Source organism: Erpetoichthys calabaricus, chromosome 7 (genome assembly GCF_900747795.2).
Source record: "Erpetoichthys calabaricus chromosome 7, fErpCal1.3, whole genome shotgun sequence".
Taxonomy (NCBI): domain Eukaryota; kingdom Metazoa; phylum Chordata; class Cladistia; order Polypteriformes; family Polypteridae; genus Erpetoichthys; species Erpetoichthys calabaricus.
In genome coordinates this window covers 115813233-115885321 of record NC_041400.2, presented here as the reverse complement: position 1 = coordinate 115885321, position 72089 = coordinate 115813233, and the positions used below count along the sequence as shown (strand labels likewise).

At 39.6% G+C, this 72089-nt stretch overlaps 1 protein-coding gene across 1 annotated transcript; it reads right to left on the bottom strand.

Moving 5' to 3' along the window:
- Positions 1–26308: 26308 nt before the first annotated feature.
- On the bottom strand, positions 26309–56232 carry fem1c (fem-1 homolog c). The gene is made up of 2 exons (XM_028805272.2): positions 54995–56232; positions 26309–29225 (listed from the first exon to the last, which is right to left on the bottom strand). Exons 1-2 carry the CDS (start codon positions 55536–55538, stop codon positions 27916–27918), a joined length of 1854 nt encoding a protein of 617 aa, XP_028661105.1. The 5' UTR covers positions 55539–56232; the 3' UTR covers positions 26309–27915.
- Between the last annotated feature and the right edge of the window lie 15857 nt (positions 56233–72089).

Below are 72089 nucleotides of genomic sequence, written 5' to 3'. Positions count from 1 at the left end.
ATGTTTATATGAAGACCTTAACAGGATTGTTCTTGATCATGAAACTGGAGGAATGCCCTGTGAACATTTTATAAGTCTTCCTATATAAGGTCATTTAAAATTAATCTTTCCAGTTTTCCCCTGTCTTCTGTAGTTTTGTCCCTTCTATGACAGTACGCATTAATCTTCTTATTCTGGTATTAGTCTTCAGTTCATGAGCTTACAAAAAGTATATTAATATTGACTATTAAGAGGAAATGCAACCATCTTTAGAGAATGCTATACTGGAAAATAATTACTTGTCGACATGATTACACTTTATCTTGAGTGATGTAATACACATAATCATCATACTGTATATTCCTGTCCAGGAAAATAGAAAACAAACTTCCAAGTAAGTTTGATTAGACGTATTTAATTGGAACACAGAAGAAATCACTGATGTCTCCAAAAGTATTTACGATTTCCAAAAATGTTATATACTGTATATTGTCAATGCATGTGCAATTTGGGATCATCTTCCAGGCTCCACTGAGGTAAGTGATACAACTCTGGGGTGAGAAGGGGAGTTGTAGCTAACAGTATTTTCTCTTTCACCCACAGTCCTAAGAAGGTACCCAGCCCTGACCGTGACACCCAGAGAAGGCCCCGTCCCTTGCAGTAAGAATGCTATAAAAGGGGACAGCCCCAAAAAGTGGAGTCTCCTTCAAAACCTGAAGTAGGTAACAAACAAGCTCCCGTGCAAAATTCAGAACACAATGATCAAAGCAGAGAACTCTAATGAGCTGATTTAGTGGTCAACATCTTTTTTGTTGAGCCATTGTGAACAATTTTGCTTTTCATTTCAAAATCATTAAAACAAGGAATGGAGTGGGTAGCCCAACAATTCTTGCTACTTCACTCTGGTTCCACATATACTATATATGGCATATATACAGTATGTAACTGGAAATTGTGTGACAACTCCAGGACTTTCTTTTTGCTTATTTCAATTGGTAAAGAGCTGAAATACCAAGAATATTATCAAACATATTTTATGTTCTTTTGCTTTTATTGTGGAGTTTTGTTTGCTCTTTAGAAGCTAGTTTATTTCATGCAAGTACTCATATCAGGTGTACTCACTTATGAGAGACTGTAAAAGAAGAAATTAAAAGTGATCAGGAGAATCATAGTCAGAGAACATGAAAAAGTGGGAGAAAACACAAATGAGTGTCAAAAACAAAATGAGAACTAGAAACTGAAGTAAAAAAAAAACAACACCAGAGATTCAATAACCAAGAAGAGTGAAAAATAATGTTTTTTTAGCGCAGAAAAACAAAGTTTTTTTGCATAACCTGAAACTGCAGAGGAAGATCTTTAACCCATTATTCTGATCACATCAACAACAAGAATGCCGTGGAGCATTTTAGGATCCATTGCTGGGGAGATGGCAAATACAAAAGGATCTAAAATAGTGGCGCTCATAGGGAAAACAAAATGGCAATGCAGTAAACAAAATATAAACTTTCTAAATATGCCAGATACACCATTTGTGACCAAATATTCAGAATCCTTGAGTGTTAAAACCCCCGATTCCATATTTGGATAATATGGAAAAACACCAGAAAGGTTTAAATAATCTTCTTCCCAACACAATAGCAGACCAGTGACATCACTCAACCACTCTTTTCTAACAATTTACATGAAAAATGGCTGCATTTTTTAAGTTAAGATTTTTTTCAAATCTCCTGCATGAAAGAGTACTTATTTGTTGTGAAAAGACAGAAAAAGACTATTCTTTTTAATTTAAATAGTATTCTCCAAAAGGATGGCTGAAGAGCAAAATATTTTTTTTAAATGTTTTTGTTTCATACTAAAGCATGGGTGTCCAACTCACCAACTCAAATCCTGGAGGACCCCAGTAGCTGCAGATTTTCTTTCCTGCCTCTTCCTTAATCAGAAACCAATTTCTTCGGTTAATTATCTAATTTTTCCATCATTTTAATTACCTTGTTTTTAAGACTCAGTCGTTTGAATTGCTCGAATTTCCATTAAATGGCTGCCAAACAATATTGCTGTATAAAGTGAGCCAAAATGAATGAATGAACAAAAAATAAGATGTGAAATGCACCAACAGATGACCAGCTAGGTCGGGGTTTCAAACTCCAACCAATTTCTCTCAAACTTGTTTCTTAATTAGAAGTTGATTCTTGATATTTAATTCTATGGGTGTCATTTTCCACACCAGGCATTATGCTTCTCTTAAGAATATTATCAAAATGTTTAGTGAACCCAAGCAGATTTAAATTAAAAATTACACGCTGCCGTGGCTGTCCGTTTGCCTGTCCAGGTTTTTAAATCACCTGTAGCTCGCAAACCGTTTGACCGATTGACCTGGAGTTTGTATATACTACGTGATGTCTATAATCTGCTTTCGGCACGATGATTGACCTCCAAGGTTATTCCTCTTTTTATTTTTATTTTATTTTATTGTAGAATCAACTCTTGGCAGCGGCCAGCATGGTGGCCGTGTGGCACATGCACATGGGCGCTGTTCTCATCCGTTCCACCTTCGCCATCACTCCCTCTACCTCTTCATATCTTAAATCATTCTTGAGGCATTGTGAAGACTTAAGTGCCAGCTTAAGTAAAAAATTAAAGAAAACGTACTACGTAATTGCAACACAAACACTGACTTAATCAGTTTTAATGCAAAAACATGCTGACGAAAGAAGAGAAGAAGCGGGCCACTAGGGTGGAGAAAAGAAGAGCTGCTCAGGAAGCAGCAAGCGCACCAGACAATGAGCAAATGAATGCTAAATTTACAGAGAAAGAGTAGGAAAACTATGAATGTTCAAGTCAAGTGTATTCACTGCACGTTATCATGCAGTGTGTCATTACTGGTTTATGATAATCGAAGATAAAGACATTTGATAGGATGCGGTATGAAAGCTCTTGCAGGTTCTAAAAAGAGGTCTTTGTTTCTAATTTTATTTTTTTCAAGTGAGTATAAAGTCCTTTCAGTGTTTTTAAACTGCTAGCCATTATCTTTACAGCAACTCTCTGGCACAACAGTGCCTCCAAAAAATATGTATTTATTTTTTGCTAGATGGGCTTTTAAAGCCCACGGCTCATGAATTCATTTGTGCACACCGCATAATGCTTTCGGCACATAAGCTTAAAGTCACAAACCACAACAAAAAGTACAGTAAGTGGCATGAAGCTGGATAGATTGCAGTGCCTTGTAGAAGTAGCTCTATATAATGGTGTAAGAAAAAGGGGGACCCATTGCTTTCATTGTCACAGCTTTACATGTTCTAGACCATCAGAACTAAGACTTAAAATATTTGTAAAACACCATTATGATTAAACAGATTTTCAAGACAAGTTAGGAATTTCGCGGCATTTAAAATATCTGAAAGAAATGTTCAAACTTAGCAGGGTAACCTCCAGGCATCTCATCAGTATGAACTGAAAAATTCTATCTGCAGTACAAAAATACACACACATACTTGTCAAGGCCAGTGTAAAAAAAACACGATCCAACTGAAAATGACCTCATTTTATTCATTATTAACTGTTACTGAAAAATGTGTTCAAATTAGAGGTGCGTGACAGACTGAAGTGAAACTGAAAATGCACTTCACTGGAAACTTGTATTCAAACTGAAAATTCACCATGGGACACTCAAAAGACTGACCTGAAGGATGTACAGCAGGCATTAGTGCAAAATCTAAAAATAACATCATTTTAAAAGTATTGAAAAGATCATCAAAATTGGCAAATAAACACAAACATTGCAAACTATAGGAGTGTTTGTCTTTGCAAAAAAAAAAAAATCTCAAAACAAAGTGTATCTGGCTTCCAATAAAATACATGCCCATTGACATAAGACGAAAGATGTTTATTTCCTGTCTAACTGCATTTTCATGTGTTAATTCTACGTGTCTGCCTGCCATTTAGTATTTATCTCCAGCCGAAAACAAAATTTCCTAGATGTTTTTTGAGGCATCAGAGGATGCTCACTTTTCCAATTCTGATGTCAATAGTGACCTAAAGATACATTGAAGCCAAAAATAAAACTTAAAGTGCCGTAGCACATGGAGTGTGCAAGCCCTCATCAGGCAGGAATCAAGTAACATCTAAGAGCAGTTGCTAGTAGACATAAGACATAAATCGTTTGCAACTAGTGCAGAATGCAGCTGCTAGAATCCTAACCAGGAAAAGAAAATCCGAGCACATCTCTCCAGTTTTGATGTCACTACACTGGTTACCTGTGTCATTCAGGATTGACTTTAAAATTTTGCTTATGGTTTATAAAGCCTTAAATAATCTCGCCCCATCTTATATATCGGAATGTCTGACGTCTTATATTCCAAATCGTAACCTCAGATCCTCAACTGAGTGTCTCCTTAGAATTCCAAGAGCAAAACTTAAAAGAAGTGGTGAGGCGGCCTTCTGCTGTTATGCACCTAAAATCTGGAATAGCCTGCCAATAGGAATTCACCAGGCTGATATGGTGGAGCACTTTAAAAAACTGCTAAAAACATTACTTGAACATGGCCTTCTCATAACTTCACTGTAATTTAATCCTGATACTCTGTATATCCAATTCATTATAATAACTATTCATTCAAAATCTGTACTAACCCCTACTCTCTCTTCTGTTTCCTTTTCTGGTGTCCTTTTAGTGGTGGTTTGCGCCACCACCATCTACTCAAAGCACCATGATGTTCCAACAATGATGGATGGATTAAAAGCCAGAAGTCTGTATGACCATCAGCATCAAGTGACTCCATGAGAACCCTAACTACAAAGAGGACTATTTCATTTATGTTAGGTAGAATGCCCAGAGGGGACTGGGTGGTCTCGTGGCCTGGAACCCCTGCAGATTTTATCTTTTTCTCCAGCTTTCTGGAGTTTTTTTTTTTTTTTTTTTCTGTCCCCCCTGGCCATCAGACCTTACTCCTTTTCTATGTTAACTAATGTTGTCTTATTTTAATTTCTTATTTTGTCTTTTATTTTTCTTTTCTTCATTATGTAAAGCACTTTGAGCTACTTTTTGTATGAAAATGTGCTAAATAAATAAATGTTGTTGTTGTTGTTGTAGTAAGAATGACAGGGGAAGCAAGCGGCTTTTTTGAGTTGTGAGGTTTCCTTTGGAGAAAATACACAAATGAACATGATGATGCATTTTGGAGTATTTTATTGTGTGCTGGGAATTACGTACTTTTGAAATATTTTGCCGCTTTCTAATTTCTTTTTCCAAATAATGGCATTCATTTCGGTACTTTCTTGACCCAATGAAGATACGTATGATACTAATTATTTCGCTATGTGTATTCTTTCTGATTTCGTAACTTATTTGTGCAATTTTTGCCACCGTATTTGTTTACTATTGAGTGGCGCCACATTGTCTCCCATTGTTAGGACTGCATTCACCTTATTAGGGGGTGTGACATTGGAGGTTTTGACACCTTGCATATGACGTGACAGGATAAAACTTTTGATAATTTCCCTATTTGAGTTCTGTTTTTGCTTACTTGATTTTCTCTTGATTTCAACATTTTGCTTTTGATCCCTTTGACTCTGATTCTAGTCTCCTGTTTAGTTTTGGTTGCTGTACTAATTGATCTTCAGGTATTCAACCCTTTTAAGTCCTTTTGCTACATCTTTTTACACCGATTTGAGAGGTGTGCTGGTGATTATCTCCATTTGGTGCTGTGGAAAAAAAGCACAGGTAAACGCGGAAGTGTGAAAGAGTCTCTTGCGAGCAATATTCACGTTTTCTACCTCTAACCTTTAAAAACTCCGAGTTTAGTGAGTTTCGTATTTTGCTCGGGCTAGTACTACCATTTAAGCAAACTTGGGCGGCAACATTTGGTGGAGGTGGCTAATATTTTGGCTAGCAACCAGCATGTTTTACTTTATGATAACAATGTATAATTATTGTTACTGTGGTACCCAGAAGACTGAAGTCCTTAGCAAGTAACTGCAGTGTTAATGCATGGGGAAGCCACCTAGTTGTCAGTGAACTCCCTAGAAGCATCCTGTCTATTTTGTGGTTCAGGTTGTTTAAACAGGAGCACCAAGAGGGTTGAGGGGGTCTGGTGTTTCCAGTGACAAGATGTGATGGCAAGAAGCCCTGATGATTCACGTGTGGGAAAAGGGATCACAAGGAGGTGCCCACAAGTCAGCAAGAGAACGAAGAAGAACAGCTGGCAATCATCCCACATGGGCATGCAGTGGGGACAATGCAAGGTCAGAATCAATTTGTCTCCGTGTTTAGCATCATATTTGTTGTTTTTTTGGTGTTACCCATGGCCACTAACAGTGGTAATGTTCGCACACTATATTAGTATTAATATGAATAATCTATCTATCTATCTACACACAAATCTGTCCATCCATTTTTAGCCCATTGCAAGGTGAACACACATACACACACTCTTAGTAGGGCCAATTTAGCATTGCCTTCCACTAAGCCTGCATGTCTTTGGAATATGGAAATAAACAGGAGCACCCATGTGCACACTGTCATCAACTGTAGGAACACACTGGCCACAAAAAAATGTTAGGCCACCAACTAGGGTGCCCCTTTAAAACTTTGCAAAGTCCAAACAGCATAAACAGACACTTGACGGCATGTAGAATAATAACACAATGAAAAAATAATAAATGAAAGTAATCAGCCAGATTCAAGGCTCTGCAGAGTGGTCAGTAGTCAGGTGGGAGCTCCGTTCTGTAGTTTACTCTCTCCAGAATGAGATGACCTCTGCAGGGAGTGCCTCAGCTTTATAGTGGAGGGAGAGGAAGGGGTGGAAGCAGTTGCTCGAAGTGGGTGGTTTCAGGAATGTGGGACAATGATACCATCAGTGATGGCGCCCCTTCATGTCCCGGAGTGGTAGTGCTTATCTCCAATGAGCTCAGAATGTGAAATTCGGACGCATATACGTGACAATAGTGAGAGAACTTGCAATCTCCATGCGGGGAGCACCTTTTCACTTGAATTTGTTAATCAAAATGCAACACATCAATACTCTCCACCTCTTTGATAACGGAGTATAAAATCCTTTCCTCAAAATTTTCCTCAGAATTTCTGTTCTCCTTACCTGGCATACAGTAACTATCATGGGAAACTGTACTTTTAAAAAAAAAGGAAATGTCCTGCTGTAGGCACTAATATTATGAGTCTGTGTGTATTGTGTGTGTGTGTGCTTATGATTCATATAATTCTCAGCCATCTTATCAGTGGAGAGTGAGTTAGCTGAAAAATCGAATTTGAAAGAATTTGTTTCCATGTTCACAAAGATGAAGTCAATATAATGTTGTGGGTTTCAGGGATTTGTATTTTTATAATTATTACTTACTTTTTAAAAGTTATATTCTCTTTGTAAAGCAAATCTACCATCAAGCAATTAACCCATTTTTTAGAATGTTACAAAATGTGTTATATTTACTGTATATATTACTGTTGTTGGCACATTTTGTGAATAAAATGTACATTTCAAATTTTCATTGATTTACCTAATATGTGTAAAAATTGCTAGTTTTCTTTGGTGTCATTTACCAAGAATTGTGAAATTCATCAAAACAAACACATACCTCTAGTCCACATAAACTGTATATGTGAATGTGAATATAACAGTTCATAATCCATGTAGACTACCTGATTATGTAGGGAATGTTAATACTAAATCAATACGTAAAACAGTAATAATCCCACATTTATGAAACTCTCATGTCTTAGATTTAGTCATATGGCAGGGAGTGGGGTGATCGGCAGAGGAGCTTTGCCTAGGGCACCAGCAATGCATTTCACAACTGCCAAAGCACCCTGGAATGCATTTTATTGTCAGCTTCGTGAAACTGCATGCAAATCAAAACTTGCCTGTGCTGCTCCTCACTAGCAGTCACTTAAAAGAATGAAAGAAATTTTAGACTTGCAAAGTATCTGGAAGACTGACTAGACTCACTTCTTGGCAGGTAGCAGCCTTTCTCTTTTTCCCAATTCTAACATCTGTTCAGTTTGACAGGGGTAACAATAGATGGGGGGACACGACCTGGCTTGACTTGTATCAGTCCACCATTCAGGCCTACTTCTTTTGCATTGTGAAGATTTTTTTCTATCATCTTCTAATCATTAACGGTATGCCTTGACTTCAAGTTTGGCACTCTGTTGACTCACTTCTTCATAATATATATTTTGGTCCTATTCCATTAAACTGCAATCACACACTCATCATTTATAGAATAGCTGGAGGAAATTGCTCCTTAAAATATCCAATTAATTTAGACATTGATGAAGGCAACATTCCTGTCTAGTTCTTCAGTCCAGGATTTACATGATCCTAGTAGTTATGTGCATATCTGTTTTTTGCGACATTGCAATATTTATAGGAGATAATATAAAATTACTGCTAAAACATATCAACCAGCCCTGTGCTTTTTCGCTAGCCAATGCGTAGTCATTGAAACAGTAGCAGGGAAAAACACTGATGAAAAAGAATTAATCATATTTCTATGAAAAATAATTTTATCTTACTGATAGCTGTCCTTGCTCCTTTGATGTATGCCAACTCAATGGACCCCTTCTAGACTTTATTCAGTATGCACAAAAAAACCTTTACTATTTATTAACTATTGAGGCTTCCTTTTGTCTACCACTCAGAGTTAGCAGTTTCATTTGCACAAAGTCATCGTACAAGTGTTCTGACTGTTAGGGCGTCTACTTTTCATAGGAGGCTCACTCCATTTCAGCCTTGCTACAACAGAGATAATTGATAACTATTTCTGCTGCTGCTTTCAGCCCAGAACTTGTCCACATTGACTTGTGCCCAGTGTGCAGTGGTGCCTTCTTGCCAGACTAACCTAAATTCAGTATTTTGAGATATCAACAATTTAAAGGTTCAGGTTGGCAGGAATACACATGAATTTCCACGTTCACATATCTAACCCTCTTTGCCCAGAATTCACGGTAGCCCTGGAAAAAAATCATTAAATGTAGCATAGACTCTCCAACTGGCGGTTCCATGGTGGATCGTGCAACACATTTTACGATATCAGCTCCTCTTGCAGTCAGGACAACCTCTCATTTTTTTTTACCCCCGAGAAACTTTATTCTGCAATTATAACTGATTTAACTCTTTGACAATAGTTTAACTACATCATTCCAACTACAAAGTTGGATCCCAGCTATTTTAAAACAGACTTTTTGTTAATGTACCTCTATCCATTTTAGGACCTGCTTGATCCAATTTGGATTCACAGGAAATATGCAAAAATGGTCCAATTAGTGCTCTAGTTCTTGGCTCAACACCAAACTTTTACTTTTGTAACAATATTCCTATCGGTCAGCATATGCATATATTACGTAAATGATTGGCATCAAACACACATGTGCAATCTGCAAACAAAAGCTACATAACCTTCTGCTTATGACCAGTAGCACAAAAATAGACACTTTTCATAAGACATACACACTTAGACTGTGTATATGAAATACTAAAATGGATATTTTATCACATAGATTAAGGTGATTACTTAGACTGTGTATATGAAATACTAAAATGGATATTTTATCACGTAGATTAAGGTGATTGCATGCCATGAACCAACTGGCTACAGTGCCACCCTGTCGCAGGCTAACACTGCAGTTTAAGCTTGTTAAGGGCAAGACAGGAGCATGTCATTTTAGAGGCAAAGCAACATGAACACTTTTGGTATCAAACTATTAGGAATGTCTGCCTCTTTCAGTTCTCCAGCATCACTTTCTTCAGACCCATCAAGCATTTCTACGCAATACACTGTAAAGATTCTAGGAGTCGCTGTCACTCCTCTACCCCAACAGACAGATGCTCGAGACAGAGGGTAAAAGCACCAAGAAGGTATTTATTCTTCTTCTAAACTTCTTCTTCTAGTGCCCTAAGCACCACAGCCACCACTAATACAAAAAAAATAAAATAACAATAATCACAATTCTCTTTCACTGTCTCCATTTTCTCCTCCACACCTCCCAGCAAGCTTTGTCCACCTCCACACGACTCTGGCTTCCCTGCTGGGTTCCCAACAGTTCTTTAAATAGTCTATGATCCGGAAGTGCTTCTGTCCTTCTGATCACATGACTCATCTGCACTTCCGGGTCAGAAGGAAAACTCAGGTTTCTTCTTCAGCAACGAAGTACTTCGGCTATGTAGAAAATAGAGGTCCTTGTATGTTTCTGCAGCGTTCCCTCGTGGCATCCACAGCGCCCAGTAGGGTGGCAATTCCAAACTCCAAAATCCATAATGCCCTGCGGGAGACCGGGGCACCATTATACTATAGGGATGCTGCCATCTATCTATCTTGGGGGAAGCAAGGTTTCAAAGTAGTTTCTTTCCCCCCTCCTTCCCCACTTTTGGTGTTTTCTGGCCAGTTTGAACTGTTGGCCATCCCTCACAACACATAAAAGAAATAAACACAAGGCTCCAAACAGTAGCAGACACATTCAGCAAAGTGTCTATCAATGAATCCTCAAGTAGAACCATCCAGGTTAAAGGTACTTAATTGATGCTTATTGGCAGCAGCAGAATTGTAACCCTGAAACAGCAAGCACTAACACCGTGTGGGGCTCCTAGTTATTTTTTTTTTTTTTCTGAAAGTCTCCTTTTTTCTAGAAACTTCTCAAGGCTTGTCACTAAATGCACTTTCCTTCTGAGCTGTCTGCTGACACCGACAACTTTCTTGCAAACCGTGCAATGGGCACTGTGTGATTTATAACATGCTTTGAAAATACAGGTTGACATTCAGAAATAATCCGGTTCCTTCAAATTTCCGGCATGGATTTCGGAACGCATTTTTAAATTTACCACGTTGGTGCGCCACTGTTTTCTGGAGGCGCCATTTATGTTTTGATTGCACTGTATTCGATAATCAGTTGTTGGGTCATGCTTGCACTTGCTAACAGGCATTCCTGCTCATTTTATCATTTATTTGCTGCTGTTATGGATTATGGATTCAGCAAAGAAAAGAGGTGGCGTAAAACGTAAACATTGTGTGTTGTCGATCGCAGAGAAAGTTGAAATGCTAAAAAAAACTTGATAGCGGCATGTCTGTGCAACCATTTGCTTTTCAGTTAGTGTTTAATTTTCTTTCTTTAAAAGGACTGTACAGTTAGTCATTTTCTATTAAATATATACAGCATATATAACCATCCAAAATCCGGCATTTTCGAAAAAATTTGAATGTCAACATGTATATTTTCTGAGACCCTCCTACACTTCAAATGGTTAATTAAAGGGTCCCAGACCCCCTCCCTCCTGTATTTCCCACATTAGTCATAGTTTTTATAACTGAAGTATGTGAAGTGTATAAAGGTGTAGTCATCATAAACAACACTTGCTTAGCAAACAAAAGCAGAATTACTAAAAACCTAAAAATATAATTTAATAGCTCAGCAGTTGGCATTTAAAAAAGAAAAACAAAAATACGCAAAGATATCTTTGCCTGCTCAGGTTCTGGTACTAAAGATGGCTTTTTTATTATTCCTTGCAATGTGGGAGGTGTAAAAAAAACTGCACAAAATAAATGCCTTCAAAAGAAATAAAGGTAACTTTTTCAAAACTAAAAAGTGCAGCTTATGAAGTAAATGGAATCTTAATAAACCTTTGTTATTTTCAGACTTTGTTTATTTCTTGTGTAACATGGTGGAACAGTGGTTAGCTGCTGAAACCTCACAGTCCAAATGCCCCCAGTTATAACCTATGTGGTGTTAACTGCAACACTGGCAAAAGGTGCATGCGGTACTCCTACATGTCACCTGGCACCATATCACTGTAACATTCCTATAATTATGTACTGTCACTTTAAACTCTGCACTTTACTATGGATACTGTGCATTGTTTGAGTTTTATAGCCCTGCGTCTTTTGTTTTGCTATTGTTGCACTGGTTTTGTTAAGGTTATGTTGAATGTTAAATGTATGCTGTTTTGCATATGCACTGAGGACTGTAAGGAAGGAAATTTTGTTCAACCTTCTACTGTGTATATGGAGGAATAACAATAAAAGTTGAGCTGAGTTTATTTATTGTACCTTTCTCTGTTGTAAGAGGTGGGTCTACAGCTGTTAGAATAATATAATTTATTGATAAACACAAGGATTATAGAAAAGTGATAAATGCATATATATATATATATATATATATATATATATATATATATATATTGTGACAAATGTAGAGGGCATAGCAGCCACTCAACCCGACACAGACAGACGCAGGAGGCACACTGATAAAACTCAAATGCCATCCCCATTTCCCACAGGTACAACACACTCCCATTAAGCACAACAGCTAAATACAATTCTTTTCCTCTCTTCTATTCTTCTCTTTTGTCTCCTCTACTCCTCCTGGAAAGCCTGACTCTGGCTCTCCAAGTGGTGTCTGCTAACTCCTTTTATATGAGTCACCTGGAAGTGCTCCAGGTGCTCATTGCCCCATTTCTGACTACACTTCCTGGTATAGCGGAAGAACCGTCCACACAGGCTCTGGAGTAGCTGCGGTGCCCCCTGGCAGCACCCCCAGATCCCAACAGGGCTGTAGATAACTCCGTCTCCCATGAAGCCCTGTGGGAGGCACCACTGCAACCCATAGGGGCTGCCATTAAGTGTCCCGAGGGAGGTACTGTTCTGCCCATGCTTGCTCCCCTGGGGCCTCATGTATAACGCCGTGCGTAGAACTCACACTATAACATGGCGTAAGCACAAAAGCGGGATTGTGCGTACGCACAGAAAAATCCAGATGCAGGAATTTGTGCGCACGCATACTTTCACGTTCTTCTACTACATAAATCCCGATTTGCGTGAAAAGTAACGCACGTGCACGCGCCTTCTGTCCCGCCCCAACTCCTCCCAGAATTACACCTCTTTGAATATGCAAATCAATATAAATAGCCTTCTGTGAAATGACAATGGGAAAAGCACGGGAGAAAATATAAGAATTTCAGCGAATACCAAGTGGAGGCAAAGGAAAAACGTACTATTTGTTGGTTTAAACAGTGGTATAATCAACAAAAGGAAGCTGATCGAGTGACAGAGTGTCGGAGAAACTCGAAGGCTCAACTTCACAAAGTCGCACAGTGCCCGAAATAAAAAAGAAATCACATATCAAAGTCGCCGTGAAAAAGCGAGTCGTAGCCCACCGTCTGAGTGTCATATGAAAGCTTATTAGGGTACAGACAAAAAAAAGGCACACAGTGGGGAAAAAAGCACGAAATGTCAACTTTAATCTCGAAATTTCCACTTTAATCACGTAGTTTATTTTGCCATTAAAGTAGAACATCATAAACTTCATCTTAAAATCGTTTAATTTACTAGTTTCTCAAATCCCATTGTAACTAAAGTGGCATGTTAAATGCTTTGTTCTGTATTTGATCTTCTATGTGCTCTATGTGTATGAATCACTACCTGCTTTTTAAACGGGCTTTCTCTTTCTCCGACAGGACACATAATCCATTACATTCTTGATATTACAGCTCTCTGAATAATTAAAATACTGAGATGTATACGTGATATCTTTTTCATGATGATAGGAATGAAAGCATGTTATTAAACATGGGAACACGGTGGCGCAGTGCTTGCTCATGTCTCACGCAAGAGGCTTGCTGCGCCATACGCAACCTTCAATGAAATAATTTATCACAGCAGTACTGTCTCTTTCAAACGTACTAACCTCCAATTCCTGTCCTTACTTTTCTTTCTCCAAAAACTCAATCGCCACACAATAAGCTATGTAATAGACGTGAAGCCATCTGTAAGCTTAGAACTTCGATTCTTCAAAACTTTTAAGGAACATTGAAATATCTTAGTAGTACGTGTTTAATTATTATATCCGTCTATCTTTCCAGTGTCGCGTCAGCACCAGCAAGAATACAGCGCAAGGCAGGAACAATTACTGAACTAGCTAGCGCTTCGGCACCGTGTCCTCACATGTTTAATTATTAACAATACAGATTATTTAAATGAAGTTAAAGTTTTATCTGTATAATATAATCAACATGTTTTGCTGCATTTCATCTTAGAAATGAATACCGTCATCACATGTAAATACGCGCTTTATAAAGTGGCGCAGGTTGTGCAATATTATAACTGTAGAGCAAGTTTACAGTGGGGTAATTGTACTTATAAGTCCAAACATTTCTACAAGGAGCACTTGATGGACTGATTTAGTGCGTTTAGAGTTCTTGGGATGAAACTGTTTCTAAACCGCGAAGTCCGTACAGGGACTAAAGCATTTGCTGTGGCTCAGGCAGCATCTGCTTCATGCTGTGTACCGATAATTCTCTTTCCAATCAGCTGCTGCTGTGATTTCCCACTCAGATACAGTGATATAAATACTCCGAGTGGTGCAGTGAGAGTAATGTGGAAAAAGATGATCTGCTGTGGCAACCCTTAACGGGATCAGCTGAAAGAAGATGCAGTGAGAGTTACAACGCTAAAGCAGTTATGGTATTTGGAATACTATGGCTATTCCCTGGACCATTATATTGCTACAGGTTAATTACAATCAGATGCATTACACTAATAAACAATATGCAGTTAATTTCAGTGTATTTATAAAGCCGCGCCAGGAATGTGGATTTAAGAAAGAAAGGGTGATCACACAGGAACAGTAGCACTGCTTTGACACTGGGTGCTGCCAGTCTGCAAAACCCGGCGGATAAATTGCGTACGCCAAGGAATGAGTTACCGTGGAAATGTGCGTGGCTTTACACCAAGTTTAGGTTTTATACATCGCGATTTGAGCGTGGAAAGGTTCGTACGCAACATTTCTGTGCGTACGCACCGTTTATACATGAGGCCCCTGGTCCTCTCAGCAAAGAGGTTTCCTGGCTGGGCAAAGACCATGGCCATCTGTGACTATATTTTATATATAAACTAAGGGGCTCCACCCGCCTGGTCAAAGGGTGTTGGGGCACCCCTCTGTTAGAGAAAGCGATTGGATTTAAAAAGATGGTATTTAGAAGAGTATAAGGGGCGCAGGTTGAAGACGGTTTACCCACTAGAGGAAGATATACCACCAAACCTTGGCTAGACAATATTTATAAATATTTATAAAAATAAAAAGTCTTAATTTTCACAAATAACCCTGTCACACAGTGAAAGTAGAGCACAAACGACATAAAGAATTCACCTGAAATACAAAGCAATCCAAGCAAATAAGTGCCCAGAGTGAAAGGTCAAAAAAATCCAGTACATCGCAAACTATGAGGGACCCTCTGGATTTACAGGGTGGAGGGCAGTTCCTGGTGGTGAGTGGCAGATGGCCCCACCTCTTGGGGGACCACCCAAAAAACACACAGGACATACTGTATATACTCGCAGTTAAGTTCTCACACGGATAAGTCAGGACATGATTTTATATATAATTTCTGGTATTTTATAATGTCTGCGGTGGGTTGGCACCCTGCCCAGGATTGTTTCCTGCCTTGTGCCCTGTGTTGGCTGGGATTGGCTCCAGCAGACCCCCGTGACCCTGTGTTCGGATTCAGCGGGTTGGAAAATGGATGGATGGATTTTATAATGTCGGTCGATAATTTCTGGTATTTTATAATGTCGGTCATATAAGTCAAATGCGGAAAATTCATGCTATTGGTCCAAGAGATTATGATATGCTCATGCCCACCTAAGAGAGTCACCACAGAGCACACTACCTTTTGTTTCTATGTGGGTGCGGCAATGCACTGTATCAGTTCGTGCTCCTAACCTCCCTCTCTCTCTCTCTATTGAGCCTACCTGACCACACAGTAATACCTGAACTATTCCAAAGCAACACTTACACTGATTTGTGTTTTTGTATCTCACACCCTTTATCGTAAGAGCATCCATCTACGATGAAGTGTTTGATCAGAATATGAAGCTGGTTTTAAATTAAACATCGTTGAAGTAGCGAAAGAAATTGGTAACTGCGCTGCTGCAACAAAATTCGATGTGTGTGAAAAACTGAACCAAGATTGGAGGAGGCAAGAAGATGTAAAACAAAAAATTTAAGTATCACATTTTTGAATGGGTTTATAAGTTGGGGTCCGATTTTATGATCGATTTTTTGGGTTTCAAGACCCACCTTATACATGTGTATATATCGTAACCCAGGCAGCTTACATATATGAGGAGTGTTCAATAATATATCTACCCGAGTATGAAAGAAAGTAGCAGGCATGTTGAAACAATTCTGGTCATGGTGTAACATGTCTCACGGTTACACATGCACAGTTGTGGCTCAGTGAGAGTCTAACATTCCCAGAGACATGAGTCCTCATGTGAATCAAGTAAGAAAATGCCAGATTTGGAGCAACGTTCAGTGGTAAAATTTCTCTACAAAAGAATGGTTAAAGCCAAAGGAGATCCATGAATGCATGACCTGCAGTTTATGGTGAGCCTGTCCCATCATCCTACAAATTAAAATTTTGGAGCAAGCAGTTTAAGTGGGGTAGAACATCCATTGTAGATGACCCTCACACTGAATGGCCTGTGGAAGCAACTTCCACAGAAATGTGCAAGAACGCTGAGGATTTAATTTTGTCAAACAGACAAATTAAGGTTTCCTGAATATCTTAAATATCGGCATCTTGGCAAGTACAGTTTGGAAAATAATTCATGAAATGCTGGGTATGTCAAAGGTCAATGCAAGATGGGTTCCAAAAATGCTGATGCAGAAGGCCAACGAGTCTCCAGTGCTGTCAGTCTATGAAGACCAAAGTGAATTTTTTTTCATCGTTTGGTAACTGGAGATGAGACTTGGGTCTATCACAGAGGTCCTAAGTCCAAAATGGAGTTAATACATGCATCCATCCATTATCCATCCATCCATCCATTATCCAACCCGCTGAATCCGAACACAGGGTCACGGGGGTCTGCTGGAGCCAATCCCAGCCAACACAGGGCACAAGGCAGGAACCAATCCCGGGCAGGGTGCCAACCCACCGCAGGGAGTTAATACAGTGGAAGCACAATTCATTCCCCACTACCAAAAAAGTTCAAGACAGAAAAGTCTGCAGGCAAAGTCATGACAACTGTCTTCTGGGATATTGAAGGACTTTTGCTTCTGGAGTTCATGCCACACAAGACAACCATAACCAGGGAGAGTTACACAGAGATTCTTACAAGTGTCAAGTCAACTGTCATTCCCAGAGTCCATAACACGTCGTGTCACTTTTATGACATTGAAGGCGAGTTTGTTAATTCTGCATCCCATTATGAGATCTGAAGCATGCAATCTCATCATTGTTGTTGCTCAGCACAGTCACTGCGTAACGTTAGTCCAGAAGCAGTGATAATTTTGATGCTTACTTCATATATAGATATTGGTGAAGAGCAGATACAGTTTGACGTCAAAGAATGAATGGGGAGGAGCTCTGCCATTTAAAATCTGATTGGATAGACGTTTTGTTACCAATCCTCACAACCTGTGACCAACTATTATAAGAGTATATACCCAGGAGGAGCTGGAGAGGCTTTCAATTTAAAATGAGTCTATAAACTTCAGCTGGGTATGGGTCACCTCAATATCAGTACTGACCACATTCATACGCCAGGCTGCATCAACAAAATGAAAAGAGATCATCTCAGCTGATGCATGAATGATCACAAATATGCTAACATATAGAAGGCTAGAGAGGCTCTGACTGTGAAGTGAAGAGTGTGTCCTACAGTCCATTCAACGCAGGTGCTCATAATCTGTAAGGCTTCAAAAGACAGTGAGAGAATTCAGAGTCAGCAGGCCTGTCAGCAGACCACAAGTATTCTTGTAGGATTCAGCTCGGAATACATGGGGTCCTAGGACACTATGGGCTAGCTCATGAAATGATAAACAAATCTCCAATGATTACATCAAATGCTTGGGTTGAAACAGAAGCAACTCCATATCAGAAACTTTTGGCTGTATCCTACTTTGAGCGGCCTAAAAAGAAAAGGAATATAGGGTTGGGGTGGCCAACTTTCATAACCGCTCACCCCAAAGAGCAGTGGAAAGAGTAGAATAACACAGTAGTACTGCGTAGGGAATACAAACAATAACTATACATCATTGAGTATTACCTTTCTGACAGACCAAGCCACATCAACTTATGTGAACTTCTTTCCAGACAATCCTCAATTTTGGCAACAACTTCTGGGGTACAGACTTAAGGTTTTTTTGGTTTCACTGCAATAAACACAGTGTGCTACAGCATGATAGGGGACCGAGGCATAGAGTGTTTTTAGATAACAATATTGCAGCTCTGGCGCCATGGGGTGCTTAATGGAGAGACTGGGGCTAATCACACTTGCACGTGAGTGCCCAATTGGTTCTAATCTTCCTCTGCAGGTTCCAATTAGAATAATGTACCAACAGGGGTATGCAGAAGCTTGGGTAGGAAGGGAAAATGTATGAAAATAATAAATAAAAAGCAAAGGTCAAGCAACTGGAATGTGAACCAATGGGGTGGTGAGAAGGCAGGTGGGCAGTTCAGTGGCAGTGGAGCGAGATGAATGGTGTCGCAGGGGTGGCTCATTCCCCATTGAATGCCATGGAGGAGAGAGGAGTGATTGAGGAGGCACCAAGGATTGCTGCAGATGCCAAGCAGGGCATATGGAAGATGGAGGTCCAGCTTCAAGTGACACTGAATGAAATTTAGAAATGTTGGATTTTAGAAATGTTATTCTGGAACAGACATATAAGTTAACTATGTGAAGCAGCTTTCCAACACCATCCAATCTTCATGCCACCTTCCAGGAGGCTCTACATGATCTCATCCGGCTCACGTACTGCCTGTCTACTTAATTCATGGTGCTGGTTCGGCCTCACTCCACTTATTTCGGGTCAGAGGTAACACCATCTTTGCTCAGTTTCCCCAACTCTATGATCAGATCCAAGCCAGAGTTCTTCTAGAGGTTCACTGGCAGCCACCCACCCATTTTTTTTTTTTTTTAAATACTCTACACCACATTGTGTCCTACAGTACTTCTGCATGTAAATAAGGTGAGTGTAGATGACGAGGAGGAGGAGGTTGGGAGCATGCGTTGCACCCACCACATGATGAACCACCTGGAATGGGACCAAACTGGCAGATGAGATTAATACAAAAAATGTGAATTTCACTTGCAGCAAAACAAAATTTGTTTCACGAAAAAAATCAAGTTCAACCTCACACAGCTCGTTTAGCTCATCACTAGCCGCTATTGACATTTGTAAGGCCCTAATGTCCACTACGTGACTGCCAGTGGATGACGGTCACTCATGTACACCATTTTATTTTTTTTTTCTCCCTTACTTTTCTGTGGTAAAATCCATTTAGTCACTGCATCCGTTTAACACAGTTTTAAGGGGGCTGAAGGTGCTGGTCCATTTTAATACCCATTCACACTCCGTCATACCAGGCAAAGGGAAACACACACATTTGGGATTTTGTTGAATGTAAATGGAGAGATAGGGAGAATGTATGAATTCCAAAGAGCACCCATGCCCGTGTTCAGTGCTGAAGCACCACCACCACCACCACCACTGTGACATGTAAATGTTGTAAAAAGTCCACTTTTGTGATTCCTGTCCTAACCAAATACGGTACTTAAAAGCCATTTACTCATAGTTTACTCTGACAGGGTGCAAAGTAAACAGCTGTCAAGTCCCACTCGAACATCTCAACTGGTAACCATAAAAAACAAACCGAAACCAAATCATCAAAACAAGCACCCACCCACGAGGGTGTAGTGTCAATCCATGCTGCATATTTTAAATCTGATTTAACAAAACAGCAAGAATAATCTTAAAACTTCAGCAAGAGTTAGGACTACTGTATTTTGAGCATTCTGCGATGAACTTTTAACAGGACACTTGTGTTGTTTGTGATTAACTTGCTCAGAAGCCGACTAGGAATTGTAAAAATACAAAAACTTAAGTGATGTGGAGTTTTAAGAAAAATTAAAATCTGTCCATTTAAATCAAGCCTTTTTTCTTTGCTGCCACTCATTTTGTAAATTTTGCCATTTTTCTTCATAGACAAAATTATATATACACAAAATAAAGTTGACAATATGCTTTAACTCATGTCCCAATACGAGTGCATTAGGAGCCAAGACCCTTATATTTTTACTTTCTCGTATAGGGAAAGTATTGGAATTGTCCAAAAATTCGATTGAGATTTTCATGAATTGACAGTTTAAGACCAAAAATACTTTGAGTTACTGTATGGGTGTGTATGTAAATATGGTAACTTTTTAAATTTTACATACAAGTATGAGGTACAAAATGTAGATTTCTATCAACTTCTGAGTTATTTCCGCTATCCGGAAGTTAGTACGTTTTTATTCATGCAGCTGCAGAGTCCGATTTATTCATCTTTACTTTTATAATAATTGTTTATTAATTTGATTTGATGTTGATGGTTCTTTAATGTACAGTACATAACAAAAATATCAATTCTTAAATATCAAATATACATCCTCATATCCAAGTATATGAGAGGCTAGGGGAGATTTTTAATTTATGAAAATGTCTGACGAAAGAGCCCCCAGGCAACGAAGAACCAAGCACTTGTGACATAAGAGACTCATCAGTATGCACAGCTTGACAGAGAATGGAGAATAATGGTTCAACCCAAGTTCAAGGTGGAATTAGGACAAAATGGGTCAAGGAAAAAGAGTTAGAAAAACCACTACTTGCTTGCTGCTATAAATAATGGGAGCATAAGGTTGTGGGGAAATCACATCACAGATCTATGGCTTAGTTCAGCTGAATGGGTGCTAGAAGTTTGTATTAATGATGTAGTGTCCCCTGACAGAAGAAATGGTAATTAATAAATCTACATGATTGTCTGAATAGTTACCAAGCCTTGTCTGAATAGTTACCAAGCCGGTGCATCCCTTCTTATCAGAAGCAGTATAATCAAGATAAGGTTCCATTAAGATAGCCTTGGAAGGTACACGATGGAGAATTCAGCTTTGTCCAATCAAATTTCCATTCATTTGCACATTTGAGTATGTGGAGGCGCTGCTGTGGAGTATGGCAGGGGCAGAGAGCCCCACTGGTGTCATCAGGAAATGCTCCAGTTGCAGTGCTTACAGCCATTTCCAGCCTGAAGAGCAAGTGAAAATCTTCCTTCAGCTAACAATGTAGGGGGGCTGCTTCTGATGGCCTTCATAACCCAGATACTACAGATTCACAGCTGCAAAATGCAAGAACTGGGATGGATTGTGGTGAGATTCTATGATGGAGAATAAACTCTTTTACTAACTAAACTGCATCCACTCCCAACAGATCACACAGCAGTTTCAGACAAGAACACTCATATCAATTTCAACACCTTGCTCACATCCCTGAGTTTGAATATTTCAGACTGTTCTGTAGACAAACATGGTCACACTTGCTAATTCAGGTTTGGAGGAAGCAACACCTGCCCTAGAAGCGCTGGGTGAAGGTCAGAGAATAGCCCTCGGCAAGGTCACTAGTTCATCACGTAACCCACTCAAAATTGGGGCAATTTGGAATTGTCAATTATGACGACTTGTGCGTTCTTGGGGAGTGGGGAGCACTGCACTCCAAGGAAAACCAACAAAGGCACAGGGAGAATGAGAAAACTCCACAAGGACAACAACAGTAGTTTGAATATAAAGCAGTATCTACACAAATCACTAATAATAATAATAATAATTATAATTCATTACATTTATATAGCGCTTTTCTCAGTACTCAAAGCACTATCCACACAGGGAGGAACCTGGAAGCGAACCCACAATCTTCCACAGTCTCTTTACTGCAAAGCAGAAGCACTACCACTGCGCACTATGCTACAAACTAACTCTTCACCCACATCTCGCTCTCGCAATAGTGGATTCCATTTAGAGGGGAATAAAACTCCCTGTGGAGATCCATAGTAGCCAAAAGATGACCAAAAAAACCCCAAATAACTTGAAAATACAGTAGAAAAGTGGAGTCCAGAAACAAACACCACTCAAGTTTATTTTGAGCACTGTTTATGCGTAAATGTATGTACATGAACATTGTACTGAATTAACTCTTTTAGGGCGGATGTCGACTTTTGTCGACAGGAGGGGTTGAAGGCGGATGTCGACAAAAGTCGACATCCAGGGATAGAGGGCGACAATCAGCTGTTAATGGCGACAAATCTCACTGTCACGTCACAGGCATTCCCTCTGTGCTTGGAGGAATGCTAAACTCGTTGACTCGGCAAATAAACATTGCGTGTGCGTGAGTTGCGAAATGTAAACAGGCAAGATGGCACCGACATGTGAAAAGGCAGCAAAGCAAGTGCAGAAAAGAAAACACTCGCATTATGCGCATTATCGCGGAGTCGGACTCTTGATTTTTCAGAATCGGACTTTATTGGCAGTGATCAGGAGATCGAGCAAGAGAGTTAGAAGCAGGCATCAGCTGATCAGACACCAGCCGATGCCGCGGCAGCGGATCTGCTGCCAGTTGCGTGCCTTCGCGCAGCCGATGCATCTACGGCAAGGTTCGCATGGGATAAATACACAGACATTGATCCGTTGAGAGCTGATCTGGCTACCGGAGTTTACAAGACGGCATGGCATGCTGTTGGACACGACAGATCACCAGCTGCTGTACTTCAGGCTGCTCTCTCCTGATGCTGCTTTTCAGCTACTGTCAGACGAGACAAACAGGTAGGCAGAGATTTTTTTTGAATCGCGGGCTGCGTTTGCATCGCATTCTCGTTTTTCAAAGTGGAAACCCACAACGAAAGACGAGATGAAGCGCGCTGTGGCATTACAAATAGAGATGAGACAGAATTGGTGATATAACTTCAGGGAGCATTGGTCCAAACGTGTTTTGTCCCCTGGTGGCTTAGGTACGTGCTGCTGCAAAGTTTTATTCACTTCTGTAATAAACAGAAGCAAATCCCATGGGGTGAGCCAGGCTATAATGCCATACATAAGGTTCATAAAGTTTCAGAAGATGAAAAGAGGTGACAATACGGTTTTCATGCTGGCAGAAAACTTGGTGGCAGTGGCATGGCATGATGGCAAATGGGTGACTTGTCTCTCTACAGTACACACTAACAATATATGTTAGAAAGTGCAGCAACAGACAATTGAAAAATAGGCACCAAAGCAACACGTATTGTAAGGAGTGCAATGTGGCAATGACTGAAATTGGCTGCTTTGAGCGAGATCAGACTTTGCTGTGTAAAATGTATGTGATATGTATGTGAAATCATAGAGTATGCAGGCTCATACAACATGCAAGACAGTAACATTTGTCAAAAGTAAATATTTTTTGTTGATTTGATATGTTAAACAATTGCTTTGTGTTCTTTTTTAAAAAATGTTAGTTTTTGGAAAAATATTCGGCCCTGGGAGAAAAGAAACAAAAAAACAATTAGCCCTAAAAGAGTTAAGCAAGTGTTTGTAGCACACATTACCCCAAAATAAGGTGTGTATTATTGTTTTGAGATATTACTAGAGAATAAAGTGAAATTAAAATCCTTTATACACATTAGGAGTAATTCCAGCAAAATGAAACTGATGCTGTCAAAACAATCTTCTATTTCTTATACCATAATAGGTATTTGTAATTAATACCTTTTAAAATTCAACAGCACTGATTGACAAGTTTTTAAAAATGCTATATATTTCTAAACAATCGTTTACTCCTGTATCAGAAAAATGCACTAAACTCTCAGTATAGGATGTGCTAGGAAACTGGAGTGGTAACCAAACCAGAGTTTCTCATTACTACAGTATGCACAGACCCACCAAGCCAGGGGTTGAGCTCCAACCTCCTCCTCCTCCTCATGAAGGCCTATGGTCACAACTGACATGCAGTCAGGTAAAGATGGACTAATAAAACACTCTTCAAGCAGCTGTCCAGCAGGTCCAAGGGAAACTGGTTTTAAATTCTGGCTCATATTGTACATCATCTATGCAGGCTTTTGTTTGGGGTAATCTGTTTTTTCTCAGATATCCCTGAAATGCAGGCAAACTAGTCTAGTATGAATAAATGTACAACTGTGCATGCACACGACAGACTGGCAACCAACAAAGGGTTGGTCCCTGCCTCATCTCTAGTGATGCCAGGATACGTACCTACAGGCACACTGCAATGCTAAAGAAGCAGACTGAAAATTAAAATTTAGAGTCAACTAAGGTAACCATCTGCTTATAAATGCATTTATATGCCAATTAAAATACAAGGAAATAAAACTAAATGTCAAAGTAGATACAATGAAAGACAAATTAGAATGAGTGACATTTTAGACCAGTGGCCAACTGAATAGCAAACACACTTAAAAAAGGCATCTGATAATCTTTACAGGCAGTTAGAGTAAATGTGTGTATAGCACTAGTAACATTTGAATACTATACTCACTGGCCACTATTGGGTACACCTGTTCAACTGCTTGTTAAGGCAAATTGAGAATCAGAATGCAGAAGGGGGGGGGGGGGGGGGGGTGAGTTAAATGACTTTGGACATGGCATGGTTGTTGGTGCCAGAGGGTCTTGCCCGAGTATTTCAGAAGTTGATCTGCTGTGGGGTTTACAAATAATGGTCAAAAAAAGGAAAAGATCCAGTAAGCTGTAGCTCTCTGGGCGTAAATGCCTTGTTGATGCCAGAGAAGAATGGCCAGACTAGTTAGAGTTAATAGAAAGCCAACAGCAATTCAAACCACCACTCATTATGTAGAACAGCATCTCTGAATGCACAACACATCAAACCTTGAGTAAGAGAGCTACAGCAGCAAGAGACCACGCTGGGTGCCACTATTGTCATCTACGAACAGGCAACGGAGGCTACAATTCTCACAGGATCACCAAAATTGGACAACAGGAGATTGGAAAAACATTGCCTGGTCTGATAAGTCTTTATTTCTGCAGGAACATTCAGATGAGAGGGTCAGAATTTGGCGTAAACATGAAAACATGGATCCATCCTGCCTTTTATCAACAGTTCTGGCTGGTGGTGGTGGTGTAATGGTGTGGAGGATATTTTCTTGCCACACTTTGGTAGGCTGTGGCATTTAAACGACTCTCAATTGGTACTTAGGGGCCCAGAGCATTGTTCTTGACCTTGTCTATCCCTTTATGACCGCAGTGCGCCCATCTTCTGATGGCTACTTCCAGCAGGATAATGAACCATGTCACAAAGCCCCAATCATCTGAAGCTGGTTTATGAACAGGGCAATGAGTTCACTGTACTCGAATGGAGTGCACAGTCACCAGCTCTCAATCCAAAAGAGCACCTTTGGAATGTGGTGAAAGGAGATTCTCATCAAGGCAGTTTGCTGTCAGGCATATAATTTCCTGACTTCAGAGGAGTTGCAACACTAGCACTTGATAACCATATTGGCTACAGCTACAAAGATTTATCATCAAGGACTAAAAATGTAACCTCCACAATAACCTAGTGTATTAAACCAACTTTTAAAATGGACAATTAGGTACAAGTAAAAAGAGGACAGTGCAATTTAACTTGGTGATAATTAATGCCATGCATTGCATTTATCATTTAAACAGCAGTTAACGGGAATGGACTAAACAAACCAAAAAAAAACCAAAAAAAAACTCAAACTTCATTTTCTATTGCCAGCAGTCCTAAACACTGATGCCCTCCAAAAGAACACACACTCAAAAGACTAAAACGCTGCAAATACTGTAGTTTCTTACTCACTTCAGTTTTTAAACTACAATTTAAACAGGCAATAAATGACTATATGTGGAAATTATACCATTATTACGGGTAATACTAACAAAACAGACCCTTCTCAAGATATTTTAACCAGGGTTTTTCTGGATGGATGATTGTTAAGGAGAGAGAGAGAGAGAGAGAGAGAGAGAGAGAGAGGGCCTTTGTAGGAGGCTTCAGATTCTATTCTTGGCTCTTCTATTGCATTACTCATTCCTCTGGTAACTCCCACACAGAATTACAGCTCAGCTTTAAAAGAACTGAAGACAAGCACCAAAAACAATTAAGAGCTTTAGAAAGAAACTCAGATTCAGCAGCTAATGACAAGACATGTTGTGACAACGTCCTGGAACAGAAACCGTTAGCCTAATTGCACTACAATTTTTATAAGAAGAAATTTCTACTATGCTTTTAATTTAGCAAAAACCAAAAAATCAAAACACATGAGGGGGGAAAAAGTGACAAAAATCTACATTTTAATAGTAGTAGCACAGATTTTTTTCCTCCCCCTTTAGATATACAAAAAAAAAAAATCTTAACATGAAAAACAAATTAAACTGATTATGGAAAGCACAAGAGATTTAAATACGAAAAATCTCCAGCTGGTACAGTAGGATGTGTGTTTAGCTTACCAGTTTGTTCAACCCACTGAAATGCAAAGCACATAAACGTCACACATGATAAAGAAGCAAGTGCAATGATTTTATTGTGGACAGTTCAATTAAGACATTAGCAGAGCTAATATGCTATTGGATGTAAATTAGATGTCACCAAAATAAAGTGCAAAATGACAGTTATTTGGACAATATTCAGCTTATAGTTCTTTCAGCAAGTCCTTGTTTGTTTTCTAAAAAGCCCTTTTTGCCACAAGAACAAAGCTGATGCACAAAACAGGTTTCACATTTTAGAAAACCACTGTAATTTTAATAGTAGTCCACAAAAAAAAAAAAAAAAAAAAAAAAAGTTATGGGTCATCAAGGATTTTGGTTATGAAGCTACAAAAAAAGTGAAATGAACATAAAATTACCCAGTGACAAAAATACTGAGACCACTATCCAACTTTGCCGTTGAAACATAATGCATGGCAAATGCCAAAAACAGTAATTCTGCTTAACAGAATACTGGTTACATGCTGAAGTAATTCCAGATAAACCATTCTGACCGATGCGGTTTACTTGTAAAAATTCTGGTAACTTGCAGCATTTCATTGGGAATAGAGAATAAAATCCTTTAGCATTTCAGATTAAACTTAAGGTTGAGTAGCTTCTTATGCCTTGTATTGTAATCATACCCAAGGAAACCCCAGAAAAATGAGAAAAGCAGCATGAAGGTTGCAGTTATATCACTGTACAAAGCACTTTTGTTTTGTCTGGTGTGAATGATAGCCTAAGTAGGAGCTTTTAATAGTTGCATAAATAAGAAACACAAGAATAATGCGCAAGAAATAAATGTCAATGCCCAAACCCAGTCAGGCATCCCCCCAAAAAATGGAAAGTGTGTCCTCCCCCCACCCAAAAAAATACTATTTTTAGAGCTTAAATGGCAACAAACCAAAGAGCCAGCCACAAGCAAATACTGGAAAGAAGGAGGGCATGTCACAATCGTGTTCGATTTTCAAAGGAGTAAAGAAAAGCGCAAAATGAAAATCAAAATGGGGGAGGGGCAGGGGGCTTAATGGGTGCTGCATAGGAAAAAACAAATTAAAAAAAGGAAAAAAAAAACCTTAACGCAAACACTGAACAGTCACATATTAAAGCCAGTGTGCATAGGAAAAATAATGCACTTACGGTTTTTGCAAACATACAACATACAAGATGCTTTCAAGTAGACAGTGTCAAACTGTTTTGTGCAACCACATTTAAAGGAAATAGGGCACTCCAAAGATTTAACAGAAAAACAAGTTTAAGGAAAAGTGTCAATTTAGCAACACATGTAACAAAAGTATTAAGAAAGAAGCCTTTAGAAAGAAATTCCAAAAAGCCTATTTGCTTCCTATTGAAACAAAACATAACCCAAACTGGGAACTGTTAAGATGTGTTTAAATTATTACCGATCTGGTATGGGCTACAGGGACTTGATATTTAAAATAAAAAAGGGGGAAAAAAAGAATAAAAAGCACATTTACATTTGCCATGTCTTTGATATTCGTGCATTCTCATCTATGTTCAGACACAAGTAGGAGAAACAACTTAAAACATACTAAAGACATTCTGCTCAAAACTAGAGCTATTTTAGCAAAGGCTCACATTGTCCAGTCTCCTTTTCCAAACACTTGGCTCAAAACACTGTCATCTGTGTAGTATTACAAAGGCCTCCAGTTTCTGAGGGATTTGCCCTCTGTAAAAAAGGTTGTGCTTAACTATGACCCTTGCAGCCAGACACTGCAAAGTGGTGTGGTTGATGGGCTGGATCAGGTTCTTGGCCACTTCCTTCTCATCCAAAAGATCACAAGCAGTCTGCTTAAAGGAATTTGTGCTGTCAAAATGTGCACCAGATGCTATCAACAGATTCATAATGTCAGGTTGGTTGTTAAATGCAGCAACATGCAAGGGACTATTGTTGTCATCATCTCTGCAGTTAACATCAGCTCCACACTCTAGCAGGATAGAAGTGACCTGAAAAGAAGGAAATTTGCAGACAGGGTATCGTCCCACACAGGTGGTGTTCCTATCCACTGCAAGGTGTAAAGGGCTATAGCCATTCTTCCCACTTGGCCGTAGTTTGAGAAACCTATAAATGGTCTCTTTCTTAAAATGATCCTGTTCATTGGTGCATGCCACCTTTTCCAGCAAACAGATTAAGTGCAAGATGATTGATAAAGCTTTGCTGAGCTGGGCTGGATCCAAGACAGTCAGGGTGTGTTTGACAGCACGTTCGATTTCCAGTACACTCTTGCACAAGATGCCCATGAGGTCATCAAAGGAAACAGATGTTCCAAGGAGTCCCTTGGCTCGATCTTGTAACATGAAGGAGAAAAGCTCTGCAAAGGAAAGCAAACTGCTAGCCGTCATTGGGCTCAGGGGGTCTAGGTTGCATTGTTGCATGTCCAAAGCATACTTCCAAAGGTTGATGCATCTCTCAAAATTGCCAGAATCTGCGTACACTGCTCCCCTGTAGCGGATATAGTAGGATGTGTCTGGGTGGGATGGACCCAGGATTCTCTCTCTAATAAGCAAAGCTTGCATCCTCATCTCATCTGGATCAGCAATCAGATTATCTAGCTCATCAATACTGTTTACTTCTTTGGCATAATCATATGCCATAATCAATTGTTTTGGCTCAGGTTTAAGAAGGACATTACTACTGTCACTGTACCTCATTTCCATGGCCCTTTTCCAATATTTTAAGGCACCAAGAAGATCCCTCTTTTTGTCCACAAATGTAGCCCCCAGCAGCTCCAAAGCATTGATTCTTTCCATTTTACTTGTCTGTGGATGTTGTGTAAGGAAGTCCACAATGTTTGTGTGACCAGTCACACTGGCAGAAAGCAGAGGTGTCATACCATAGCCATCTTTTTCCATTTTAGCGCAGTACTTCAAAAGCATTTTCATGATTTCCAGGCTCCCTGATTCTGCGCAATCATGCAAAGCCGTGTTACCTGCAAAAGAGAGAGAAATGTGTTTGGTATAAATTTTAGAAAAACATAGCTGAATCTTTGATTGTTGTATAGAGTGAAAGGTGAATAGCACAGGTTTCTTTGATAGGTTTTAAATTTTCCCAGGTGACCCCAAAATTATAAAAGAAAATGCATATTCAGGAACTCAAAGAATTGCAGTTGGATACCCTACTGTAAACCAAATATCCTGGACAAAAACCTTCTCCAGAGTGCTAAGGACCTCAGACTGAGCCGAAGGTTTACCTTCCAACAAGACATGACCCTAAGCACACAGCTAAAATAATGAAGGAGTGGCTTCACAACAACTGTGACTGTTCTTGAATGGCCCAGCCAGAGCCCTGACTTAAACCCAATTGAGCATCTCTGGAGAGACCTAAAAATGTCTGTCCACCAACGTTTACCATCCAACCTGACAGAACTGGAGAGGATCTGCAAGGAGGAATGGCAGAGGATCCCCAAATCCAGGTGTGAAAAACTTGTTGCACCTTTCCCAAGACGACTCATGGCTGTATTAGCTCAAAAGAGTGCTTCTACTAAATACTGAGCAAAGGGTCTGAATACTTAGGACCATGTGATATTTCAGTTTTTCTTTTTTAATAAATCTGCAACAATTTCAAAAATTCTTTTTTTTTGTCTGTCAATATGGGGTGCTGTGTATACATTAATGAGGAAAAAAATTAATTTAAATGATTTTAGCAAATGGCTGCAATATAACAAAGAGTGAAAAACTGAAGGGGGTCTGAATACTTTCTGTACCCACTGTAAATGTCAGGATTTATTAAAGAAAATTTGAGGGGGGGGGGGGTAGGAGTATATTTACAGCAACTCTGACCCCTGCATATATATGTTTCAGAAGGACTGGGAAATGACACCCTTGATCAAGAAGGGTAATGTGGCAAAACCAGCTAAACAACTTGCACATATACTATATAATAATTCAGATCACTAAGCCATTATTATAATGTGTGTTGGTGTGACACAAACATATTACATCTTACAAGTGATGAATATGATGTACAGACTGTTTTAGTATTAGCCGTCTTTAAAGGGAACTAAGCATTTGCATTGAAGAACTTTTTGGGTTGTCCATTCATACTGGTCACCTGTTGTCACTTCTGAGGGAAGTGGCTGACAAGTCAACAGTGCCTCAGCTAAGCTTCATTCCATCATGCTTGCTGTGCTGGAACCCATTAATCAACCAGTGAGGTGCTAGATCCACTTTTCATATGGTGTGGGTGCATGTGGCAAAAAAGTATGCAATTGTGGTACAGAATATGTACAAGGGAAGTGCGACTGTCGTGAGGTCTGCAGTAGGAGTGACGGATGCATTCAATGTAGAGGTGGGATTAAATCAGGGATCATTTTGGAGTCCTTTCTTATTTGTAACGGTGATGGACAGGTTGACAGATGAGATTAGACAAGAGTCCCTGTGGACTATAATGTTTGTGGACGATATTGTGATCTGTAGCGATAGTAGGGAGCAGGTTGAGGAGACCCTGGAGAGGTGGAGATATGCTCTAGAGAGGAGAGAAATGAAGGTCAGTAGGAACAAGACAGAATACGTGTGTGTGTGTGTGTGTGTGTGTGTATGTATGAATGCGAGGGAGGTCAGTGGAATGGTGAGTGCAGGGAGTTGAGTTGGCAAAGGTGGAGGAGTTTAAATATTTGGGATCAACAGTACAGAGTAACAGGGGCTTGTGGAAGAGAGGTGAAAAAGAATGCAGGCAGGGTGGAGAAGAGTGTCAGGAGTGATTTGTGACAGATGGGTACCAGCAAGAGTGAAAGGGATGGTCTACAAGACGGTAGTGAAACCAGCTATGTTATATGGGTTGGAGACGGTGACACTGACCAAAAAAACAGGAGACAGAGCTGAAGGTGGCAGAGTTAAAGATGTTAAGATTTGCACTGGGTGTGACAAGGATGGACAGGATTAGAAACTAGTACAATAGAGGGTCAGCTCAAGTTGGACAACAAAGTCAGAGAGGAAAGATGTGTTGGTTTGGACATGTGCGGAGGAGAGATGCTCGGTATATTGGGAGAAGGATGTTAAGTAAGGAGCTGTCAGGTGTGAGGAAAAGAGAAAGGTCTAAGAAGTTTATGGATGTGGTGAGGGGACATGAAGGGGGTGCGAGTAACAGAGCAAGATGCAGAGGACAAGAAGATATGGAGAAAGATGATGCGCTGTGGCAACCCCTAACGGAAGCAGCCAAAATAAAGCAGCATATAAGAAGAATATAATAAAATAGACTTATTTCATATAAGTGATTAGGGTGTAAACCAACAAACCACCAGAGTAAATGTATGCATTGACTGACATTGTATGTAAATTCAATAGTTTAGAAAATGAACCTCTATCCTTTGTTTCTCTGACCATTCTCATCATGTTGTAACAGACTTTTGTAAAGAATGCCCCCTACTCAACTTGGTGCTGCAAGTGAAATAAATGACAGATGGATAAAGCTTTTCTCTTTCTTGATGACGGACCAAAAAAAAGTTTTATCAGACTTGTCTTGTTAGAGGATAAGTTTCATTCATTCTTTAATTAGCATGATTTCTACAACAGAACACACAAAGCAAATACCACAAAAAAGTTGTCAAAAACACAGGAATCTTTTTATTTTACATTAATTTCAAATACTTATTTCACCAGGCTCCACAAAAAAGAACACAGAAGAACTCATCTTAACAAAGACAATATAGGTTAGTCAGCATTCCATACTGCATTTTAATCCCAAAACTCTTAAAGACGATAACTAGTGGAATACAGAATGATTTGCTGCAGCAGCAGGTTCAGAAAGTCTATGTACTGGACAGAAGTCCAGTTCATTTCTCAATAGCTAAAACCTTCATCACAAACACAGAAACTCACAACGGCCAACAGAAAAAGAAACAGCATACAAAGACAAAAGCAGTGTTAAAAAGCCAGATGATACTACTGTACAACTGGCTAAAATGCATGAAACTATGAAGGAGTGGGGGATCACATCTTCATGTTGCTAAATTCACTTATTAAATGTTTACTTTAAAATCTATTTAAGAGTAAAAAAGAAAAAAAAAAAAAAAAAATTAATCAAAGGAAACTTCCCTGCACACAATGTACCTTATATTCTGCAGCTAGGCCTTAGGTGTGCAGTCTGTTTCCATGGAAACATAGAACAAGGACTCAAATTTCCTTGTAAAGAGTTTCATTTAAGCTTTGCCCAAGTAAGATTAGTATGCTTTTAATGAACTCAGTTGATAAAGTGAAAATATGAGCGCATCATGATTGGAGGAGTGGTTTAATAGGTTGTCATGGATACACTGGGGAGGAGAATAGGTCCAAGTTCTAGTATGAAGTTAAAATAGCAACTGTAGCTAGTAATAAAAAGACGGTTTCATAACAGAGGGTTTCTAATATCACATTGAGACTTTGGACCTGGCCCCATTTAAAAAGGCTAAAAGACACAGAAACAATGTAACAATCTTTATTAAAAGCACAAAAAGGATAATTCAAATCAGATTATCAATTTCCACTCTAATTCTGGAGAGACAATTAATGGCCACAGAGAGCAACAAAGTATTCAGATTTTCATGGAAAAGTGCTTACATAGCCTACTTCACAAATTTATCCAAATCCCTTGCTAAATTAAACATTCTGTTAACTCATTGTAGTGTGCTGCGGATTAAGAATTTTTCAGCAGTGTTTAGTTTAAATTTCGAATACACTGAAAGACATACAATTTAGCAATTTTTCATTAAAGACAAGAGAGGTGAAAAAGAGTGCAGGCAGGGTGGAATGGGTGGAGAAGAGTGTCAGGAGTAACTTGTTACAGATGGGTATCAGCAAAAGTGAAAGGTCTACAGGACGGTAGTGAGACCAGCTATGTTATATGGGTTGGAGACGGTGGCACTGACCAGAAAGCAGGAGACTGGAGGTAGCAGAATTAAAGATGCTAAGATTTGCACTGGGTGTGACGAGGATGGATAGGATTAGAAATGAGTACATTAGAGGGTCAGCTCAAGTTGGACGATTGGGAGACAAAGTCAGAGAGGTGAGATTGTGTTGGTTTGGACATGTGCAGAGGAGAGATACTGGATATATTGGGAGAAGGATGCTAAGGATAGAGCTGCCAAGGAAGAGGAAAAGAGGAATTCCTAAGCGAAGGTTTATGGATTTGGTGAGAGAGCACATGCAGGTGATGGGTGTAACAGAGCAAGATGCAGAGAACAGAAAGATATGGAAGAAGATGATCCGCTGTTGCAACCCCTAACGGGAACAGCCAAAAAAAGAAGACGACAAAGTCATCAAACATCTAAAATGTATTTAGCGGCCTTGTTGTTAAACTGTTTACAATACTGAAGTTCTACTGAAGTTAGTAACAAAACAATGGCAGATGTGAATGAAAATCTACCCCCGTTTGTGACTGTGACCAGGAAAGGAAATGTTTATGAAAGTTTTGCAAGTAGTATGCACTAAGGGAGTAATATACGGCTGCTTAAGTCAAAAAACGTAGCAACACTAGAAAAAGCACATGAGAATGACCATGTAGATGCAAAGAGTGTTGTCAATATTTTCTTAACAATTTTGATATTTGCAGAGGCAACAGGTGTGTTGAGAAGAAAACAGACAATGGTGGTTTGGGCATGAAGCAAAAGGCAGAGGATGACCAGAGCAAAGAAGGACTAAGATGGAGGAGGAGAACAGGTGACCCAGAGGAAGACTGAAGAAGTTGTGGCTTAAGGTAGCACTAGATAAGACAATAGGTCTTACTCTAAAAGATGTCTGTGGAAAACGATTAGGGTAGCAATTGGCGAACCTAGCTAAACCCAAAATAGGTCGTTATATTAAAAAACAAAATTAGTTTTGAGATGTGTGTATAGGGCTGAAAATACAATTCTAGCAACTGTGAGTTTACACACTGCAGGTGCTGGTCATAAAATTAGAATATCATGACAAAGTTGATTTATTTCAGTAATTCCATTCAAAAAGTGAAACTTGTATATTAGATTCATTCATTACACACAGACTGATGTATTTCAAATGTTTATTTCTTTTAATGTTGATAATTATAACTGACAACTAATGAAAGTCCCAAATTCAGTATCTCGGAAAATTAGAATATTGTGAAAAGGTTCAATATTGAAGACACCCGGTGTCACACTCTAATCAGCTAATTAACTCAAAACACCTGCAAAAGCCTTTAAATGTTCTCTCAGTCTAGTTCTGTAGGCTACACAATCATGGGGAAGACTGCTGACTTGACAGTTGTCCAAAAGACAACCATTGACACCTTGCACAAGGAGGGCAAGACACAAAAGGTCATTGCTAAAGAGGCTGGCTGTTCACAGAGCTCTGTGTCCAAGCACACTAATAGAGAGGCGAAGGGAAGGACAAGATGTGGTAGAAAAAAAGTGTACAAGCAATAGGGATAACCGCACCCTGGAGAGGATTGTGAAACAAAACCCATTCAAAAATGTGGGGGAGATTCACAAAGAATGTACTGCAGCTGGAGTCAGTGCTTCAAGAACCACCACACACAGACGTATGTAAGACATGGGTTTCAGCTGTCACATTCCTTGTGTCAAGCCACTCTTGAACAAGAGACAGTGTCAGAAGCGTCTCGCCTGGGCTAAAGACAAAAAGGACTGAACTGCTGCTGAGTGGTCCAAAGTTATGTTGTCTGATGAAAGTAAATTTTGCATTTCCTTTGGAATTCAAGGTCCCAGAGTCTGGAGGAAGAGAGGAGAGGCACAGAATCCATGTTGCGTGAGGTCCAGTGTAAAGTTTCCACAGTCAGTGATGGTTTGGGGTTCCATGTCATCTGCTGGTGTTGGTCCATTGTGTTTTCTGAGGTCCAAGGTCAACGCAGCCGTCTACCAGGAAGTTTTAGAGCACTTCATGCTTCCTGCTACTGACGAACTTTATGGAGATGCAGATTTCATTTTCCAACAGGACCTGGCTCCTGCACACAGTGCCAAAGCTACCAGTACCTGGTTTAAGGACCATGGTATCCCTGTTCTTGATTGGCCAGAAAACTCGCCTGACCTTAACCCCATAGAAAATCTATGGGGTATTGTGAAGAGGAAGATGCAATACGCCAGACCCAACAATTCAGAAGAGCTGAAGGCCACTATCAGAGCAACATGGGCTCTCATAACACCTGAGCAGTGCCACAGACTGATCGACTCCATGCCACACAGCATTGCTGCAGTAATCCAGGCCAAAGGAGCCCCAACTAAATATTGAGTGCTGTACATGCTCATACCTTTCAGTTGGCCAACATTTCTAAAAATCCTTTTTTTGCATTGGTCTTAATTGATATTCTAATTTTGAGATACTGAATTTGGGACTTTCATTAGTTGTCAGTTATAATCATCAACATTAAAAGAAATAAACATTTGAAATACATCAGTCTGTGTGTAATGAATGAATCTAATATACAAGTTTCACTTTTTGAATGGAATTACTGAAATAAAATCAACTTTGTCATGATATTCTAATTTTATGACCAGCACCTGCTACATGATATCAGAATCACAATTACTTATACTAGAAAAAAGTCCCTTAAAAAAAAAAAAAAAAAAAAAAAAAAAAATTATATATATATATATATATATATATATATATATATTCCCAAAACTAGCACTACCCCTGTTTGGTTTCGGTTTCTGAAAAAAGACCTATTGACAAGTTCCTTTTTTCACCACAGCTTCAATCCTACCATAACACACTGCTCCATTCACTACGGGTGTGAAACAGATGGGTTATGGTGGCACCTAAACAATTTCTTTCTCACCCTCATCCAGAATAGCAACATGATTTCTTCATCTGCCCAGTTTTGACACTTTCCAACTAGCTAACCTTACAAAAAACAGTCTCCTACGACTGACTCACTCATCAAGGTCATCAACAAAAGCATGATGGTGCCATGCTATGATGCACAGAAAGCTGTTACTGCCAAAAATGTGGGTTTGCAGAAGACACCAGCACCTTCACATACAGCCCTGACTATGAACCACTACATTGCTATGTTGTGATTGTTTACACCTTGGTTGCATGTTACTTGACCAACCCCACTGAGAGGAAGTGCTCCCTGTCACTGAAAAGGTTTTCTTTAAATCAGTTTATACAATTATGGTATACATTCAAGCTTTGTGCAAGCACATGACTCATAATTTAAGAGAGACAAAAAAAGAGGTTATAATTAAAATGACTATGAACTATGCAATAAGAATGTACATATTATGACAATTTACTTAATGATCATTTGATACTGTACTTTTCTAAAAGTTCTTCTGACTTTGAATTCAGGTATTTAATATAGTCTGAACTATGAGAACAGAACCTCTGGTTTGAGGGGAAAAAACCCTATCACACAGGAATATGCAATACCGGACTTTTGTAAATAAATGGAATACCATTAAATAATTTCCTAGTTTACAGCTTCCTAAATGGGATATTTGAAAGAAGTCAATTCTACCTTTAGATAGATAGATAATTTCCCCATGGGATTAATAAAGTAATTAATTAACCCAAATATTTTATAAAAGCTGGCTAATTTCTTTTCTCAACGTGATCCATACTTTAACAAAAGACACATAGCAAGTCAAGTCAAAATAGCAATTTAAGACTGAGTATTTACTTCTGAGTAATAAAAACAAAAACATCCCTAGTTTTGTTTAAGGCATGGCAGACCCTTTGAAGGGAAGGTTGGAGACCTTTAGTTACTTTGCAAAAATACGTTTTACATGCTAAAGAAATGTAGCAATTTACAGTACATATTTAAATTGAGTTGGACTCAGCAGTAAACATTTACATTATTCTCTACTTTTAATGTGTGTTCTTCCTAAAGCCATCTGGTGTTGAACTCAGAGATGAAGATACCCAGAAGAAAAACTTAAAACAGGATACAAAACTACTTAAAACATTCAGGTTTATGTCACCTTTGCCCCATGTAAATGCACTCATTCAGATGGATTAATCTATGCTGCAAAATTGTACTATAGGGTCTGTTTTTGAGGAAGTGTCCTTTTATAAAAACTATACCTAAATTGAAGAAATAGTAAATGGCAAGTCAGTGCAGATTCACATCTTTAACAACCAAAAACTAAACAAGCTACCCAGAAACACATACACAGTCTCAATTACCAGAGTTTCCCCCCCCCCCCCCAAAGAGAAAACAAGCAGAGTGGACACTTGTAGGCTCGTCTTTTTGTCAAAATTTTCTTAATTTTGATATTTGCGTTTCACTGTATTCTTGTTTGCTCCTAAGCATACCTTGCAATGCAGGCAGCAATGTGCACAATTAAGCAACACTATAATACATTACCTAAAGAAAAACATGCCTTATCACTAATTCTCTTGCATTTAGGTCCTGCTTCAGATTTTCCTTCTCTACTCCAAATAAGACTGGAATCATAAACCTATAATTTACTTTATTGATGACAGCAATCAGAGCCAAGGAGTGTCCAACATTCTGACTACCTTAATTATGACCGACTAACTTGGGTTCTCAGTCACTGAGGGCTATTTTCATTCCAATCAATTTCCCCTGTTAATGAAACATTAAGTATGTAGTGGGCCACATACGGGATTTTATTGTGTGTATGAATGTTGAGCGATAAATGTGAACAACACTGGTGGCGCCAATTCCTGTTTGTATATTGGGGTCTGCGCCTTTAAACAGATTTGTACTGATGCGGGGGGCTTGTGGGATTTGTAGTTTGTATATACTGTACCGATAAAACCGGAAAAGAAGAATTTGGCGGGACTTTTTGATTGTACCATTTTCCGATCAACTTCATCATCAGCAGCTCCTAAACCTTTTGTTAACTTGGCATTCGAAGTAGAGAAGGAGAGTGCTTGGCCACCAGAACTAAGGATGGCAATGGGCTCTTTTCCCTCCCAATCCAGTCTAATGACGCTCTCTGAGAAGAGGCATGCCGCCGAAGACTATTAATTTGGACTCTGTTGGTAGGACTATATTCACTATCCAAGTTCCAGGAAGTAGTTTATTAAAAGGGAGTATTCCATGACATCTTTCCATCTTTTAACCATGGTTTACTTTTCCAGAACCACTTGCATCACCTAAAGACTTTTTCCTGGACTGTAAATATCGTCATATGGGGGTTTGTTCATGGTGTTTAGGACTTTATCATTTTTCTTTACCGTGTTTGTAAGTAGTTATTATAGTAAATAAGGAATATTTATATATTTGTTTGTTGGATGTGTTTAATCTATATGGGCATTTTCCTGGGGTGTTAATATTTGGGTGTCAGGGTGGAAATACTGTAGGGCTTAGGCGTTGTCCCGATTCTATCCATCCCTTTCCTACATAAATCTGGTGGCAACCTCCATGCTTGCTAGAAGCTGGGGGTGCGCTACACATATATGGCTTGTTAGAATTATCATTCTGTCACAAGTCATTTCCTAAACCGATTCTTTTCACGGACCCCCCTTTCTAAATACTTGTGAAGCAATGCAATTCAATATTTTATTGATCTTGATTTTTCTTCTTTTCATGTTTTTTATTGTGACAGATATTGTAAGAAACACACAGATGCAAATGAGAGCCAAGTTAGACTAGCCAACCTTTGGCAAGCATGGCATCTCATTATAATTTGGCTGCTAATTAAAGCAACCAAAATTAAAGTCAGTTAAAATCAAGGCAAAATAGTAATGTATGTTCCATTATTGTTAGTAATGGAAAAAGTGACTGGAAGGAAGACCTACAGCCACTGCGAGGCTCTAGGAACTGAGATGGACAACCCCACTGGGTAACACTATAGCCATAAAAGCATGCAGATTGTTAGCAAAAGACACTCACTTGGCAGAAAGAGTCCTACTATTTGACAAAAACTACATTCCCAAATGCCATTACATAGCCACCACCAGGTCGTATCACAAACACAATGTAGAAAGTATCCATCAATTCCTGATGTTTGATATCTTCTGACCTTACCACCTTCATGCCACAACAAAAAATCAAGGTTCTTAAACCCAGGTGACACCTTTTACAGTCTTCAATATGCCCAATGTACTTTTATCATTCTGTTCTAATCTCATCTTCTTATCTGGCCTCTGCTGCAACCAATTAATTTGAAGGTGTTATGCATTCAGAAATGCCCTTCAGCACTCCACATTCACCCCCACGAAATTGTTGCAAAGAGCTGTTACTAATTTATTTCCTTTCTCTTGGCTTGATTGAATGAGGCCAACTTCTCGTTAACCAGGTATTTTTGCCTACTTTGCCTTTTTTCCACTCTTCTTGCACTATTCTGTGTAAATTGTGCACAAAAATCCCAAGAGGATAACTGTGTCTGAACATGCCTATCACCAATCATCACATAAAAGGTCACTTGAATCAAACATCTATCTCCTTCTGATATTCAGATGAACCACCTCTTGGATTATGCCTGGATGTTGTGGTAGATTTACAATATACGGTACATACAGAGTTGTACAAAACAGCAGTTGTACACTAACTTGCTAATTTATTGGGTACATCACATCATGTGACTCAGTCCTAGACACCATAAAAAAAGTTTTCTAATTTTGTAACAAAACCACTACCCAGTTAGTGGCAACTGCAGAATGTTTGGTATTTTAAAAATATACAGAAAAACAAAATCACTATAAATATGTAAAAAAGTTAAAACTTTTCATATTTTATAAATACTAATATGACAACTATTTAATCAGTAGTGCAGCCACTTCATATTTAAACTGCAGTCTAACCTACTACTTGAAGGTTAAAAATATTACACAGGAGATAACCTCTGAACACATATGTACACAGGTGCTATTACTTCATAGTGGTGCATTATTCACTTGTAGGTAAGTGACAGAAAATTGCTGCTCATCTTACATTAACAAACGAGTGTTAAGCAGTGTGAAAAGTTTTTGACTAAAAATCAGATACTTCATCTGAAAAGCAGGAATGCCAATGATTTAATATGTTCTATTCCTTGTCCAAACAATAATTATCTTTAACATTAAGTATACAACAATGGGAGGTTAAGCTACGATACTGGCTAAAATGGCATTACACCCGACCCTCACTCTTTATGTTGCAGGTAGTGTGGCTGCAAGAAGGCTCCATATCCCCATTTCATGCTAAGCCTGACCAGTATTATGTGGGATGAATGACCACCAGGCGCAATACCATCACTGGGTCTGTCTCCACAGATGAGACTCTGTAACTTTATATATAATAAAAAAAAAAAAAAAAAAAAAAAAAAAAAAAAAACACACCACACAGGCGAGGTACACCATCAGAAGGGTCATTGTGAACCATATTCTGACTGACCTTTCAACCTAAACCAGATGCAGCCTACCAGGAGCACAAAGCTCCAGATGACTAAACTGAGCATACCTCAGGTACATAGGCCCCAACAACCATAGCAAGGTGATGGTACAGGGTGTGGGGAGCATTACATAAATTATTAATTAGTAGTATTCTACATATTCCCCATAGGAAGGCCACTTCAAATAATCCTCAGTGCATGAGAATTTCATTACAAAAGTGGTTGGGTTTTTTTCCCCACTATGTAAAACACAGATGGTGTCCCACAGCAGCACAGTTTCAATGCATGAACAACTGCAGAGTAAATGCTCTGGAATTATAGCACTTTATATTAACCATTTGACAATGGTTCTTTTAGCAATGAGATGTTGGTTATCTCAAAAAAATGAATGCTACTAAGGAGCATTGGAACGAAAGTTAGAGCTACAGCACTTTGAGTAACTGAAATATAGTTGGCACAGGTTCCTCATTGTAGCTGCAGAATAGAGTTAAGAGTATTGGGTAATTTTAGGATTTGAAGGCTCAGACATGGCACAATACTATGAAAATGTGGGTTGGATTTAGAAAAAATGTAATACAACAAAAATGCATTGGTGTTTTCTGTTAAGACATTTTTCTGCATTCCAAGTGACATAACAGCAAATCAACATGGCCACATGCAGTTTTTAAAAACTCTTATGGGGGGTTGTTGAGAAAGAGAAAGAAATGCAATTCACCCTCTTCTCTAGGAATATATTGTATATTTGGCTACTAGCATCCTTAAAGACAAACACTACCTTGTTACTGCAAAGACAAAAATTAGCAACGGTGAAAAATCTAATTGATAATCCATGGCATTTTAAAACGGAAATGTGAGCATTTTTTGGTGTCATTAACTAGAGGCAAAAAAAATAAAAAAATAAAAAGATTTAAACAGCTGCAAAATAGACAGCCAAGTAAGGCTCAGCATCATAAACATTGTGTTTAATCATTTATGAACTGTTGGAAATGCAGGGCTGGATTTCAAAAGATTTGCAGTTTATTGAACTTTAAAACTTGTTTGAATACAGCATTTTTTATGTTTACCTCAGAACATTATTTTGAATTTAGTTTTACTTTGTAAGTTTACTGTTTGAAAAGTTGTTAATAAATTAATGTTGAAAATTTTAAAAAGAGGTTTCTTAATATTTAAAATATACAACTCATGAACAAAGGCAAACATTCATCACAGCCACCCCCACTTCATATACAAGCAATAATTTTCATCTTAGGTGAATATTAGAACAATTAATCAGCTAGCTAATTATCCAATTATTCCTTTGTTGCAGCCATAATTGTAAATATTCAGAATCAATACTTTCAGTATACTTAGTTTTACAGGGAATTATTTACTTTATCACTAAGGCCGCTTGCCACTGGTTACATTTACCTGCAAATCGGTGTCTTAACTACTAAATGGTCCGAGTTTAGATTACCTCGAGTATTGGTATGGTTTGCATACCAGGCCTTCCAGTATTGTAAATCTAGGCTTTAATTTCTAATCATGTCTTGTCTTATCATATCATTTTCTCTTCCTGGGACAGAATTACAGCGCAGCATACGGCATGTTAAACTTGTGCCAAAACATAGTGTCTAAACCTCAACCTTAAACTTAACATAATAGCCGTCACTAATATTTAGATTCCTTTACAAAAAAGCTCAAGTCAGGCATGGAACAAACATGTTGTATAAAGAGACATCCATGCATACATCTTCCTAACCCAGTTATCCATGGCAGGGTCACGGCAGATGGAGCATATCCTAGCAACCGTTGGGCACATATGCCTGGACGGCAAACCTAATTAATATTAGAACGTAGTAGCTTTTTGATTCACTTTGGTTTTAAGATCAATTTTCTTGAAAATACAAATCAGCTTTCACATGACAACCGAGTACACTAAAAGATAAAACAAAAAGTCTAATAATAAAAGGTCCTTTATTTTGTTTACCAGACACTATAATAGTATGTCCAATTAATGCTTATTAAAAGGACATTATAATAGTGGGCATGTACTTTCACCCTATTTTAAACAAAATTGGCAAAAGCACCAGTTAAACACAAATTGTGAATTATATGATCATTATCCGATTTCTTTCTAATCAATATGGAATAAAACACATAAAAATGAGTTTGAACCATTTCGAGTTTGAGAGTAGTTTAGTGATCTGTAGATACTGCACTGCAATTCATTGTGGTTACTACATAAGGCTACTTTATACAGGCATACTCTGGCAGGGTGTCTGGGCTCTCCCTTAAAGATAGGGTGAGAAGCTCGGTCATCCGGGAGGGGCTCAGAGTAGAGCCGCTGCTCCTCCGCATCGAGAGGAGTCAGATGAGGTGGCTCGGGCATCTGATCAGGATGCCTCCTGGACGCCTCCCTGGTGAGGTGTTCCGAGCACGTCTAACCAGGAGGAGGCCCCGGGGAAGACCCAGGACACGTTGGAGGGACTGTCTCTCGACTGGCCTGGGAACGCCTTGGGATTCTAGCTCTTCCGGGAGAAGAAGTGGCCGGGGAGAGGGAAGTCTGGGCATCTCTGCTCAAGCTGCTGCCCCGAGACCCGACCTCGGATAAGCGGGAGACAATGAATGGATGGATGGACTCTGGCACTAAACTTTAAAACTAGTTGGCAAGTGTAATCTCTACCTTGAGCATTGGAAAGGCACAACACAAAATTATTATTACCTCTTCACAATGTGGAACAATTATCAATTTAACCTAGATGTGCCCAAATTGTGTAAAACAAAACCACAACCGTACTATGGCATTTGGAATAAAAATGTCAACCAAATACACGAAGAGCGTCGGATCTAAGACACGCTTAGACTAACCCTTTTCATATGCAAACTGCTGCTTAAGGTACAGCACCATATAAAAATGCAAATATTGAATTTTGTCAATTTTAAAAGTTATGACAGACTTGAGAAAAATCCATGAGCAAAGTGTAGATGGAGCATGTTTTGAAACCCAGATCACTATAGGAGAGGATTTTAACAAAAACAGCACACCTAGGCTGAAAATTTCAATTAAACATTTAAGCACAAGTGTTAAGAATTTCACATAACCAGTTGTGTGTAGCACGTAGGGTCGGGTTATACTCGACACTCCGAATGCTTGCCCACACACTTCTGCCACGTGTTCCTAGGACGAATCAAAAGAGTGCTATCTCGGAGCACATTATCAGAAATTAACTCAACTCTTGTGCAAGTTGCAGTACCAGCAAAAATTTGGGTGGCGTATGTGTTCAAGTTTTGGTATGTGACATCATCATCGTTGTTTACAATCAACATCTCCATTAGTGCTGGGCGGTATACCGGTTCATACCGAAAAACGTTTTTTATTTTTTTTATTAAATGGATTTTTCTTATACCGCAACACCGGTTTAAATTGCCTAAACGACGTTCGGAACGTGGCGCAGCGGGAAATTGTTCAAGTTGGGACCTTTTTCACTGCTACACCGCTAAACACAGATTTGTTGCACTAGGGCTCTTTTTCACTGCTACACCACCAAATAGTGGGCGGTAGCATAGGTATATGGAGGACTATTTTGGACAAAATTAAATAAATAAATAAATGCGCAAATAAATTATGAATTTATTAGAAATGTGAAAAATGGACAGAGAGCATTCCAAAACTGAAGCCGACGATAAAGCTGAACATGAACAACAGAAGAACTTTTGCCGAAAAAGAAGGAGTCACGTCCGTCGCCTGGAGATACTTTAGTTTTAAAAGGTCAGATGTGTAAATACTGTTTCTATACTACTGGATAATACTGCAAGCCAAGTTGTACTTGTTTTTGTACTTGCTAGTGTATGTTTTGCTTGAATTCATCCTGCAATGTGCTGGCAACTTGTTCAGAGATGGGCGTAACTCTGAATGGATGGCATAAACATGTATAACGAAGATATTTTTGAAGTTCTGAACACTCCGTCGGCTAAGTTAATAACTAGTTCTAATTTCACAAAGACGTTTATCATGTGGCGATTGGTAATGTGGAGAAAAAGGAAAGATAGGAACTGGGGTTTTGGTAGAGAGCAGGAATATCATGAAGTGAATGGATTCTGTGCGGTGATTGCTGCAGGCGCCTGCTATTAGTGCGGAGGAAGTCAGTTTAAGAAGCGTAGTGATTAACAACTGGGTCGGGGAACACTTAACACAAAGTATTTGATGTGCTGCATTAACTTATGACGGGGTTTGAGAAAATCTAGTAAATTAAACATTGATTTTAGGATGAAGTTTAGTTTACAACATTCTACTTTAATTATAAAATAAACTATGAGAATAAAAGTGGAAATGTCGACTTTAATCTTGACATAAGCGTCAACATTAAAGTGGAAATGTCAAGAATAAAGTCAACATATCGAATTTATTCTCGACATGTAGTTTGTTTTTTTCTTCCGTGTCCATATTTTTTTTTCTTCACAGTGGCCCTAATGCGCTTCCATAGGGCTATACCACAAACAGCATTATAAATGCAAGTTGCAGTTTTATTATTTATGGATATAGCTTAGCTTGAAGCAAGGTCCATATTAATACAGTTTGCCTAAATGATGGTACAGTTGGTAAGATGTCATCACCAAGTTGCACTTGTTTTATTTTATTTTAATTTGGTGAATACTGTGTAATGCACCTGGGCTTGAAGCCTTGAAGTAATGGTGCAACTATCAGTAATACTATTATGTATTTTATTCTTATTATTTATTAGTTTAAATATTATGCAGATTAATGATGGTAAAATTGTTTAAAAAGTCACTTTAACGTGTCAGTGGACAGAGATTGTTAGCATTAACAGAAAGTGTAGTTGGTTTACAAAAAATATTTACTATTTATTCCTTTTCTAAGACGTGTTCAGTGCAATCCAACTTTTGACAAACACCTCTGGATATTTTACTAAGTCTAAATGCCTCTTTGGATGGTTGAAAATATGTTGTCAAAATCATAGTTTAAGCTTTTGCAAAATTTGTCCAATTAAAAGGTTCTATATTTTGACTGCATCTGTCATGCAATGTGATTCCTTCTCTTTAGTGCCACCCCCTTGAAAACTATCACTTTATGGGGCCATGCAAACCTGGATTAATACTTGTGTGCACATTAAAATGTCTTTTTGTACGATGTACAATTCTCATAACAGTCGAATAGGTTATTCTTAGCCAGTCTACTGCAGTAATTGCAGTGGAAAATGTGGTTAACATCCACTCATGCATGGGGAAAAAAATACCGTCTAATACCGTGAAACCGGCAGAATTTAGAAAAATACCGTGATATAGAATTTTGGTCATACTGCCCACCTCTAATCTCCATCGTGAAAAACATGCCTGTCAGAACAGCTGGCATCAAATCAGCAGCTCTTTGAAAGTGGATGTGGAAACATGCAAGATAAGATGTCCGTGAAAAGCAGAAAATGCCCGAGAAAAGAAGTTGGGATTCAGCTGTTGCAAGAGAATTCCGCTCAACGGCAAGCCGCATTGCATCTCCAACAGGATCAATGTATGTGTTTTGATGTTTGATGAATGGTTCGATGCTGTGAAGCGAATCATTAAACTCAAATGATAACATACACAAGTATTCATGGTGCTTTTCTTCATCCATTTCTCGCATAGGCAATACAAGTGTTGCATATTCCCCATCGTAATGAAGCGATACATTCAAAGGTCTCACATACCATTTTCTGTGGCACTGCTGCAGTGTTTTTTGCACCTTCATAACAGCATCTTGTGCTGCCACCTGGTGGAATCCATCAGTTTTACATAAAGTATGCACACACGTATAGTCAAATACACTGCTTGCATAGCAGCAGAGTCCGTAAGTGTACACATTGCGTAGTTTCAAGTATATCACAGCCCTGAGAATTAAAAGAAATGTCAAGAAAATCAACATAGCTTAATCCAGTGTTTCCCAACCTCGGTCCTGGGGGTACACTGGCTTCAGGTTTTTGTTCCAACCAGCTTCAGTTTTTAATTGGACTCCTGGGCTAATTAAGTGATATATTATTTCCCAAGTTCTGTGTTTTGGGAACAATACAGAAATTAGAAAAGCAAGTTTGGTAAAAAAAAAAAAACAATAAAATTATATACATATATATTTTTTTAATGTACCAAGCAGTTATATGGGAATAATGTATTCTTTTTAACAATATTTTAATCTTGATTTTCATTCTACTTTTCTAGGTGTTCTAATTGTTTAATTAATCCATTATTTACTAATCAGTGGGTCTGATGCTAAAGTAGTTGCAGCCTTTGATTATTCAGTGTTTGCCAGCGTATCTGCTCTGCTCATTTATAATTGTCACTAATAAGATACAACAAAGGGGGAAAAAAACTGCACAGAGAAAGGGCAAAATATAATGAAATCAACAAAAGAGTTAAGCATTTAAAATCTATAGCAAAAGCAGTGTATCTATCTATCTATCTAAATATTTCTAAATGTCTTATAAATGTAAAAATCATGCTGCTGTGCTTTTCTGAATGTAGAAGAAAAAGAATACCAGCTAATTAAATGAGATCAGTGTTATCAGGTGTTGTCACGGATTAGGAATCTGGTTGGAACAAAAACCTGCAGCCACAGTGTATCCCCAGGACCGAGGTTGGGAAACACTGGATTAATCTATCTGGGGCTGTAGTTGAGCAGACATCTCAAAGAACTTATATGAGGTTATTAAAAAAATGTACCACTATATTATACCATATGTTGGGTGCAGCCTTACAGGATGAAATTTAACTTAATTTTCTGTTTAGACTAAGGTTTCAAATTCAGGAGGAAAAAAAAAAAAAAAAGGGTACGATTATCAAAAATATTGAGAAAAATCATTTATCCATGCTATACTGTCCAATTGCTTTTTTAGCCTGGTAGAACAGAAGCCATAAAACTAGGCTGGATAATCTGGCACAAATGAATGTTACCGAAGACAAGCCAAGTCATGTAATTAATATATCCTGCAAAAAACATCTGTACATGTCAATGTAATACACTGAGGGTGTACTCACACTAGGTATGTTTGTTACTTAACTGTGCTTGAGCATGAATGTCCCCTACCTGGCCTGCACTCACACTGCGCTTTAACGTTTTGGGCCCTAGCACACTTTATCATCGCCTCACGAGTTTGTCTACAGTGGTGACTTCTGTTACTTGCGGTCTCCATTGTAGAATCTCTTAAGTTAAAGGTTATTTTTAACATCGGTATACTAACATGGGCTAACTCAATTCACCGGTTCAACCTCATTTTGCACTTCTACTGGCAACACTCAGCAAGATGTGAAATAACTTCTAAATTTGCATTTGCCTATGAAAAACTGTAAGCCTCAATGACCTCTGTGCTTAGCTGGCCAACAACTTCCCACGATTCAAGTCACAAAAAAAGCCTAACACAATGCTAAACACAAGTTTCACAATATTATACCATTACCTCTGGGCAGCCTAGGAGCTGAACATGAAAAATTGCAGGACCTTTGCATCAAATATTTTTGCTACGGGCAAAACTTAATTCTGTAACCAAAACCTCTGCCACAGTCAGAGTGTACCCATCAATATTTGATAATGAAGCACTTTACCATGATTTAGCCACTTTCTTGGTTGAACTACTGTAGTTCCCATTATGGTGGTGTTATATGCATTATATGTAGAGGCTACAACAGATTTGAAATATTAGAGTGTTTATCCAACCATATTCTCTCAGATAGTCCACTTCCAGTCAAATATCTGAACCTGTAGTATTGACTTATGCTGTTTGATGCATCATTTTTTCTATATGCACAAAACTAGAGACCTTAGTTGTCACATTTACAGAAGCATAGTGAAATTTTTGTGGCACTTGCAGTGATGTATAAATACAGTAAATAAATGAGTAACAGAAAAAGAACAAAAAAAAACAGTAAATAATTAAAAGTAACATTCAGTACAATCACACAAAACAAGCAGGTTGGTACAGTACACAACGCAGGGCAGGTACAGGATCAGATTACTGAAAGTTCACAAACCTTACAGCATGGAGGAAGAAGTGGTCAATGAAGTAGGTGGAGCAAGTGGGAAAGCTCCAGTAGTGCTTTCTAGAAGGTAGAAGTGCAAATAAGGGAAGAGCTGGGTGGAGATGAAGGAGTCAGCCTTCATGAGATATCTGGTTGAATAGAAGGTATGGAGCTATGGAAGGCCATGTGCAACGGACATTCCTTTGGAGTAGTTTACACTCGTGGCAAGCGAGGTTAGCAAAGCACATTGTGATGTATCTAATCAAGATACTTTTAATGATGCAGTGGTAAAAATTCACTAGTGTTTTGGTCCCCAACCCAAAGCATTTTCGCTTCCTCTGTAAAAAGAGCCTTTGCTAAGCCTCCGAGTATGCAGAGGGCACTGACACACTACGTTAGGCAGTAGGTGATCTGGACACCCAAAAACCTAAAGCTGCTATCTGGACTGGAAAGCCATTGATATAAACCCGTTAACAAGCAGATATATTCCAATATTTGCCTTCAAGTTCCAAAATTTTGTTACAAAATTCCTGGCAAACACTCATTCAGCTCTGTCACCACTACTCTCTGGAACACTCTTTCTAGGTCTATTCATGAGGCTCCATCTGCTGACACTCAAATCGAGACTAAAAACCCATCTGCTCTATCTGGCTTTTTAAAATGCTTTTTCTTCCTCACACATTTCATTGAAATTACCACTACCCTAACAATACAACATACTTTGTTAATCTTAAAAAAAGAAACCAGTCAATTTTGCCTTTTTAATCGAATTACTGCACCTTTGTTTATTTGATACAGGTCCTTTTAATACTTTCCGTATCACTGTTTTGGTGTACCCCGTTTTAAAGGCCGATACATAACTGATAAAAAAAAACAAAAAAAAAACACACATTTCAAACTCTGATAATGGTCATTTTTGAAATCTGTCAGGTATGTTTCAAATCCCCTCCTGGCATCCTGCAGTTGTATTTGCTAGTTTTTATTCAACTGCATGCCATATATTTTATTCTCCACTGTACTAATTTACACTTTTAACTGCACTATACAAGGGTGGCTTAGACACAGGAAGCAGAGGGTGATGGTGCGAGGAACCTTATCAGAATTGGCAGATGTTAAGAATGGTGTTCCACAGGGATCAGTGCTAGGACCACTGCTATTATATACAGTGCATCCGGAAAGTATACACAGCGCATCACTTTTTCCACATTTTTTATGTTACAGCCTTATTCCAAAATGGATTAAATTCATTTTTTTCCTCAGAATTCTACACACAACACTCCATAATGACAAAGTGAAAAAAGTTTACTTGAGGTTTTTGCAAATGAAAGATGAACCGTCGCCCCTGTCTGAGGTCAAGAGCGCTCTGGAGCAGGTTTTCATCCAGGATGTCTCTGTACATTGCTGCAGTCATCTTTCCCTTTATCCTGACTAGTCTCCCAGTCCCTGCTGCTGAAAAACATCCCCACAGCATGATGCTGCCACCACCATGCTTCACTGTAGGGATGGTATTGGCCTGGTGATGAGCGGTGCCTGGTTTCCTCCAAACGTGATGCCTGGCATTCACACCAAAGAGTTCAATCTTTGTCTCATCAGACCAGAGAATTTTCTCTCTTTCTCATGGTCTGAGTGTCCTTCAGGTGCCTTTTGGCAAACTCCAGGCGGGCTGCCATGTGCCTTTTACTAAGGAGTGGCTTCCGTCTGGCCACTCTACCATACAGGCCTGATTGGTGGATTGCTGCAGAGATGGTTGTCCTTCTGGAAGGTTCTCCTCCTCCACAGAGGACCTTTGGAGCTCTGACAGAGTGACCATCAGGTTCTTGGTCACCTCCCTGTCTAAGGCCCTTCTCCCCCGATCGCTCAGTTTAGATGGCCAGCTTGCTCTAAGAAGAGTCCTGGTGGTTTTGAACTTCTTCCACTTACGGATGATGGAGGCCACTGTGCTTATTGGGACCTTCCAAGCAGCAGAAATTTTTCTGTAACCTTCCCCAGATTTGTTCCTCGAGACAATCCTGTCTCGGAGGTCTACAGACAATTCCTTTGACTTCATGTTTGGTTTGTGCTCTGACATGAACTGTCAACTGTGGGACCTTATATAGACAGGTGTGTGCCTTTCCAAATCATGTCCAATCAAGTGAATTTACCACAGGTGGACTCCAATTAAGCTGCAGAAACATCTCAAGGATGATCAGGGGAAACAGGATGCACCTGTGCTCAATTTTGAGCTTCATGGCAAAGGCTGTGAATACTTATGTACATGTGCTTTCTCAATTTTTTTATTTTTAATAAATTTGCAAAAACCTCAAGAAAACTTTTTTCATGTCATTATGGGGTGTTGTGTGTAGAATTCCGAGGAAAAAAAATGAATTTAATCCATTTTGGAATAAGGCTGTAACACAACAAAATGTGGAAAAAGTGATGTGAATACTTTCCGGATGCACTGTATATAGCACATTTAAAACAACATAGGAATGCTGTGGCCAAAGTGCTTTACAATAAAAGAAAAAAAGAAAAAAAAAGAAAAAAAAAACATACAATTAACATAAATAAATAGAAATAAAATTAATAAATAGAAGTAAGATTACATAATCATAATGAGGAAACCATCAGTATTACTGAAGGTCACGGAAAGCAAGTGAATAGAAATGAGTCTTTAATATTGTTTTGAACAGTTAAATTGTAGACAACTCCTTTATGTAATGAGGTAAAGAGTTCCACAGGCAAGGAGCAGCAGCTGCAAAGGCCCTGTACACCCCTTAGTTTTACACTTGGTACGAGGGACAATAAGAGACAACTGACCAGAAGATCTAAGCACTCTAGATGGCTGGTGTAAAGCACACAATTCAGATAAACAGGCAGGATCAAGTCCATGTAAAGATTTAAAAACTAGCAACAATATTTTAAAATCAATTTGAAAACTGACAGGCAGCCAGTGTAAAGAAGTGAGTATCATACTTTGGAAGTAAAAATGTTAGGTTTGAATATACGATGGGCAGTCTGAAAATCGAGACTACACCTTATGAGAAGGAGTTAGGAGTCAGTGGACTCTAAGCTGTTGACTTCCCTAAAAGTGTTTGGGAGCCTTTAAAAAGGCAAATAGGCTATATAGCTCAATGTGTGGAGTACAAGTCCAAGGAGGTTATGCTCAAGCTTTATAATGGACTGGTGAGGCCTCATCTGGATTACTGTGTGCTGTTTTGGTCTCCGGGCTATAAAAAGGGACATAGCAGCACTAGAAAAGGTTCAGAGATGGGCAACTAGGCTGATTCCAGGGCTACAGGGGATGAATTATGAAGAAACATTTAAAGAGCTGAGCCTTTTCAGTTTAAGCAAAGGAAGATTAAGAGGTGACATGATTGAAGGATTTAAAATTATGAAGGGAATAAGTACAGTGGATCGAGACTTATTTAAAAATGAGATCATCAAGAACACGGGGACACAGTTGGAAACTTGTTAAAGATAAATGTCGCACAAACATTAGGAAGTTTTTCTTTACACAAAGAATCTTTATACAAAGAATGACAGACACTTGGAATAAGCTACCAAGTTGCATGGTAGACAGTAAGATTTTAGGGACTTTCAAAACACGTTTTTTTTTTTTTTTTGGAAGAAATATGTGGTTAGGACTGGCGAGCTTTGTTGGACTGGATGGCCTGTTCTCATCTAGATTGTTCTAATGTTTGAATGACTAAAATAGATAAACATAGTACTCATATAGTGGAAACAAATTCCTCACAACTTGGATCACTTTAAATATCAGTTCTTGCCATCCTAACTGCACATTCAAACTCATACTAGGCAGAACTACTGCAAATGGGCGGGTGTGTGTGTGTGTTTATATATCACAATGCTAATGGAGATCATCTTTTGCAAGGTGGTAGCTCCAATGCCAGCATCCAAGGGTAAGGATGACTAGAGATGCATTGGAAGCTTTATTCTGAACAATTTCTCACAAGAAAGAACTCAACTACTGCTGGACAGGTGTGTTTACGACTAGGATGTTATCAGAAACCTTTACGAAGGGGCGGAGAAGGAAGATGAATGGGGGATGGGGGGCTGGAGTGTAGAAAACATAAATCAGCCTCTTGAAAATTATAGTTCTGTAAGTTGGTGTGAACAATTCCAAAACTGCTTGATGAAGCCAAATGCTTATGGTGTTTTGGTTTATGTGATTTACTGAAAAAGGAACCTAAATGATCTCGCTACACCCACTATATTAAAAAAAATGATTGATTAGGTTTCAGTGTTGTGCTTTCATTTTCCTTATTTTTGTATATATAGCTTTGCAGAAACTCATTTACAAACCAGATCTTTTTAATGTTTGTACCTTACAAGTCAATTATAAAATGTTAGCTTCAGGGTACCTGTATGGAAAAAGCAGCATGTTGCAAAGCACTGTTTTTAATTCTACATCATACAGGACAGCATAACAGCATGTATTTCAGGTATCTGCATTCAATTATTCATCAGAAGGGGAAAGGGGTTATTGGCAATTTTAATTTGTCATCCTTTGTCTCAAGGAAGAAATAGTTAAAGGGCACACCACTACAATGTATGGGATAAATGACTAACACAGACAGATTTAACATAGGTTTTAGATAAGATCAGTAAGCTAATCTAATAAATACAGCAGACCAAAAACAAAACTCTACATGACCAAAAAAATGTAAGATTTTGCTATCAGTATTAGCCGCAAGTTCACTAAGCACTTGGTTATGCATTTTTAAAGTGCAGATCTTCAGTAGAGTAATACTGGTAAGACTCCAGTGTTAAACAAAAACCTATATATAAAAGGTGCAGTACAAGCACACAAAATTATGCAGTTTTTAATAGCTGAATGTCTCGACCATGGAGTCACTGTGCACAGATTTTGCAATTTTATTATCAGCATATTAATTTGAGCCATAATCTTCCACTGAAAAAAAGGTTTTACAAAATAAAAACTAAACCAATGAACTGAAAACAGTGATTCACACTTGTCCAAGGGCATGTCTTAAATTAAGAAAATAAGACATCTGGAATAAAATATTCAGTCTAATTTTAAAATTGGCCCACTGGAAGTGTGGAAGAGCACAAGAGTATGGCTAGCACTTGACTAGTGCCCCCTTTAGAGGCGATGACCATCTTGCACCCAACGCTACTAGAACCAGCACCATCTTCCACAACCTTGAACAGGACTGTCAAACCTGCTTAATCTAGCAGGATTCCTGTAACGATACTGAAAAGAACTACAATTTTGGCTAACAACTTAAGAGGCATGATTAAAAGAGGTATGTGTGTGCTAGATCACATAAAAGCATACAAAAAAAATACTAGATGCAGATTATGCAGTCTACATCAATCCTCAAATTCAATGTGCTGGCCTCTTTCTGCTTGAAAACTGGCTGGGCAAAAGCCCACGCACCACTGCATGGGAAATTAATGAACTTATTAAAAAAAGGAATGGTTTTTGGTAATGTACTTTCGATCAATTGCTGAACAAAGGACTTTTTTTTTTTTTTTTAAACTATGGTAAAGAACTGAAAAACCATTAACATTTCTTGAATTCCACTGTCAGTTCATTTAAATCTGACATATCAAAATGTTGGAGAGGTGATGACCTTGTTTCAAAAATATTTTGGAATAGTTTTGAATTATGGCATCCTGTCCGGTGTAAGCTCTTGTCTTGCACACTGAACCGTTCAGTTGCACAAACTCAGAAAATGAGTGGGTGGAGGAAATCGTTTCGGATGCGAATGCCTGTAGTTTGAAACTGAGAATGGCCCCAAACCTCACTGCAGTACTCGTTGAGCTAAGAAAGGGAATCGAGTATACTGTACATAGGATTTCATTTACCAAAAATTGGTACAATGAACGCACAGGATATGCGGTGTTTGGACACGTTTGGACGCGCCTGATAAAAAATTACGAATGAACTAAGGTCTGTCGTGTCCTCTAGAAAAGTGTTGCAACCTTATGACGTATAAAAACCACGTATGTGACATGCTAAGTTTTCACTTTAGAATTTAAAAAAAGCAAAACATTATTGTATGATGCCGGATGATTTCCGAGATCTAGTCAGTTTTCACAAAGAGAAGTCAATTAAATCCGAATAGGACCGACTGATAAACCGCCTTTTGAGGGGTAGGATTCCACCAAATTACGTACCTGCACATGTGACGAAGTCACCATAGAGCAACAACAGCAAATCTATTGTTGCAAGTCACCCTTGGGGATGACATAATTTGGGATTAGCAAAATGTACCCACTTAACCCCACCCCTTCATTCCCCTCTTTGTTCTGTCAACACTAAGATTTCGAAACTGGAAATTTCTGAGGTGGCGGCTACATTCGATCACCTGACGAACCCACTCTACCTCGGGAAGGGATAAGAACACAACTTGGGATTCCCTAGTGTCACTATTACATATCACTACTCATTTCTGTACGTTGTTCACACACACCTCCCCACAAGTCTTTTAAAAGCTATTTCCCGGTGCAAGCGGCCTCACCTTTAACGCTCTTTCTGTTCACATCGGCTCCTTTCTCCAATAGGTACTGCGCGATTTCCCGGTGGCCTTTGTAACAAGAAATCATGAGGCAGGTGTGGCCATGCCGATTAGCTACCTCCAGGTCGGCTTGGTGCTCCACCAGGTAGCGAACGATATCCAGGTGACCGTCAAAGCAGGCGGCCCGTAGAGGCGTAGAATTGGTCAGTGTAGTGTTGTTGACCGATGCTCCGTGGTCAAGCAGTGACTGCACCACCTTAAGGTGCCCAGCCGCCGATGCCGCCCACAGCGGTGGGGCGCCTTCAATAGTCTCCCCGTCGAAATTAACCGAGCCTCCCAATTCCACAGGAGCTTGGCAATACTCCAGTAGATACTCTACCAGATCTAAGTGACCGTAACGGGCGGCCATGAGCAGCGGGGTGGCGCCGTTGGTCTTTTCGGTCATTAACTTGCACAATTCCTCGCGTGGCTTGCTCTCGAGCAGCTTCTGCAGCAGCCGCAGCTTGCCGTCCCGGGCGGCGTTGAATACCGCCGTCTTCAGATCCATGACTTAAACACACGGCACTTTGTTCCTTCAAAGCCTCATTTAATCAACGCGCCCTCCAGTCTTGAGCCAGCCAAAAACTCTATCACATTTGTTTACCCGATACATTGTGAACTCTGGGCCCTCTGAAAGCAAATTCACCAGGTTTTTACAGCAAATGGTCTGTCGAAGGTGATCTTTGGAGGACGTGGAATGCTAAAAGTTCGAAATTCACTTTTTAGTACGCCCCCCGAATTATTTTCCGTCAGTTCGTCTTCAAACACGGGCGTCTCCGGTCACTTTTCAGATTTCTTTTCCGCTTGAGCCTTCGTATTCGAAGTTCAAACCATTTCGGCCTCTTTACCATCCCGTTCTGAATAAAGGCTCACCTGGTCGTTTTAGCTGTATGATTTTTAACAAGCGCCCATAAGTGCACACGTTAGGAAGTCGACCGCATTCTAATTGTTCGCAGGTTATCCGCGTCTCAGTTCCTCCTTCTTCCACCACGGCGCCCGAGTTTCCTTTTCATGCCAAATGAGTGACGTAGTAAGTTGTGCTTCTGCGCAATGACAAAAAGAGCATTCAACTTTTTACTGTGAAACAGAAACTTTGACTGCACCAAAAATGGCTTGCTTTACAACGCGGATTCATACAAGTAATAAAACTAGCCTAAACCACTACAGCCTCGTATGTGCTTTCGCTTACAAGACTCCCCAGTGCGGCGCCACTTTCTTTTCGCAATTATAAAGATGATTTGTAACTCTGCCAAGGCGGTCCGTCGTTAGATTGACACCCGAACAATCCAATTGTGCTTGAGATTTCGCAGTGAACCACATTTTACTGACCCAATCATAACATGGCTTATATGTATACATTCTTGAGGGCGTTCTTTTGTGTTATTTTTTTATATAAATTGTGAAAAAGAAAAAGTAGTGTCGATTTTTGTTCCTATTAGAGCAATATCATATTTTATTTTATACACGGTACTAATCAGCTTGTTTTTACATTGTTGACTAGAATCAAATATGGGACAAGGTGTCATCATCTAATCATATATTCACCCATACAGGAATAGTTACGGATTGCCAATAAAAGTCACTTTAATGTCTTTGATACAGCAGGATTTATTTGCGAAAGCTTTATCTCCATCGGACATGGAGATAAGATGCAAATTCCACCGCGATTTGGCTGAAAACTAGGTGATTGGAAGTGACAGACAGTAAATACTGCGTCACCGTGCCCATCTCCCAATAAACTGACTCAAAATTGTAGCCGCACATAAAAATGCCAATACAGTAAGTTTGATCTATGGTCATATCGATTAGTCAATCAATGTTTATTTTAAACAGATTGTTGTGGAAAGTGCCCTCAAGGCTCTAGAAGATTTGGTTTAAATCCTGATCTAGCCACTTTCGTCGAGTCTGCTTGTGCTATCTGTGGTTACGTGAAGTGTTTCCCTGGGCATCAACTTTCTTTCTGTATTCCATCCATCCATCTTCCAACCCGCTGAATCTGAACACAGGGTCACGGGGGTCTGCTGGAGCCAATCCCAGCCAACACAGGGCACAAGGCAGGAAACAATCCCGGGCAGGGTGCCAACCCACCGCAGTCTTTCTGTATTGAGTAGAATTAAGCGCCTGAGTGACTGGTTCGGTTTAAAATGTCCCTTATGAATGTGTGGATGTGTACGTGCGTGTGCTCAACGATAAACTGATGTCAAGTCCAAGATTTTTTTGTTGCCTTGCACCTGATCCTGCCGCGAATTTGACATGGGTTAAGGGGTCAGTAATTTATGGACGGATAAAAATGCACTGGTAACACTCCAAAGAAGCTAAAAAGGAAAGCAATAGATAGCATATAAGCGATGAGAACTGCCGACAGACAGCACGATTAAAGTCAATGTAGCCGTGGAGGAATTATTTGCGGGGAAAAGCTGCAGAACAGTTGCGCAACTTATTACGCTATTAAATAAAGAAATAAATAAACCATATTCTGTGTTTACGGAATCAACATGTGATCCCCTCCCAACTCGACGAACACTAACAACTATAGGATTCCTGGAAGCACCAAGCTAGATATATGTGCAGAGGATAATACTGATGCTGCGGTAGCTCGGTGAGCACGTACGCAAGCAAGCACGCTCCCGGTGTTTGCCGCACAGACGCAGCCCACGCATCTCTCTCTCTCTCTCTCTCTCTTACTCTCTCTGTCTTTGAAACGCGGACACGACTCAAATAATAGGCACCTACCAGGTTGATCCCGGCAAATGCTGTGTCGTGAGCTGTGGTATGGAAATTGAGGAATGGGGGCTGGGAATTAGCTGCGACAGTTCACTCTTTCTGTAATTGTCTGACCAGGGGATTTGTCATTTGGCTAACCATGTTATTTATAATCGCTAAGCTAATAATGGCTAAATCGAGAAGATTAAATGTGGCGTGGAAACGAATGCGTGATTGGCCCTTCAAAACACCAATGCGTATTGTCTGTAGCACCTGCCGACAATCCAGAGGAAAATATACACAGACTCGGGGATAAAGTGTGAACTACTGGGTTCAGGGATTTGCCGCCGTGGGTTAAACTGTAGTGCACAGATGTTTCTTATTTGCACACGATGTTTCCGGTGGAGACCAATGCCCACAACGCATCTGTATTACTTCTCCCACATCTGCAGATACTGTACTTCTAAATTCCCACTTAATGCGAACCCAGGTGAGGGGTCAATCCAGAATCCATGTTTACTTTAAGCAAGGACAGATCTGAAGTCCAAAGGCTTCTGAGCCTCACAAGACAATGTCTTTGCTCCCCCCAAAGGGGGGAAAGGGGGTGGATCTACGTATGGATCTACTGTACTATGAAATTAGTGAAGCGCCTTAAGCATTAGGGCACCGTTTAGGGATTATATATATTGTGATGTGTGGGTCGCCGACTTGCACAAGAGAGAAGGAGACAAGTCCAGGTTTCCGAGGAAATTAGCTTAATTGTAGTGAAAAAGGAACAGTCTCAGCATTTATTCAAACGTGAGCTGCCAGTTCAGTGCATACAAACACAGCAATGAAGCAGTGGCGTTATCGGTCGTCCTTCGGTTTAGGAACAGATATCTTCTTTGGTCAGGTAGGTTCAGCGGCTGGAGCCAGCCCATTCTGGAGTAGAGAAGACAGAAAAGAGGTCAGTGGTCGGTTTAAAATATTACCCGCATCAACCATCCGGCGACAGAAGCGTTACACGGTGAGCCTGAGAACTTGCAGTTGCACCGTCGGCGGACAACCAATGCCTGCCTGCGTTAACAGAGTTTGGGGGCAGGTTGTCGGGGTCTCAAAAATCGAGTGTAATTTAATGCAAAAATATCTAAAAATTAAGTGTCATTTATCATGTAGGCTAGCCATAAATAAAAAAACAAAAACCTTCAGATTATAGAATGTTTCATATAAAATGATTTCAACTATTTTAAAACACTATTAACATTTATAGCAGAAATAAAACTTTTTATAAAAATTATTTATCTGTAATCAAAAAAATTAAAGCATATTTCGTTGCTTGAGGTCATTACAGAGGACAACATTTTGGTAACTTTTTACTTATTTCTCATGGGTGCCTATAATAAAAGATTATACTGTATTGACTGGTCTTTTCTATGTCTCATTTCATCATTCTATGATGCATCATGTGTGTATATAACATTTCCCTTAGTTTCATCCCCCCATAATCTAAAAGGAAATTTGTATTCACACCAGTGACTTTGACATGTGCCATATAACCCAGTACAGCAATTTTAATCAAAATATGAGATACAGTGTCAAATTTTAAAACATTTGTATCGATCTGCTATAGAATAAGACCACTGAAGAAGGTAGAAGTGGTTACCCAGACCTCATTGCTGGTTGCAAAAGGGCCCCCATAACAGTTCAAGCTCCTTCTCCCAGCCTAGCTCTTATTACAAACATGTCAAATAAAAGTGCTTCACTCAATCAAAAAACAATGCTTATTTGTGTTTGTAGGCTATCAAACACAATCTATGTTCCTTATATTAGAGTAGATAGCACATAATGCATCACTTAGACAAACATCATTTGCATTGGGATTAGTGTGTTTTACATTAAGAGCTGGCAATTGAAGAAAAACAAAATAACTTCTATGCATTATCCATTTAATACTAAAACACAAATACAGTAAAACCCTGCAACAGTACAAATTAGGACATCATCATCATTTGGCTGCCTTCCTTCCCCACAAGCTTTATTTCGCCTTATACAATTTCTTGTATTAGGAATTTGTTTGTTTTCGCATACCCCTTGGGGTCAGAGTGGAAGTTTAGCCATTGTACAGCACCACTGGAGCAATTGTAGGTTAAGGGCCTTGCAAAGTTTAGCGGGGTGGCTGTGGATGATCTTATCTCCCTTTCCTTTAAGACAAATATGTATAAGGAAGCTTTACTTACTAACAAGGATTTTCATGGACTGCAATGTTTTTTCTTGTTGGGCTCTTCATTTCCATAGATAATCCTGATAAAGCCCCTGGTATAGTGGTAATATGGTACCAACATATTAGAAATGACAAGTAAGAAATTTTGACAGTAATTCTACATTCCCAAACGTTATAAGCTTTGAAAGGTTTCTAAAGTTTTAATCTTCTTGAATGTCACACCCTTAGCCTTAAAAATTCTCACAAATGTTTGAAATTCACATTATTTGATACCTTTTGGAATACTCAAGACCTGAAGCCATGTGTGAGGAGAAATGAAAGAGTTGTACAAAATATGTCACTAAGTCGCCTAGTTTTTTTAGAGGTAACAGAGAGACAAAATGCAGGAAACATTTATTGAAATAGAAGGCTAAACAGCAGAACTACATAGCGGTCACAAGACCTTGCATCACCCTTGACTTTAATACTGTCAGCATGGACATTTGTCTACTTTAACCAGTTTCTAAATAAGCAAAACAAAAAAAAAACATCATGAGACACACTTTGACCATGTGACCATACCTAAAGCATGATGGGAATATGGTTCTGAGATGTAACAAAGTGGTGTCCAACATGGATGAAGAAGACCATTGTTGATTTGCTGAAGATTCTCACAGGAACACAGGATTAACATTGCTTGAATTTTCCTCCTTAATTTCTGAACAGCCCTTTGTTGGTATTAATAGTGACATACATTGACATTATGGCTCATGGCAGGCTTGCCATATTTCTTGCTTCTTGTTAGGTTGGAGAACAGACCTTGAATTCACAGAATCTATGCAGGAGACCAAAGGCAAACTGCCACAAAAAAACTAAAAAACTTGAAAATGCTTCACATCTAGGAGATGAGCTGTAACCATAAACAAAACTTGAAAGAATTCTTTGGTGTTTATGCAATCAGCTGCCACAAAATCCAAACTCAGAAATTTTGTATGACTGGAATTAATGATTTCACCACTCAGAAAAGCAGCATGGCCTGAAGGGCAACTGTCTCTATAAAAATTATTACTGAAAAATGCACTTTGCCTTGAAGGTAAGCAGTCAACACAAAATTAAAACTCAAAAAAAACATTGTACTATGAAAAGATACTGCTGCAAAAACCATAACATGAAATTGTATCATTCCCTGAAGGCTTTTGGCCATACACATCAAGGCTCAACAATGTCTTTTCTCTGAATCAAGATTCTAACATATTTCTAATACTTTTGATGCTCTCTTTCTATTGTTATTAGCCTCTGGCCATTCCTTGCACTATTGTCATACTGCTTTGAAGGTGACATTATTCTCTTCCTCAAACAGCTGTCAACAACACCAGTGACCCTGTGTTAGGATATAGCGGGTTGGATAATGACTGACTGACTGACACCAAACCTACACTCTGATCTGTGATACAAGAATTCTTCTAGAATGTTCCAGAAATCCCAGTGTTTCAAAACCTGATGCAAACATTTTAACTGAATCACCAGTTATAATAAATAGAAGTAGAAGATGAACCACTGAACAATGGCTACAGTTTGGTTATTTCTTCGCAATCATGGTGTATGTTAAAAGACATATTAAATACCATATGACAGTGTTTCTCAACCTTTAAGTGTTTTCATAACAGTTTTAATCGCGCCCCCCCTAACGTTTTTTTGAAACCCTAATAAAATTTATTCCTATATTTTTTGCTGTCGATACACCGCTACAAGTTTAAAATTTTCCTACGAATAGCGAATTATGCCACATATGGCAACATTCACGCTCCCTTTTTTTTTAGGAGGGCGCGCCCCACAGTTTGAGAACCGCTGCCATATGAAATACCATTTTAAAGTGAAGCATATTTTATACATATTAAAAAATAGTTAGACTGCTTGCATTTTATAATGGAGCTTATGACTACCAGGGTTCCATTGTGAAAAAAAGCCTTAAATCCAGTGGCGGCTGGTGGTCTTTCAAACAGGGGAAGCACATTTTAGGCCTACATCATAAAGTATATTATTACATCATGTTATTTATATGTAAATTCTGCCCTCCTTTCTTTTTGTTGAAATTGTCTGTAACCCTATCATACCAATTGGGAGTTTTGTCCAGAGACTTGACCAGTTTCCTCTCAATGGCCATTTGAGCAAGGTTGCTTAAATGGTTTTAGCCCATTGTATTGTGCCTGTATGACTTGAGTAGTTTTAAACAAGAGAATCTCTTTACACCTGCTGATGTTGCTCTAATTGTTGACACTAAAGACAATAGCTTGTATAGCTGCTGCATTGCACTTTCCAACTTCATGTCTTTAAAAAACACCAAGAAATCACACAGCTTACTTACCCCTGGCTAGCTAGTTTACCCCCTGACCTGCAATCTAGTGTGGAGACTGGCTCGGACACAGACAGGCAGACATGCTCATGTCACCCAACACACGTTTATTTACACTATTATTTACAAAGTCCAAGTGCCACAAACCCCAATCTTCCCCAAAGTCCAGGCCAACCACTCTGCCTCTTCGGACAGCCTCCTTCTCTGTTTCTATCACCTTGTCCTGCTTCCACCCGACTCCAGCCTCGAATGAAGGGAGGCGGCCCCTTTTATTCATACCCGGATGTGTTCCAGGTGTGCACTGGCAATCCCGCGGACACGCCCCAGTGTGGCGGAAATGCTGGCTGTCCTTCCGGAAGCACTCCGGGTGTTCCCTCTCTTCTTCCCCCCAGCATTTCCTGGTGTGGTGGAAGTACTGGGGTCCAGGGTCCTTCAGGCAGGGGGACGTCCCCGGCGGTGACCACGGGCCCCTACAGGGTTGGGCTTCCAAGCCCTGTACCCGTGGCCCCCAATACAACCAGGGCAGACACCCCCTCACGGTCTGGAGGAGGAATGAGCCCTCCTCCTGTCTTCCTGGGCGTCCCGGCCAGGCATGAGCCCCGTCCGGGTGCCACACTAGTTTGAAATAAATGAATGAAATTTACTATACTGAAGCAAGAAGCAAACTCAAGAATGCTATATTTATGTTTTTATTTACAGTAGAATATGTACAAATGAAAATAGTGGGCTATGTCACTAACAAATAACAGACTACAAACAGCAGTGTCACTTGCCAAAAACTGGGACTGAACTTGAAATACTCCGATGCCAAAATGCTGTCAATCAAAAAGAGATGCTGCCACTCTGACTGTTCCTCCAGTCATCATACAGTATCCCAGTGTCCTTCCAACCCACTGTCCCATTTACTCCCAGAGACACTGAGCTTCTGTGAAAATGACGTTTTGAAGAACTTGTCCAATAAGCAACTAACTTTGCTACACTGAAAACAAAGCATATTCTGAAGTGCCACTAATGTCCAGTGAAGCTACACTTCAATGGGTTTTAATGGATCGTGCTGCCACAGGAGTGTATGAGAAAAAAAAAATCATATTCGATGACCTGCAAAAAGATATTGCTGACTCTGAATGAAATAACCATGAAGTTGAACACATTCTACCACATTCTTTGTAATAGCAATGAGCTTCCCTTGTAGTCTTAGAGCAGTCGCTTCTGCTTAAATCTTACCACATACATCCACTTTGAAGCAGCTAATAAAACATGAACAAAACATATTTAGACTTATTCTTTAATTTTAAAGTTATGTTTTTGAAATTGTCATGAACTAGGAGGTCCAAAACACATAATACTAAAAAAACTTCCAGAAATACCCACAAGATATCACCATTCAACCCTGGCTAGTAATAAATGCAAACAAAGTGTCATTATAAATTAAAAAGATTTATTGTTCACAAAAAATGTTTTTCCATAAGAGTGAAGCTCTGTAAGAGCACAAAAGGCAATCCGAAGCAAACAAGTCCCAGTACAGATATTCAAAAAGAGAGAGAGAAGTTGGGAGCAAGCGCTGATTACAGCACATTGCCGCACCCACCACAGTATTCAAAGAGTGGTCAAAAACATAACGAGGAGAGAGAAAGAGGGAGAGACCTTGCTTGGGAGATCTTATAGGTGTAGAACACTTGTTGGTGATGATTGGCTGGTGTTCCTGCCTCTTGGGAGACTACCCACAACATGCATGGGACATTACAGAGGAACTGAAAGATAAACACGATCTATAGTAAATAAATATTGATTAAAAATGATACATGCAAAAGAATCCATTATTCACAAAGATGACATTGAATATGAATTTGAAACCCAACAATAGGAGGAACCCTGGCTCAGATATAACAGAAATACCAAAAACACCATCTTGTTTTTTTGGGTGCTGTAATTTTCTGGACCCATTGCCATGACACATAACTTTGTTATGGGGTGTTTTCCCAGATAGTGTGCCATGTACTGTATAGTCACAGAGCAACTGCATTTACTTGTATATGAGTGTACCAGTATAACATCTATGATTACAAATATTTTCTTCGAACCTTTTTTTGCAGTAGTGATTTGTTACCAATTCCAGTTTATGTTCTTAGCATCTGAATTTAGACTTTGATTTTGTTTAGCGAATTGACACGTTTGAGTTTCATACTTCTGGTAATGACCCCTGATTTTTTTATTTGACCGTGGTTATTCATCTCCTGATCCATTACTCTCTCTAATACTCTTCTCCATTTCTTGGGGTAGTAAACTTACATGTTTGATTTCCTTCTCTTTGGATAATTAACTGGCACAAGAAAGCATGAGCATGTTACTCTGATTTTGGTTTCTATTCACTGGCTTCCAATTTGTTTTCGAATCCATTTTAAGATCCTTGTATTTGTTTTTAAATCTTTTAATGGTTGTGCCCCTCTTTATTTGTCGGAACTGCTGCACCCTTACATACCGTCTCGCTCTTTCAGGTCAGCAGACCAGATGCTTTTACGTGTTCCCAAGGCACAATGCAAACTCTGAGGTGATTGAGCTGTTTTGGTTGCAACCCCAAAACTCTGGAACCATTTGCCGTTGCACGTTAGGCAGGCTCCTTCGCTAGCTGCCTTTAAATCCTATTTAAAAACACATTTTTACTCTCTGGCTTTTAACCCAGTATGATATGTTGGCTATCAGTATACTTTTTATTAAGAATCTCTTCAGTTCTTATGTGTTTATGTGTTTCTGTTTCATTTACCCTTTGGTTTTGTGTGTCTGATATGTTGGGTTTTCTTTTTTTTAATGTACAGCACTTTGGTTAGCCTTGATGTTGTTTTTAAAGTGCTTTATAAATAAATGAATAAATAAATAAATAAATAAAAAATTTTCCACAGTCTGTTTCCATGCAAATTAAAATTATTCTTCTTCTTTTGGCTGCTCCTGTTAGGGGTTGCCATAGCAGATCATCTTTTTCCATATCTATCTGTGCTCTGCATCTTGTTCTGTTACACCCATCACCTGCATGTCCTCTTTCACCACACCCATAAACCTTTGCTCAGGCCTTCTTCTTTTCCTCTTCCCTGACAGCTCTATCCTTAACATCCTTCTCCCAATATATTCAGCATCTCTCCTCTGCACATGTCCAAACCAACGCAATCTTGCCTCTCTGACTTTGTCTCCCAGCCGTCCAACCTGCGCCTACTAACCTAATTTTCCATGAAAATTAAAATTAATTATATTTATTGTATTCTTTCTTATCTTCACATTGTTTATGATATCACTCTCTTTGTTAGGTGTACGCAGACCAATGGCATTCACAGAAGTGGGAATATTTTCAATGTAGGCTCCTGGAGTCAGTTTTTATGGTGTAAAAGCTGAGCCATGAGACTGCAGCCTAGTATACAGCACTGACTAGCATGACTGGCAGCATGAGCCAAGTTTAAGGTACCCCAGAAAGCAAGTCATAAAAAGGGAGATGTCTAAACACAAGAAGGCAACAATATCTAAAGTACTAAACCCAAAAATAAGGAAAAGGTCATAACGATGCAAAATACTTATGCATCCAATAACAAAATCCTGGAATTTGGAAGGCTTTCTCAAGCAAAAAGAAGCACAATGCTAGGCTAGAGCAAAGACTTGCAATTAGGCCCCTTCCTTTATTTGCTTGGCTCCTCCCATCATATGACTGTCACCTGATTAATGTTTGCCTAACAAAATATACTGACAGGGGCAGGCATAGGCAAAGTGCAGGCAAAAGGAGGGCCTAAGGGAGGATTTTCTGTTTCAGTGTGGTCACTGTCATTGTGTAACCTGATGACATATCAAAGGCCATGTTATTTAAGCCTGAGGCATTGCAGGAACGGAACTGTACTGTACATAGAAATAAAGAATCTCTCAGTCTAAATAATTAAAGGAAAATAATTTTGTTTAGGACTACTGTTATTAATCTTTTGCTTTCCCATCGTTTCTGTGTTTTTTTTCTATAAATTTCTGAAAGGTCAACCTTTGCCTATCTTATGATTGCAGTTTCAGTCTTTGATCTTTTATTTCTGCCACACATGGAATAAAAATCACCAGTGACACACTTTTTTTCCTGGAAAGATGTTCAATTTTTTACATGATAAGTTGCTGTTCTATTCACCTAGAAAAAATAGTGAGTTTCGTAGCCTCATTAGGTGGCTCAATAATTGAGAATAATGTTCTAAACCAGGGGTGGGCAATGTCAGTCCTGGTGATCCGCAGTGGCTACAGGTTTTCATTCCAACTCAAATGCTTAATTAGAAACCAATCCTTGTCAGTCTCAGACCTTATTTAATTTTATGGCTTGTTGCTCTGCAATGTAAGGTCTTATATCGCAGGATATCATCCAAATGATTTGAAGCCTAAAAAGGATAATTTTCAGTCTGTCTTAGGTCTTATATCGTAGGATATCATCCAAATGATTTGAAGCCTAAAAAGGATAATTTTCAGTCTGTCACATTTTCTAGTATGATGAACACACACATATGTAAATGGAAACAAGCTAGATGGAGAACTGCTAGCTGCTTTGTCATTTACATCTTATTGTTAATAAGGAGCCATTAAAACAGTGAATTCAGAAATAAGCAATTAAGGGTGGGGAACCTTAACAAGTGAGAACACTAAAATGAAGCATCAAAATGTCATTTGAGCAATAAGTGCTTCATCAGCAATAATTGACTTCTCATTATAAAAACTGGGTTGGAACAAAAACCTGTAGCCACTGCGGCTCTCCAGGACCGACATTGCCAACCCATGTTCTAAACCATTCATTTATTCTGCCTGTTCCCTATGTAGATGCCCCAGAGGATGAGTGAGCATTCCACCCAGGATGGAGGTGAATTCTTTACCCGGCTGAGATGCCATAACGGAAGGATGGAATAAGTGTGGGACGTACCAGTCCGGGACGCCTTATAATTCCTGTCCTGATTCGGATGCCCAAAGACATCAGGAACCAGGAGGGGAGCAATTCATCCCCCGCCATTCTAGTTGGTAGTGTCCCTCATTTAGGGTCCCAGTCTTTATACATGCAGGGCAGCAATGGGAGTTAGAATCCAGAAGTGCAGCCCTGTAGATTTTCGGGGAGACGGTAGAGAGCACTGCTGGGGGAGGATCTCCCTGGATTTCTTGTCGCCTGGAACTGCTTCCAACTGGCCATGTGACGTCACCGGAAGTACTCCCAGGTTTGCCTTAAAAGGAGCCCACTTACATAGCTCTTGGAATCAGAGTTGGGAGGAAGTGGGCAACACTCATCTGGGGGATGAAAGGAGGAAGATTCATTGGTTGATTGTGGTTGTAATTATATTTGTGACTTATTACTGGGATGATTGTGAAGAAGTGCTTGGGAAAGGAATAAAAATCCTTTATTTTATCCTACCAATGTGTGGTGCGTTACTGAGTCTGTGGTCTGGGGCTCTCTGACACCTCTTTGTGGTTACACCTGTTTTGTCCTACAGATCCTTTTTGTTTCACAGATAGAGAGTTGTAATGTAAATAAATAGTAGAGGAATCAGTGTGGCTGCTTTCTCTAACCCATTCAATTAAGTCTCCCAGGTTTATACTCTTATCTTAAACTGTTGCAAGATTAACAATTTAAATTCATGCATTTTGGGAAAAGGGAGGATATCATTTTTTGCAGCACTTTTGCAGATACAACTAATTATTACTTCCTATTATGTCTCCACATCAGTGCTACAAGAGATGGATCAGTGGTAGAGCCTGCAAATGTAAATGTACAGTAGGAGACATTTATCCCTAAGAACTGAAAGACAATGAGGCACAGCAGCATCAATGTAGGCTGCATGAAATGATCTGGTGATAATACTAGTAAAATGTCTAAAAATATTATTGGCATAATGTGAAGAAAAAAAAACTGGAAAGGCCAGTTATACTGTATCTTAAAATGCAGTACAAGCACTACCTGCCCTTTGCCTCTCTACTTCATGTAAATTGCTGCACCTCTATCACAGCACCTGTCACCATGCTCCCACTTGCCTCCTTCACAGTCCATTCCTTTTTAGTGCAACATATACATCTACTATTTGACAAATGGACAGAGAGAAAATAAACCATTCATTGAATTTATTAACTTGCCTTCTCCATTGTAGGGTGTGTGGTGGGAGTGGGGTGCTGGCGTTTGGCAGATACTGTCCCAGTTAAAATTTGGCACACAGAAGACATTCAATCTAGATGAGATACTAGGGCACAATCACAATTACCAGGCTTCTTCACAGATTAGTTATCAGATATAAATATTGGTTAATTGGCAAGGCAACATCTGTGTGATGTGAATGAATGGGGCTTATGGTGGTCTGTTGCCTCATTTGGGGTTGTTGCTTCTGCCTTGTACTTTTTTGGCTGCAATGTTTTGCTAGGGATTCTTGTGTAAATATCCATCCATCCATCCATTTTCCAACCCGCTGAATCCAAACACAGGGTCACGGGGGTCTGCTGGAGCCAATCCCAGCCAACACAGGGCACAAGGCAGGAACCAATCCCAGGCAGGGTGCCAACCCACCGCAGGACACACACAAACACACCCACACACCAAGCATACACTAGGGCCAATTTAGAATCGCCAGTCCACCTAATCTGCATGTGTTTGGACTGTGGGAGGAATCCGGAGCGCCCGGAGGAAACCCACGCAGACACGGGGAGAACATGCAAACTCCACACAGGGAGGACCCGGGAAGCGAACCCGGGTCTCCTAACTGCGAGGCAGCAGCGCTACCACTGCGCCACCATGCCGCCCATTTGTGCAAATATAATTATAAAAACGGGTTCACAAAATGGATGAATGGAAAGTATTTGTGATACCTTACTAAATCTTGAAAGTGGCCCTCTTTGCTGCTTGTGTCTTTCTATGTTTATTCAGCCAACACCCCAATCTCCTATACAGTCAGTCAGTCAGTCAGTAATTCTCCCACCCGCTATATCCTAACACAGGGTCACAGGGATCTGCTGGAGCCAGTCCCAGCCAACACAGGGCGCAAGGCAGGAACAATCCCTGGATAGGGTGCGAGCCCACCGCAAATCTCCTATACAGTCTCACTATTTAATAGAATGGAGCCATAAATTACCTGTTACAACCAATGAGCCTTTGTGCTACCTTCTTCTTCTCTCGGCTGCTCCCGTTAGAGGTAGCCACAGCAGGTCATCTTCTTCCATATCTTTCTGTCCTCTGCATCTTGTTCTGTTACACCCATCACCAGCATGTCTTCTCTCATCACATCCATAAACCTACTCTTGGGCCTTCCTCTTTTTCTCTTGCCTGGCAGCGCTATCCTTAGCATCCTTCTCCCAATATACCCAGCATCTCTCCTCTGCACATGTCCAAACCAATGCAATCTCCCCTCTCTCACTTTGTCTCCCAACCATCTAACTTGAGCTGACCCTCTAATGTACTAATTTCTAATCCTGCCGATCCTCATCATCCCCAATGCAAATCTTAGCATCTTTAACTCTGTCACCTCCAGCTCTGTCTCCTGCTTTCTGGTCAGTGCCACTGTCTCCAACCCATATAACATAGCTGATCTCACTACCGTCCTGTAGATCTTCCCTTTCACTCTTGCTGATACCCGTCTGTCACAAATCATTCCTGACACTCTTCTCCACCTATTCAACCCTGCCTGCACTCACTTTTTCACCTCTCTTCCACAATCCCCATTACTCTGTACTGTTGATCCCAAGTATTTAAACTCATCCACCTCTGCCAACTCTACTCCTTGCATCCTCACCATTCCACTGACCTCACTCTCATTTACACACATGTATTCTGTCTTGTTTTCTACTGACCTTCATTCCTCTCCTCTCTAGAGCATATCTCCACCTCTCCAGGGTCTCCTCAACCTGCTCACTACTATCGCTACAGATCACAATGTCATCAGCAAACATCATAGTCCATGGGGACTCCTGTCTAATCTTGTCTGTCAACCTCTCCATCACCATTGCAAATAAGAAAGGGATCAGAGCCGATCCCTGATGTAATCCCACCTCCACCTCGAATACATCCGTCGCTCCTAGCGCAGACCTCACCACAGTCACACTTTCTCCAGGTCCATAAAGACGCAATGCAACTCCTTCTGGCCTTCTCTACAGTATACTTCTCCATCAACACCCTAAGAGCAAACATTGCATCTGTGGTGCTCTTTCTTGGCATGAAACCATACTGCTGCTCACTAACCATCACTTCACTTCTTAACCTAGCTTTCACTACTCTTTCCCATAACTTCATGCTGTGGCTCATCAATTTTATTCCCCTGTAGTTACTGCAGTCCTGCACATCCCCCTTATTCTTAAATATCGGCACCAGTACACTTCTTCTCCACTCCTCAGGCATCCTCTCACTTTTCAAGATTCCATTAAACAATCTGGTTAAAAACTCCACTGCCATCTCTCCTAAACACCTCCATGCTTCCACAGGTATGTCATCTGGACCAACGGCTTTTCCATTCTTCATCCTCTCCATAGCTGTCCTTACTTCCTCCTTGGTAATCCGTTGCACTTCCTGATTCACTATCTCCACATCATCCAACCTCTTATCTCTCTCGTTCTCTTCATTCATAAGCCTCTTAAAGTACTCTTTCCATCTGCTCAACACACTCTCCTCGCTTGTGAGTACGTTTCCATCTTTATCCTTTATCACCCTAACATGCTTCACATCTTTCCCAGCTTTTCCCTCTGTCTAGCCAATTGGTACAGGTCTTTTTCTCCCTCCTTAGTGTCCAACCTCTCATACAACTCATACGCTATTCTTTAGCCTTCGCCACCTCTCTGTTCACCTTGCGCCTTATCTCCTTGTACTCTTGGATACTTTCTGCATCTCTCTGACTATCCCACTTCTTCTTTGCCATCCTCTTCCTCTGTATACTCTCCTGTATTTCCTCATTCCACCACCAGGTTTCCTTTTCCTCCTTCCTCTATCCAGATGTCACGCCAAGCACTCTTCTTGCTGTCACCCTTACTACATCTGCTGTAGTTTCCCAACTGTCTGGTAACTTTTCACTGCCACCCAGTGCCTGTCTCACCTTCTCCATAAACTCAACCTTACAGTCTTCCTTTTTCAACTTCTACCATTTGATCCTTGGCTCTGCCCTCAATTTCTTCCTCTTCTTGATCTCCAACGTCATCCTACAGACCACCATCCTATGCTGCTCAACTACACTTTCCCCTGCCACTACTTTGCAGTCTTCAATCTCCTTCAGATTGACTCTTGTGCATAGTATGTAATCTACCTGTGTGCATCTTCCTCCACTCTTGTACATCGTCCTATGTTCCTCCCTCTTCCTAAAATGCGTATTCACCACAGCCATGTCCATCCTTTTGGCAAAATCCACTATCCTCTAACCTTCTTCATTCCTCTCCTTGACACCATATCTACCCATCACCTCCTCGTCTCCACTGTTCCCTTCACCATCATGCCCAATGAAATCCGCTTCAATCACCACTTTCTGTCCCTTGGGTACACTGTTCATCACTTCATCCAACTCACTCCAAAAATCTTCTTTCTCATCCATTGCATACCCAACTTGCGGTGCATATGCACTAACAACATTCATCATCACACCTCCAGTTTCCAGCTTCATAATCAGTACTCTGCCTGACACTCTTTTCACTTCCAAAACACTGTTGACATACTGTTCCTTCAGAATAACCCCTACTCCATTTCTCTTCCTATCCACACCATGATAGAACAATTTGAATCCACCTCCAATCCACCTGGCCTTACTCCCCTTCCATTTAGTCTCTTGCACACACAATATATCAACCTTCCTTCTCTCCATCATATCAGCTAACTCTCTCCC

Coding starts and splice junctions, on each gene's coding strand:
- fem1c (XM_028805272.2), bottom strand. CDS start 55,538: ATGGATCTGAAGACGGCGGTATTCAACGCCGCCCGGGACGGCAAGCTG. Junction 29,226..54,994: donor GAACAGAAAGAGCGTTAAAG/GTGAGGCCGCTT, acceptor TCTCTTTTGCAG/GTAACACGGCTTTGCATGAT.